The 72,089-nt window shown below is 42.2% G+C and overlaps 1 protein-coding gene across 1 annotated transcript; it reads left to right on the forward strand.

The window, feature by feature from the left end:
- Window positions 1-1,883: 1,883 nt before the first annotated feature.
- On the forward strand, window positions 1,884-46,035 carry LOC126282279 (odorant receptor Or2-like). The gene is made up of 5 exons (XM_049981931.1): window positions 1,884-2,749; window positions 5,031-5,130; window positions 18,010-18,114; window positions 29,787-29,942; window positions 45,937-46,035. Exons 1-5 carry the CDS (start codon window positions 1,884-1,886, stop codon window positions 45,991-45,993), a joined length of 1,284 nt encoding a protein of 427 aa, XP_049837888.1. The 3' UTR covers window positions 45,994-46,035.
- Window positions 46,036-72,089: the final 26,054 nt, after the last annotated feature.

Below are 72,089 nucleotides of genomic sequence, written 5' to 3' on the forward strand. Positions count from 1 at the left end.
GAGGAGCTACAGGCGATGTGGTGCTGTTAGCAGAGGAGCTCGTTGCCATAGCCCACAACGCTAAATTTCGCTGCTCTGCCCTAACGGGTTAGTTTATCGTCTGCCCCACATTGAGTTCTGAGTTTATTTGATGCAGGTTGCTTTTCTGTTAGCACTGAAAACTCTACGCAGACACCGCTGCTCTCCGTCGTTAAGCGCCGGCCCTCGGCTACTGTGTGGTCCGTGGTGGGACGTAATGTCTGAAATTTGGTATTCTCGACATACTAATGACGCTACGGATATTGGAATATCGAATTCCCTAACAATTCCGGAAATGGAACATCCCATGCGCCTAGCTAGAACTATTCCCCGTTTAAAGTATGTTAATTTCCGTCTTGCGGCCATAATCACGTCGGAAACTTCATTAATCACCGGAGTACAAGCAAATGCACTACCCTTTTATACCTACACTACTGGATATTAAAATTGCTACACCAAGAAGAAATGCAGATGATAAACGGGTATTCATTGGACAAATATATTGCACTAGAACTGATATGTGATTACATTTTCACGCATTTTGGGCGCATAGGTCCTGAGAAAACAGTACCCAGAACAACCACCTCTGGCCGTAATAACGGCCTTGATACGCCTGGGCATTGACTCAAACAGAGCTTGGATGGCGTGTACAGATACAGCTGCCCATGCAGCTTCAACACGATACCACACTCCATCGAGAGTAGTGACTGGCGTATTTTGACGAGCCAGTTCCTCGACCACCATTGACCAGACGTTTGCAGTTGGTGAGAGATCTGGAGAATGTGCTGACCAGGGCAGCTGTCGAACATTTTCTGTGTTCAGAAAGGCCAGTAGAGGACCTGCAATATGTGGTCGTGCATTATCCTGCTGAAATGTAGAGTTTCACAGGCATTGAATGAAGAGTAGAGCCACGGGTCGTAACACATCTTAAATATAACGTCCACTGTTCAGAACAAGAGGTGACCGAGACGTGTAACCAATGACACCCGAACCATCACGCCGGGTGATACGCCAGTATGGCGATGACGAATACACGCTTCCAATGTGCCTTCACCGCGATGTCGCCAAACACGGATACGACCATCATGTAAACAGAACCTGGATTCATCCGAAAAAAGTGAGGTTCGTCGTTCAGTACACCATCTCTGGCGCTCCTGTCTGTGATGCAGCGTCACGGTGTTCGAGCTGATAGTCCATGCTGCTGCAAACGTCGTCGAACTGTTCGTGCAGATGGTTGTTGTCTTGCAAACGTTTCCATCTGTTGACTCAGGGATCGTGGCGTGGCTACACGATCCGTTACAGCCATGCAGATAAGACGCCTGTCATCTCGACTGCTAGTGATACGAGGCCGTTGGGATCCAGCACGGCGTTCCGTATTACCCTCATGAACCCACCGATTCCATATGCTGCTAACAGTCATTGGATGTCGACCAACGCGAGCAGCATGGTCGCGATACGGTAAACCGCAATCGCGGTAGGCTACAATCCGACCTCCATCAAAGTCGGACACACGATGGTACGCATTTCTTTTCCTTACATGAGGCATCACAACAACGTTTCGCCAGGCAATGCCGGTCAACAGCTCTTTGTGTATGAGAGATTGAGAGATCTGTTGGAAACTTTCCTCGTGTCAGCATGTTGTAGGTGTCGCCACCGGCGCAAAGCTTGTGTCAATGCTCTGAAAAGCATCTTCTTCCTGTCGGTTAAAGTTCGCGTATGTAGCCCGTCATCTTCGTGGGTTAGCAATTTTAATCGTAAGTAGTGTAGTATACGGGATACTACCGCTATCAGTAAGTGTTCATATCGGTATTCCATGACTTTTTGCCACCGCAGTGTATGTTGTTAATATTTTCAGATTCCTGGGAATGGCGGTGAGAGTTCCGTGGCGTAACTCCATGATGTGGGCCAACGCGCGGCTGCTGTCCGTGGCCGGCGTGTGGTCGCCGCCGGGCTACCAGGGCTCCTACTGGCTCTACACCTGTTGGCTGTTCGCGTCTCAGTGCTTCATGATAGCCGGCCAGCTGGCAGGGCTCTGGTACTTCCGCGCCGACATGGACAAGATAACGCTCGACATCTGCCTCACCGTAACCGTCGTGATGGGCGTCATAAAGGGCGCGGTGATCGTGGCTCACAAGGAGCAGTTCTTCAGCATCGTCAACCACCTGGACGACGTCACGGCGGCTCAGCGGGAGGCGGGCGACCCGGAAGTCGCGTCTGTGCTCGACTCCACTGTGCAGCTGTCGCGGACCATTACGGTATACGTGCCGATGATGGGCAGCCTGTCTCCCGTGATGTGGGGGCTCACGCCGCTCCTCTTGGGGCTGCTGGGTGGAGGGTCGCACCAGCGCGAGCTGCCTGTCGTGTGCTGGTACGGTTCGTGGGACACCGTCACTCCGTACTACGAGGTTCTGTACGTCGTGCAGTTTGTTACCATACAGGGCGGCTACTTGGTCGTTATGGGCTCTGACCTCTTCTTCATATCACTTATGATACACGCTGCGGCCCAGCTACGGATTCTGAACATGAAACTCGAGAAGATTGTCAAGAATGAAGACGAGTGGAATGGCAAAGGCATTGAAGCATTAACATTTATATCTGGATACCGTATCAGTGGTTTGAAAGGCATTGAAAAATGTGAAGGGGAGTCCAAGCTTACTCACTATGTAACGGATCAAACTAGCAGCTACAGTGAACTTCGCGTATGGGTGGAGCAACACAAGGATGTCATCAAGTAAGTTGCTTGAAACTCTGTGTCCAGAAGTAACCACGCCTACACTACATCCTCTTTCTGTCAGTGAAGAAGACGCATCTTAGATTTCATTTACTGATAAGTCATCTTTAATATGGAAACTGTGCGCGTGGGCTTCGCATCCACAGACCCTTTCACTGATAAGTCACCTTTAATATGGAAACTGTGCGCGTGGGCTTCGCGTCCACAGACCCTTTCCAAATCACGTGTAAATGGCGTTACAACGGGCGAAAGTAAAGTCATTTCTCATACACACACCCGGCCTCGCTGGGTTGCCATGCGGTCTCAGCCGCCTTGCCACGGTTTGCGCGGCTACCCCCGTCTGAGGTTGGGGTCCTCCATTGGGCATGAGTGTGTGTGTTATCCGTAGCGTAAGTTAGTTTAAGATAGACTGAGTAGCGTGTAAGCATAGGGACCGATGACCTCAGTAGTTTGGTCAACATAGCAGACAACATAGCAGCAACGTTAACTTAGAATCTATCAAAGCATTAAATTCGTAATTCCCGAGCAACGGATTTATAATAATAATTACAATATTTTCGTTACTGACATTTGTTCCTGTTAGCCACCAATATGCTCCACAAACGCATTTCAAGTAATGAATCTCGGCTGCCGCTGTTCCTGCATCACATCGAGTGAAAGATAGGTTCTACTGTAACCAAAGTATTTATCAGACTTATATGTACATGAGGAGGACTTTCCTTACTGTGCGTAGAGTGGAAGGAAATCAAATAATCCCTCAACAAGTTGTATCTATGAGTTGGTCAGGCTGCACACTACGGTACCCGTATCTGAATTGGAACCCCCGACGGCACAAAGTTTTGTTTTGTCACGTACACGGTGTTTCATTTAGAAACAATATTTCAAATGAAGTTTGCATGTATGAAACATTAAAGAATGGTTCAAATGGCTCTGAGCACTGTGGGACTTAACTTCTGAGGTCATCAGTCCCCTAGAATTTAGAACTACTGAAAGCTAAGTAATCTAAGGACATCACACACATCCATGCCCGAGGCAGGATTCGAACCTGCGACCGTCGCGGTAGCTCGGTTCCAGACTGTAGCGCCTAGAACCGCTCGGCCAACCCGGCCGGCTGAAACATTGAAATATGTCTTTTTGGATAGTGTGGCAGTAAGAACAGTTATATGCCATACTAGTGCTTGATACGCCAATACCTTTATTAGTTTTAGACCTATATTTCTGTTTATGCTGCACACGACACAATATTGCAGTCACAAAAAGCCTCACTGTTGTGGGCACACTGCTAAAGGCTAAGCGTTATTGAAACCTATCAAAATGGTAAATGAGTGAATGTCTACGAATCTGTAGGGTCTGGGCTCGGTCTCAGTCGATCAAAAGAAGTTTTTTAATGTCATTTGTCGTTTCTGAGAGCGATTTCCTGATGTGAAAGGTGCTACGTCGCACCATGGTTCGAAATTCGTTGAACTGTAGTCTTCTCATATCAAGATGAGTAAGTGAAGCCATGGGTAAGAGGAATTCTAGAGGATATCACCGACAGCAGGATGTCACTAGGGCTATGTCATAGAACACTGCGGGATTCAAACCAATCTACGGATTGTGGACAAATGTACTTCTATTCACCCGAATCCACCCATCATCAAGAAATATTTTGAAAATTTGTGGTAACGTCTTATGGGACCAAACTGCTAGGACATCGGTCCCTAAGCTTACACACTACTTAATCTAACTTAAATTAACTTACGCTAAGGACAACATAAACACCCATGCCCAAGGGAGGGCGAACCGTGGCAAGGCGCCCTTAGACCACACGGCTACTCCCCGCTGCTACTATTATAATAATTCGTCGCTAATTTTAACAGAAAAGAACGACTGCCAGTTTCTGAGTGAATTAACGTACAGTTTTATATCTTGTTAGCAATAATTAGTATTTAGGTTAAGTTTACAATCAGCTGGCTTGAAGTGCTACGATGATCAGCAAGATACTTTTAGCGTGAAAATCACTTCGTTCAGTGAAAGGACCTCAGCTCAGAAGCGAAACCCATGGCCGGTCACTTGCTGTTTTATATTGGGGTGTGCAATATAAGATCACAGTTCTTGTCGGTAAAGTCAGTTTTACGAGAAAACGTGAAGGTGAATGCTAGTCAAATTTTTTGAGTAGCACTGTAGCTCTAGCTCTTTTTGTCAGGTGGAAACCTTCAGAAAGAATTCTTAAATAAACTTCCCGACCATTTTATGCACGAATTAATTGCAACTATGACAAATAAATATGTTATCGTTTCAGACTGGTGCAGCGCCTGGAGCAGCTACTCAACATGATCATCTTGTTTCAGTTCCTGGGAGGGACAATCATCATTTGCGTGACGTTGTACCAAAGTTCTGCTGTGAGTATCTGCTTGCGTTTTGCACTCGAAACATATCAAATAGATGTAACCTCCATTGAAAGATTCGCGTGGTTATATTTTCTTCAAGTTGTTGCTTACCTTACTTTGTTTGGTACTGTTGTCTCATGTGAATCAACTCACATCTTTCTGGACTGAATTTATCGTTAACTTTACTTACACGCTGTGATTTATTCCGAAATTGTATCTCCATTCTGAACTATTAGATGATAGTTTGAACTGTACATTTAAGTTTCCGTTGAGTGTGGGGCTACAGCATACTCCGGCACTTGCATGTCAGGCAAATTTCATAAGGCGCCACAAGTTCACGGGAAGTTATGACATCAATACTGCACCGATGTTCCTTCCTCGGCTCCTCTCTATTTATGGAGTTTGTTCACCACACGTACCTTTATTCTCTTATTTGCAGATATACAAGGGTAATCCCACAATTAAGGTCTGATATTTTTTATAAGTACATAGACCTGTCTATTTCTACGATGGTTTACATCAGTTTACAGCGTGAACATTTAGCTGTTTTTCGACATAATCATCATTTCTGTCGATGCATTTTTGTAGACGCTGTGGCAGTTTTTGTATGCCCTTGTCATACCAGCTCGCCGCCATGCTGTTGAGAAAGTTACGAACGTCTTCTTTCACCTCGTAGTCGGAGCTGAATCGCTTTCCGGCCAAATGTTCTTTTAACCAAGAGAACAGGTGATAGTCACTGGGAGCCAAGTCAGGACTAGAGGGTGGGTGGGTGATTATGTTCCACTGAAACTGTTGCAGGAGAGCAACGGTTTGCCGAGAGATGTGTGGGCGAGCGTTGTCATGCAGAATGCGTACGCCCTTGCTCACCATTCCTCTTCTCCGGTTCTGAATTGCCCGTTTGAGTTTTTTCAGAGTCTCACAGTACCTCTCAGCGTCATTGGTGGTCTCAGCGATTCAGCACCGACGACGAGGTGAAAGAAGAGGTTCATAACTTTCTGAAGAGCATGGCGGCGAGCTGGTATGACATGGGCACACAAAAACTGCCACAGCGTCTACAAAAATGCATCGACATAAATGGTGATTATGTCTAAAAATAGCTAAATGTTCAAGCTGTAAACTGATGTAAACCATTGTAGAAATAAACAGGCCTATGTACTTATAAAAAAATATACCTTACTTATATATATATATATATATACACACTACTGGAAATTGAAATAAGAACACCATGAAATCATTGTCCCAGGAAGGGGAAACTTTATTGACACATTCCTGGGGTCAGATACATCACATGATCACACTGACAGAACCACAGGCACATAGACACAGGCAACAGAGCATGCACAATGTCGGCACTAGTACAGTGTATATCCACCTTTCGCAGCAATGCAGGCTGCTATTCTCCCATGGAGACGATCGTAGAGATGCTGGATCTAGTCCTGTGCAACGGCTTGCCATGCCATTTCCACCTGGCGCCTCAGTTGGACCAGCGTTCGTGCTGGACGTGCAGACCGCGTGAGACGACGCTTCATCAAGTCCCAAAAAACATGCTCAATGGGGGACAGATCCGGGGATCTTGCTGGCCAGGGTAGTTGACTTACACCTTCTAGAGCACGTTGGGTGGCACGGGATACATGCGGACGTGCATTGTCCTGTTGGAACAGCAAGTTCCCTTGCCGGTCTAGGAATGGTAGAACGATGGGTTCGATGACGGTTTGGATGTACCGTGCACTATTCAGTGTTCCCTCGACGATCACCAGAGGTGTACGGCCAGTGTAGGAGATCGCTCCCCACACCATGATGCCGGGTGTTTGCCCTGTGTGCCTCGGTCGTATGCAGTCCTGATTGTGGCGCTCACCTGCACGGCGCCAAACACGCATACGACCATCATTGGCACCAACGCACAAGCGACTCTCATCGCTGAAGACGACACGTCTCCATTCGTCCCTCAATTCACGCCTGTCGCGACACCACTGGAGGCGGGCTGCACGATATTGGGGCGTGAGCGGAAGACGGCCTAACGGTGTGCGGGACCGTAGCCCAGCTTCATGGATACGGTTGCGAATGGTCCTCGCCGATACCCCAGGAGCAACAGAGTCCCTAATTTGCTGGGAAGTGGCGGTGCGGTCCCCTACGGCACTGCGTAGGATCCTACGGTCTTGGCGTGCATCCGTGCGTCGCTGCGGTCCGGTCCCAGGTCGACGGGCACGTGCACCTTCCGCCGACCACTGGCGACAACATCGATGTACTGTGGAGACCTTACGCCCCACGTGTTGAGCAATTCGGTGGTACGTCCACCCGGCCTCCCGCATGCCCACTATACGCCCTCGCTCAAAGTCCGTCAACTGCACATACAGTTCACGTCCACGCTGTCGCGGCATGCTACCAGTGTTAAAGACTGCGATAGAGCTCCGGATGCCACGGCTAACTGGCTGACACTGACGGCGGCGGGGCACAAATGCTGCGCAGCTAGCGCCATTCGACGGCCAACACCGCGGTTCCTGGTGTGTCCGCTGTGCCGTGCGGGTGATCATTGCTTGTACAGCCTTCTCGCAGTGTCAGGAGCAAGTATGGTGGGTCTGACACACCGGTGTCAATGTGTTCTTTTTTCCATTTCCAGGAGTATATATATATATATATATATATATATATATATATATATATATATATATATATATATATATATATATGCATGTCATTGTATGCCAGAAAGATAGGAAATGTGATCTCATAACACTGAGGTGCCTGAAAACCTGATGTGCCGTATTTGACGTTTAAATCGACTACTCATTTGCTACTTCGCAGACGCCACTTAATATACATACCCAAATACATCATTGTACGGCGCATATTCAAGAGATATGGCGTCATAAACACTGAGATGCGTGAAAATTGGAGCGTCATTCATGAAGTTTTAACACTTTTAATCTTTACCACTTAAGACACGGAAACAGTCGAGCAAATGAAGGAAATGCCCGACACGCGGCAGCGCTCTTGACGGTTTCAGCTGCGAAGCGCAAAGGGTTGTAGCCGAAGATAGTATCTGTCTATAAAGCTACGAAGAAGTGTTGCCATAGAGGCGTTTACAAAATCGCGTTGTAAACACGTCAAGCAAATGGCCCCAGTGTACAGAAACTGCCCGGAGTCATGTCTCTCAATTTCGATACTGTACTTACCATTTGTACATTGTGCATACTTGTTAGTACGATTTTTTCACAATTTCAAAGATATTTTCACGAATAAGAAGAAATGAAACCTTTTTGATACTTCGCTACAAACGTTGTAATTTTTTTGTTTTAGTTTCTGACAGATAAACGGCAAAATAAATATCTCTGCAATGACGTGTTCTTCATCTAGAAGATCTATAACAAACATCGATAAATCTATCTTACTCACAAACACAGTAGTACTCTGCACTGTGTCTTCTAGCCATCTGCCGACTTCATGACTCGTCTGTTACGCTTGTCTCGTATTTATGCGACAGATGAAGTACTAGTTACCTGTGTCATATGCAGGGTCAACATTAACAAAACCGACGAGCTGCAGGGACGGATTACTGACTGGAAATTGAAGAAAAGATGTCCTGTGACATGCATCGTTGTCGCGATAGACGGCGCTGATGATTGGAAGTTCCTCTGACCATGTGCCATGTGTTCCTTGTGTGTTGCAGACTGTGTGATTGACGCCGCGTTCTAAAACAGCAGAACAGTACTGTATTCATGTCGAGAATAAGCCGAAATGCTGTTTGTGTATGGCAAAGAAGACGGAAATGGTCTAGAGGCATCACGGATGTAGCAAAAAAAAAAAAAAAAAAAAAAAAAAAAAAGGGTGGGGGGCTCTGAGCACTATGGGACTCAACTGCTGTGGTCATTAGTCCCCTAGAACTTAGAACTACCAAAACCTAACGAACCTAAGGACATCACACACATCCATGCCCGAGGCAGGATTCGAACCTGCGACCGTAACAGTCGCACGGTTCCGGACTGCGCGCCTAGAACCGCGAAACCACCGCGGCAGGCGGATTTAGCAAAGCAAGTACACTCGCGGACAGCAACCACACCACACAACGTTAAAGTAGTTTTCGGGCGTCTGTCTGATCATGGTACCCTTCAGACACGGAGGCGGTGTGCTCCGCGTGCATCATACTTGGAGGACCGAATTCTACAGTATATTGAGACGAACACTAGTACAAACTCCAGGCAAGTGGCCCGCCAACATCGTGTAAGCCAACGTACGATTATGTATATCCTGCATGACAACAGCTACTATCCCTGTCATCTGGAACGAGTGCAAGAATTACCTTCAGCGGATTCCCTTCTAGGGGAAGAATTTTGTTGATGGTTTTGCGTCAGACCATCAGAATTATGGGATATCCGTCACTATCCCCTTTTATGGACGAAGCAATCATTACCAGAACTGACATCATCAGTCTGCGTAATCGTCATCTGTGAGCTGCAGAGAATCCTCTTGGAATGGTTCAGCATCAGTATGTGGGCAGGGCTTCTTGTCGACCACGTTCTTGGATCGGTTACTATTCCACGATCCGTGGACGGAGGAACGTACCTGGACTTCCTGCGGAACAGTATGCATGGGATGCCTGAGAATGTGCCTTTGGCGTTATGACAGGTTACGTGGTTTCTGCATGATGCAGCACCACCCACCTTCCACAACACAGTTCACCGGTAATCTCAACATCTTCCCCGGACTCTGGATACGACACGGAGGCCCTATACCATGGCCTACTAGATCACCGGACTTAAACCCCTGGATTTTTACCTCTGGGAGCATCCGAAAAGTGTTAGGTATGCTGAACCAGTTCCTTATGTGCACATCCTTCAACAATGTATACACGACGCTTGCGACGTTATTCGGGGAAATGCCGGAACATGTGAAACAGTGCAGCAGTCCATAATGCAACGTTTAAGCCCGGGCATTGCATCCTATTGAAGCAACTTTCAACGTCTGTCGGTGCGATGCACCTATGTACAGTGTTCCGCGACAATTTGTTGTCCTTTGCCTGACTAGGACTGAAGATATTTTTAAAAAATATCGGGAATATCACATAATCGATATTTAAAAATGTTTCATTACCGATCTCGATACACTGAAGAAATCGATTTAAAAATATCGATACACCGGGCTATAAAAATATAAGCTGCACATCGTAAATATACGGCGGTTTTAGAGCCGTATTTTTAAGTATTGATTTCTTATCAGATATTCTGTACATCAACGAGGTAGCAGCCTGCTTGTCCCTCTTAGAGCAACAACTTAAAGGAAAACGATGCACCTCCACACTTGGCGTCAGCCACTTTGCTAACAATGGTAACTGCATGTAAGTGGCGCAATAAAAGGTGTCCGACGGGTCCCTTCGGTTTCTTCACGTATCGGGCTGCGACAAATGGATGATTGGCAGGCAAACTATGACCCGAGTGCTTGAGTTCATCTTACTAGACGATAATAGGTCTGACTATGGCGGGCGTTGAATGTGGGTAGGGGTGGTTATACAGAACAGAAAATATAGATAGTAAAACTTGCGGAAATCCATGCCTCAAAATTTAGAGCGCATGCGCGAATCCGCCATATTGAAAACGTGTAAATAGCAGTGTTTGATGTCAAATACAAACGGGTACGGAATGCTGCTTTTATTAACTGTGCATTTTAACTGATGGGCGTACCTACAAGTAAACAATTGTTTGATGTACTGTAAAAATTAGAAACAGATAATGAGTAGTATTAAGAGAAAAGACCACACAGGAAACTAATGAGTGATTCCCAGGGAAGCAGCTGACAGCAGTATAGGAAAAAAATAAGTTTTCCGATTTTATTACTGTAAATCGTAAATCGTAAAAAATACTGTATGTAAATGAAGTTCCATCCACTCCTGTGGTTAGTTTTTCGGTAGAGGTTCTCCATTCCCTGTAAAAGATTGAAAATGACTTTTTACCCATTTCCGTGTCTTAGTTTCTTATCACAGCTTGATGATGAAGTGTCTGTTTTCTCCGTTATGGCTCATTGTTTACTGTGATATTTAATTTCGAAGGATTTTGAAGGATTTGCCGCGAAAAATGTTGTCGCAAGCTACTATCGTTTGCTTCATTTGAAGTGCACGTTGCTATAAACTCATTGTAGCTGAAACATCGTCATTGTTTTTAAAGTTGGAAGGAAGACCGTGTCAGTCAATATAGAGAAAAACTAGTTAAAGTATTTTTATCTGAGTGTGCGCGACGACAGGTAGCCTGAAGCTCACAGGGCGACTCGACTGCACTTACGATACCCGTCGTCGCCGATTTCGTCCAGGTTTATGGTGTATGCGGAGGTTGGTCAGGAATTAAAGAGACAGAAGTGGCCAGACGTTTAAAGGAAAATTGCATGTCTTGGCGCGACTCGGGAGAGGGATGAGACATTTAGGTATTATGACTTCCAGGCAGTGAGCGACATAGTGGGAAGAGAGTGGAACAGTGATCTAAAAGTCAACGGTTTGAGTCCGCCTTTGAAAACTATTTTATCTTTTAAATTTTTACGTTACTTACACTGCAAAATAACCAGAAGTAATGTTCAGTGTATTATATTTATTAACACATTCATTAAAAAGGCATGAAAAGGAATGGCAAGCAAAATTTTGGATTGACTATAGTTTTTCAAGAAGGGACTGTAAGCTGTAAACGACAACTTCATGTATTAGAAGCTTTCATTCATCTACATCTACATCTACATCCATACTCCGCAAGCCACCTGACGGTGTGTGGCGGAGGGTACCCTGAGTACCTCTATCGGTTCTCTCTTCTATTCCAGTCTCGTATTGTACGTGGAAAGAAGGATTGTCGGTATGCTTCTGTGTGGGCTCTAATCTCTCTGATTTTATACTCATGGTCTCTTCGCGAGATATACGTAGGAGGGAGCAATATACTGCTTGACTCTTCGGTGAAGGTATGTTCTCGAAACTTTAACAAAAGCCCGTACCGAGCTACTGAGCGTCTCTCCTGCAGAGTCTTCCACTGGAGTTTATCTATCATCTCCGTAACGCTTTCGCAATTACTAAATGATCCTGTAACGAAGCGCGCTGCTCTCCGTTGGATCTTCTCTATCTCCTCTATCAACCCTACCTGGTGCGGATCCCACGCTGCTGAGCAGTATTCAAGCATTGGGCGAACAAGCGTACTGTAACCTACTTCCTTTGTTGTCGGATTGCATTTCCTTAAGATTCTTCCAATGAATCTCAGTCTGGCATCTGCTTTACCGACGATCAACTTTATATGATCATTCCATTTTAAATCACTCCTAATGAGTACTCCCAGATAATTTATGGAATTAATTACTTCCAGTTGCTGACCTGCTATTTTGTAGCTAAATGATAAGGGACCTATCTTTCTATGTATTCGCATCACATTACACTTGTCTACATTGAGATTCAATTGCCATTCCCTGCACCATGCGTCAATTCGCTGTACACTTGATGGTTAACACTTGCTGGCCCTATATTTATCGAAAACAGAGTAGTACGCAGTTGGTATTAGTACATGCACGTCAAACTAGTGATCGAATATTTATTGTAGTACTTATTGTCGGAAGATAGTGATGATGGAGACATTTCACATCAACAGTTACACAGAGGAAAAGCTGAACACATATTCAGGACAAAGATGGACAAAATTTTCTTTACTATATTATTACGTAGTATGTTACGATGAACTAATGTGTCTGGACCTATTATAAAATATTAGTGTGGATTAAATTTTAATCAGGTCACCGGCTTCATTTAAAGTAATGCCTATGCATTACTTTCCGGTAGAAAATATGAATGAAAATTCCACCACTAATACATACGTTGAAACTCTTGCAGAGTGGTCAATAACAGCTGCTTCTGTTGTAAGTGAAGCTGATTTATTACTCCACAGTCCCAGAAAGGGAAAATTGAGGAGTAAAACAAAAGTGCTGCAAGGAAAAGAACGCATATTTACAAAACAAAGTAACCGCATTGTCTTCTGAAGGTAAAAGCAGTGGCAGTTCACAGATTGTAAATATGAACAGTAATTAATTTAAAAGCCCATATTAAAAGTTTTTAACTAAAGATTTATCACACCTTGTGTCGCTAACGCTTTCTCTCGTAAAATTTTTTATTTAGACAATTAGATCTGTTTCGTAAGAAAATCCATTTCTAGCCGTAGTAATAAGCAGCTGTCGTTTCAGTTTCAATATGGCGTCTAGCGCAAAGTTTGGCTTCATGCAAATTAAAGGAGCCACCCTCAGGTTTCTTTTCTGTACACTCTGTGTTCTGTGCCTGAGATGTGTGAGCCTACAGGATAACATAACCTCTCTTCTAGACTGGCTTTGGCCACAGTTATTCTAGCTTGCGGCGGAGCTGTTTATAACTTCTCACCCCAAACTGTTTATTGAACCAACTTCTAGACCCTTTTTGTTGTCTGCGCCTTCTCTCTGCATCGGTAGGCACTCACTCAGCCGATGTAAAGCAGCGTTGAAGAAACACCGACTAAACACCTGCCATGCAATTTCGTAAGTTTGCGATTCCAGTAAAATTTGGTTGAACATGTTTTAAACTTAATATAATTAGGCTTTATTGCCTCCAGAACAAGTTTTAAATGGCTATGAAGTCCGTATTTACTCTCCAACTAATACTGATGCACCAACTTGTTTTGCCACAAGTTCTCCACACGATAGCAGCCAGATGTTCATAAGTCCGACACGAATGGTTTTAACCTTCTGTACAGTCACCGACCCGCAGCTATTCGCAAGTTACTGTATCAAAGTCTTTCAGTGGGCTTCATAGAATGAAATGCTCGCCATACTGCCTCATGATGTTCACGAAACACGCCACACGGCGTTTGTACTACGACAAGAAAGTTCAAATGCAAATAACTGCCCGCATCTTGTGGTCGTGCGGTAGCGTTCTCGCTTCCCACGCCCGGGTTCCCGGGTTCGATTCCCAGCGGGGTCAAGGATTTTCTCTGCCTCGTGATGGCTGGGTGTTGTGTGATGTCCTTAGGTTAGTTAGGTTTAAGTAGTTCTAAGTTCTAGGGGACTGATGACCATAGATGTTAAGTCCCATGGTGCTCAGAGCCATTTGAACCAGTTTGCAAATAACTTCATAACAAGCCTACGTAAAAGTCCAGCCTTTCACGGTAATGTCCAAAGGTAAAGTCGCTAGTCGCTTATAATTCCGAAAACAGAACAGATAGAACATAAGATTTCTTTCATCTTAACAAAAGTTCGACTGCAGCTTTTCCACATTGATGTGTACAATAACGTGATTCACGAGCGACTCCGAAAGATATAGACACTGTAGCACAAAACCCTACACAAAGCGTGGGAAATGCTTAATCCTATTGGCTGGTGATTTAAGCAGCCAACCGGAACAGCTCCAGCCGTTAGTTACTCTCGGTAGTCACCACGTCAAGTACCAGAAAGACAGAAAGCAATTTATAGAAGCACGTCTGAATTTACGGAAGCAAATGTAATTCGATTACAACAAAATATGAATTATCCCGAGGAATGAATTACTAACTGATTTAACTACAGAAGTGTCTTCTGCGTGCTTTTATACAAAAACATTCGCACCAGGACATACATCACATTACTAATGATTGCACAAGAACTCTCCCACCCACACATTTTACGTAGTTCTTAATAAATTAAAACCTCCGCACTATACGTATCTCCTCCATATACTCCCTCAGTCTCTCCACAACACTCGCGCACCAAAACATAGTTAAATAAAAGTCTTTCAACTCAGTTACTTTTGCACATCAGTGATCTGTTGTAACGAAGGTAAAGAGAAGTTCAGAATAACAATTTATGAACTTTTTGTTCATAGTTTCAACTGATATTATTGAGTAATTTACAAAAAAAATGGCTCGGAGCACTATGCGACTTAACATCTGTGGTCATCAGTCGCCTAGAACTTAGAACTAATTAAACCTAACTAACCTAAGGACATCACACACATCCATGCCCGAGGCAGGATTCGAACCTGCGACCGTAGCAGTCGCGCGGTTCCGGACTGAGCGCCTAGAACCGCGAGACCACCGCGGCCGGCGAGTAATTTACAGTCCCTTGCTCAGTTTCTTAGTAACAGAAAAGTTATTATGGTTTTTACGTAAATCTCTGTGTCTTGGAAAGTATTGAAGATAGCCGTCGAAGTAGCCGTGCGGTTCTAGGCGCTACATCTGGAGCCGAGCGACCGCTACTGTCGCAGGTTCGAAACCTGCTTCGGACATGGATGCGTGTGATGTCCTTGGGTTAGTTAGGTTTAATTAGTTCTAAGTTCTAGGCGACTGATGACCTCAGAAGTTAAGTCGCATAGTGCTCAGAGCCATATATATATATATAGTGAATTGCCATTTTTGCAGTACAGATATATTATCAATGCATGTCTACATATGGAATATGGAAAGGATCGAACAAATTTTAATACTATATCTTTCGATTCACTGGGAGTGTACATGTCGAATTCGTAAGCACGGTAGTCAGATCACGGTACCCGCGGCCTTCTTCACCTTAACGTGTAATAGCTTGGAATAGTTTCCTACGTTAGAAGCTGACGGTCATTTCTCTTAAAGACAAACTCTAATGCGACACCGAGCAGTAGTTCAAGTGCCTTATACCAGACGTAGCAATGAATACTCTCCCAAGATTACTCCAATGCAAACATTACCTCTAGCAAAGTCTCCCCATTAATGTCAACGAAATTTTCCAATGGGCGCGTTCATACACTCATCAGCCAGCTCGGTTTATTCACTTTTTGAACATAAATATATAATAAAAACTTTTTGTTTTGTACGATAACGTCTTCTCTTCCCGCACTAAATGACAAACATTCATCAAGAAAAGTCCTCAGTCAAAAACTCCATCATAATGTGATGTTATGTTTAGTTTCTCGTTAGACCTAACTTCCTGTACTTAGGTATGTCACCAATTTGTCAGGCATTATCGCCTAGTAACACCTGTGTGTTGCGCTGCTGCAACTACCGAACACACGGGCTCGGAGCGCCACTGTCCCATGCGGTCACCTACTGGTGCTTCGAGAGCCTTCACATTCTAAATACAGCACACAATTTTTTAATGTGAGAGGCGTAGAACTCCCTGGTTCAGCATCGTTTTGATCAAATATTTGAGCAGACTGTCTCTCTAATTAATTTTTTCCAAAATTCAGAGCATGTAAACCCATTAAAAGTTTACATTTTTCAATTTTACTCAGCTGCAGAGCTAAGACGCAAATTTTTTATCACCAAATTGTTTCAAAATGTGCCTGTGGAGTTGAACATTTTCTGAATTTACATGTAATTTTATAGTACATTATCAACAGAACTAGCAAAAATTACTTTAATTTGCAGTTATCAGCTTCGAAGTTTCCAAGATTTCGTGCAATAAAATTCATTTGTTGTTGACTTGAGACTATTCAGTATTACCTTCGACTGCTACAATATGTGGTATTAAATGTAACCGTCGGAGGGTGAGAGGAATGGAGCAATGACAGACAAAATTAATATACTGTCTGAGCAAGTTGTATTCAGGAAATGTACAATTAAGCGTATGTAGTCAGAGCGACTGATATAAGAATTTAATGGATTTCACTACATATAATGGTTGATGTTCCGAAACAGTTGGTTGTTTTATATATCAGATTCACATCAGTCTCATCCAACAGTAAATACCAGTAAATCGGAAAGACATCAGAGAAGAGAATTATATTCCAAGGAAGAAAAAAAGTTTAAGGTCTGCACACGAATTTTCAGTTTTCTCAGGGGTGCCAAAGGATTTGGAAGATCATTTGAACTCGATGCATAGTCGCTTGAAAGTTGTTTGTAAGATGAATATCTACAAATCTAAATCATGAGTAATGGCTGCAGTGAAATTAAATTGGAAGATGGAGAGGGAATGAGGTTAGGAAATGACTCTGTGCTACAAGTGTTTTGCTAAATGGGCAGCAAAACAACTCACGATGACAGATTCAGAGATGACGTAGAATGCACACTGGCGATAGGAAGAAAAGACCGACTGAAATCATGGGGAAATATTGCAACATCCAAGGTAAATTAAAGTGGTAGTTAGTCCATTCTGAGAGTATTTGTTTGCAGTGTAGTGTCAGTACAGAAGTGACACGTGGATTATAAACCATGCGTTCTATAGAAGAACAGAACCTTTTGAAATGTGGAGCTCCAGAAGAATGTAGTAGTTCGTATTGGTAAAGTGCATATCGAATAAAGAGGCACATGATAGAATCAGCGAGAACGGAAATGTATGGCACAATTCGATTAAAATAAAGGGTCGATTGATGGGAAACATTATGAGGCGTCAAAGAATTGTCAGTTTGGTAATGGACGAAAGGATACGGAATAAAACTGTAGAGGAGACAACGGTTTGACCACAGTAGGCAGGTTGAAAAGAAGTTGGTCAGAAATTGTTAGGATTATGGATGGAAGAACAGGCCTTCACAGGGAAAACTAGAGTGGAATGCTACAAATAAACGAGCCCTATGACTGCAGACGGCGACAACAAAAGTTAGTTTAGCTTCGTCGCTAGAATTACGCAAAAGAGGAAAGATACTCCCTATACTCTGCTCATAATTTACTCCGAAGTTACTAGTTATTCCCACAGCAATTCGTGTACCGTAGTCGAAGGAGGAATCTTGCCTATAATGTTCTGCTGCATTCAGGTAAGTTCATTACATTCATGCGAAACACCCTCAACCAGGTGAAATTGTTTAATAGGGCGTACACACGAATACGAAATTAGTAATCTCAGCATCTATATTGTTTTGTTAAATATATCAAAATAAGGGTATGTTAACAAATTTGTTAGAGCATCAGTATTTCATTAAGTTTCCGATAGTAAATCGCACGATTACAGGCAATGATTTTTTCTTGTTTTCAGAAAACGGGCGAAGTAACAACGATGTGCAAGTTGCAGCTTTATCTGAGTACGATGTTATCCGAAATTTTCATGTACTGCTGGTATGCGGATGGGATAGTACAGCAGGTAAGTGACATCATAAGAAGGCCGGAGCTGTATTATCATACGTTATAAAAACCGTCACTGTCGGGACGTGAAACATAACTGTCTGATGTAATTCTTAGAATGCTACTTCCACTGTCAAACACTGAAAACTCTATCTTTTGAGCTCTAATGCCTATGTTACAGTTTGTAGCTTCCCTTACGTTACACTTATTAAAGAACGGTACGTAAAAGCAGTAGTGGATTCCGTTGAAATCAGTCAAATTGGGTGCCTTTTGAAACTTTTGTAGTCTCCCCCAAAATTCAACCACTTCAACGGCATTACAATTCTGTGCAAGACGCTTTCATGATAGCATAAGCGCGTAATGTGTTCGTATCAAAGACGTAAGGACATATGGCCCAAACAGATACATGCGGTATCTTGGTACATGCAAAGGATGCCAACAGTCTTAGCGTTTCGTGTCGTATTTTTCGCGATTGTACTAAGCATGGGAGGGAAGAGTGGTACAATTCTGGTATCGTATTTATATAACATAATGAGGCCTCAGAAGGAAGTTGTCCAGTAGGGAAGTGGAAGGTGATCAAAGGATGAACAACTTTCGCCCTTACTTTATCGAGTACAATGCGTATGAATGTTGTCTTATACTCACAGGATAGTTTTCTTCTTTCCCTGTAGGTTTTGTCTTTCTGAATCACTGTGTGCAGTCATTGGCAAAATACTTGACGGAAATAGTTTGTTCGTGGTGGTAGATGGGGACCTGCCTCTGTGCCAACATAACCTATAGCAAGTTATATAATTAGTTATGGTTGAACCGACGGTCGTGTAATAGGCAAAGTTCATAATTTTGACCATATGTCACGATAGTGAAATAGGACTGCAAAAGTGAAAGATATTTTGGTCGTACTGAAACTAGTCGCTTGCCATCTCATTTCCACACTTTATTCGTTGTTCAGAATCGTGACGTATTGAGATCGTCTGCCATCTCGGCAAACACAACACTTTAATAACGTAGCATTACAATAACAATCAACGAAAAGACGTAAAAAGACAAGTATACAGTTTCATTCTGGTAGGTGGGTGGCTTTCCGGGAGAGGATGCTCAAATTTTTGAGAACACATGGAAATACACACACACACACACACACACACACAGAGAGAGAGAGAGAGAGAGAGAGAGAGAGAGAGAGAGAGAGAGAGAGAGAGGGAGGTTTGGAAAACCCATAAAAATTACAAAAATATATGTATGTAAGTATACATCTACATCTACATGACTACTCTGCAATTCACATTTAAGTGCTTGGCAGAGTGTTCATCGAACCACAATCATACTATCTCTCTACTATTCCACTCCCGAACAGCGAGCGGGAAAAACGAACACCTAAACCTTTCTGTTCGAGCTCTGATTTCTCTTATTTTATTTTGATGATCATTCCTACCTATGTAGGTTGGGCTCAACAAAATATTTTCGCATTCGGAAGAGAAAGTTGGTGACTGAAATTTCGTAAAAAGGTCTCGCCGCGACGAAAAACGTCTATGCTGTAATGACTTCCATCCCAACTCGTGTATCATATCTGCCACACTCTCTCCCCTATAACGCGATAATACAAAACGAGCTGCCCTTTTTTGCACCCTTTCGATGTCCTCCGTCAATCCCACCTGGTAAAGATCCCACACCGCGCAGCAATATTCTAACAGAGGACGAACGAGTGTAGTGTAAGCTGTCTCTTTAGTGGACTTGTTGCATCTTCTAAGTGTCCTGCCAATGAAACGCAACTTTTGACTCGCCTTCCCCACAATGTTATCTATGTGGTCCTTCCAACTGAAGTTGTTCGTAATTTTAACACCCAGGTACTTAGTTGAATTGACAGCCTTGAGAATTGTACTATTTGTCGAGTAATCGAATTCCAACGGATTTCTTTTGGAACTCATGTGGATCATCTCACACTTTTCGTTATTTAGCGTCAACTGCCACCTGACACAACATACAGCAATCTTTTCTAAATCTCTTTGCAGCTGATACTGGTCTTCGGATGACCTTACTAGACGGTAAATTACAGCATCATCTGCGAACAGTCTAAGAGAACTGCTCAGATTGTCACCCAGGTCATTTATATAGATCAGGAACAGTAGAGGTCCCAGGACGCTTCCCTGGGGAACACCTGATATCACTTCAGTTTTACTCGATGATTTGCCGTCTATTACTACGAACTGCGACCTTCCTGACAGGAAATCACGAATCCAGTCGCACAACTGTGTCGATACCCCATAGCTCCGCAGCTTGATTAGAAGTCGCTTGTGAGGAACGGTGTCAAAAGCTTTCCGGAAATCTAGAAATACGGAATCAACTTGAGCGTTATAAATCTCCTCCTAAACCACTGAAGCGATTTCAACCAAACTTGGTACACGTATCATTTACTGTCTAGAAAGAACCACTGTGGGGGAAAGAATCACCCACCTTCCAAAGGGATGTGAGTGTGGGTGAAAAAGCAAGAAGCCCACAACGCAAGAATGCCCATTATTTAGTCGCACAGTATTTGTGCACGAGAGCACTTTGAGATTTGCAACAAACGTTACGCATACTTTCAAACCTTTATGAAACTTTTCTCTCTAACAGTATCCAACCCTACAAAATGATGGAAGGTCAAACGTTCACGGCTTACTACATTTTCGTTGATGATGCAGTAAAACTGCCGCATAATGCATGACATTTTAACTTTTTACTTCGTTGCTACTAACTCTATTGGCAACATTTTGTGCAGTGAGAATCCGCATCTGCCACTGAACATACTATGGAATCGTTTCATTGCATACACGCAGTTCAGGAGATGCGACGTCCTGAAAATTTAGCTGTGTAAAAAATGAAATTAATGGTGAAATTCGCTAGACATACAGGTGTAAAATGTGTACAAATAAGTGTGAAATATATCAGATGCATGTGTCATGTATCTGACATGTGTGCAGGTGGGAAATGCCAAGGGTAATAAGCTTAAAAGCTTACCCTATGTCCCTGGATCAAGTAGGTAAAAATACGAGGGCTAGTAGAAATCCTTGGGTAACAGAAGAAATATTGAATTTAATTGATGAAAGGAGAAAATATAAAAAGGCAGTAAATGAAGCAGGCAAAAAGGAATACAGACGTCTCAAAAATGAGATCGACAGGAAGTGCAAAATGGCTAATCAGGGATGGCTAGAGGACAAATGTAAGGATGTAGAGGCTTATGTCACTAGGGGTAAGGTAGATACTGCCTACAGGAAAATTAAAGAGACCTTTGCAGATAAGAGAACCACTTGCATGAAGATCAAGGGCTCAGATGGAAACCCAGTTCTAAGCAAAGAATGGAAAGCAGAAAGGTGGAAGGAGTATATAGAGGATCTATACATGGGCGATGTACTTGAGGACAATATTATGGAAATGGAAGAGGATGTAGATGAAGATGAAATGGGAGATACGATACTGCGTGAAGAGTTTGACAGAGCACTGAGAGACCTGAGTCGAAACAAGGCCCCCGGAGTAGACAAATTTCCATTGGAACTACTGACAGCCTTGGGAGAGGCAGTCCTGACAAAACTCTACCATCTGGTGAGCAAGATGTATGAGACAGGCGAAATACCCTCAGACTTCAAGAAGAATATAATAATTCCAATCCCAAAGAAAGCAGGTGTTGACAGATGTGAAAATTACCGAACTAACAGATTAATAAGTCACAGCTGCAAAATAGCAACGCGAATTCCTTACAGACGAATGGAAAAACTAGTAGAACCCGACCTCGGGGAAGATCAGTTTGGATTCCGTAGAAATGTTGGAACACGTGAGGCAATACTGTCCCTACGCCTTACCTTAGAAGTTAGATTAGGGAAGGGCAAACCTACGTTTCTAGCATTTGTAGACTTAGAGAAAGCTTTTGACAATGTTGATTGGAATCCTCTTTTTCAAATTCTTAAGGTAGCAGGCCTAAAATACAGGGAGCGAAAGGCTATTTACAATTTGTACAGAAACCAGATGGCAGTTATAAGAGTCGAGGGACATGAAAGGGAAGCAGTGGCTGGGAAGGGAGTGAGACAGAGTTGTAGTCTCTCCCCGATGTTATTCAATCTGTATATTGAGCAAGCAGTGAAGGAAACAAAAGAAAAATTCGGAGTAGGTATTAAAATCCATGGAGAAGGGAGAAAAATCTTTGAGGTTCGCCGATGACATCGTAATTCTGTCAGAGACAGCAAAAGACCTGGAAGAGCAGCTGAACGGAATGGACAGTGTCTTGAAAGGAGGATATAAGATGAACATCAACAAAAGCAAAACGATGATAATGGAATGTAGTCGAATTAATTCGGGCCATGCTGAGGGAATTAGACTAGAAAATGAGACACTTAAGGTAGTAAAGGAGTTTTGCTATTTGGGGAGCAAAATAACTGATGATGGTCGAAGTAGAGCGGATATAAAATGTAGACTGACAATGGAAAGGAAAGCGTTTCTGAAGAAAATAAATTTTTTAACATCAAGTATAGATGCAAGTGTCAGGAAGTCGTTTCTGAAAGTATTTGTGTGGAGTGTAGCCATGTATGGAAGTGAAACATGGACGATAAATAGTTTAGACAAGAACAGAATAGAAGCTATCGAAATGTGGTGCTACAGAAGAATGCTGAAGATTAGATAGATCACCTGACTAATGAGGAGGTATTGAACAGAATTGGGGAGAAGAGGAGTTTGTGGCACAGCTTGACTAGAAGAAGGGATCGGTTGGTAGGACATGTTCTAAGGCATCAAGGGATCACCAATTTAGTATCAGAGGGCAGCGTGGAGGGTAAAAATCTAAGAGGGAGACCAAGAGATGACTACACTAAGCAGATTCAGAAGGATGTAGGTTGCAGTAGGTACTGGGAGATGAAGAAGTTTGCACAGGATAGAGAAGCATGGAGAGCTGCATCAAACCAGTCTCAGGACTGAAAACCACAACAACAACAACAACATGTCCCTGGAACCATTTCAATAAAATTTGATACACCTATTAGTTACAGTGAGGAAATAAATACTGTAGGGGAAAGAGCCACCAGCCTACTACTGAGGTTAGTGTGGAGAGAGAAGGGAGGGGATGAGATGTGCAGACATTGGAGGGAGGAAAGAGAAGATAGGCACAGACAGAAGGAGGAGAAGCAGGAGAAGATGGACAACGATATGGAAGAAGGCAGACAGAAAGAAGAAGTGGGGAGAAATGGAGGGAGGAGAAGGCAGGGGATGCGATCGATAGAGAGATGGGGGAAGAGGTGAATATTAGACAGGTGGGGAAGGGAAAATAAACAGAGAATGGGAAGAGGAGGAGACATGCAGAGAGAGGGGAGATGATTGACATATAAAGGGGAGAAGATGAAGAGGGAGAGAAGAGGATGTACAGAGAGAGGACAGAGGAGGGAGAGTCGTTGAGATGGAGATAATCACAGATAGGAGGAGGATATAGACAGCGAGATGCGGAGGAGATTGTGGACAAATAGAGGAGAAAATATTGACAGAGAGTGGGGGAGAAGTAGGTGGACCGACAGAGGGCGAGGACAAAATGGACAGAGAATTGGGCGAGGAGAAGAGGGACAGAGAGAGTGGTGAGGAGATGACTGACACAGGACAGGAGAGAACATGCACACGGGAGAGAGGAGGTGATGGACAGAGAGTAGGGGGAGGGGCGATGGACAGAGGGGAAGAGTAAGAGGGGGGAGGACGTAGGTACAGACTGGAGGAGGAGGAGGAGCGGGTGGAGGAGCAGGAGGAGAGGGCCAGCGATAGAAACAGACAAAAAAAATATTAGAAGAGGAATCGGACAGAAAAGGAAAGGAGATGGTCAGACAGGAGGAGAAAAGGGTACACAGAGAGATGGAGGAATTGGACAGAGAATGGGACGGAGATGGACCGAGATAGGGCGAGGAGGCAACGGGCAGATGATATAGTATTAGAGGATGCAGGAGATGGACGGAGAGTGGGTGGTGGACATGGGAGAGAGAACTGTTTTGGGGATGGACGGAGAGAGGGGAAGGAGATGACAGACTAATAGAAGACTGAAATAAACGCAAAGCCGGGAAAAGCCGGGTACACGGCTAGTATAAGGATGAAGTTGAAACGATAGCTGAGGTGTGTGAGGAGGTGGAGCAGATTAGTGTTTGACCACCCATCGATAAAGAGATCGTTAGATGGGGAGCACAAGTTCGGATCGGAAATAATGAAAGAAATCGGTCGTGCCGTTTCAATGAACCGTGCCGACATTTGCCTGAAGCGGGTTAGGGAAATCACGGGAAACCTAAATCAGGATGATCAGGCGCGGGTTTGAACCATCGTCCTCCCGAATGACCCGACTCATTCGTACAAGCCATCGCCGACAACCGTGCTGCACAAAATTCAGAGCACCGTAGAACTTGTTGCAAACAAGGTTAGTGCACTAGAAAAGTTCCCCTGAAGCTGTGATAAAGTACACAAGACTGAAAATCTGATCATTGAGATTTCACACCAGATTGAACAGTAGCAAATACGTAAGAATCACAGTCTTTGGAATACTGGAAGAACCTACTGAAAGTATAGACGGAGAACTTTTCAGAATCGCCCGTGAAAAACTAGGCGTACATATTTCACATTTAAGTATGGTTAGGAGTCAAATCGTGAGAACCAGGATGTTAAATTCCACAAAACCAGAACCTATCATAGTAAAATCCCCGTCTTACTGGAAATGCTCGGATGTTCTTAGGGCAAGGAAGAAACTGAGAAATCAAACGTAAAGACTATACACCGAAGGAAGGATGAAAATATTGAACAGTGCCGTCTCTCTCGTTGGATGTTTGTAACAAGTATGGTAGGTTAACCGTAATGACAGCTGTAGAAAAGAAATCAGTGAGCAAAAACACGGAATTTACACGCACAAGATGTTTGAACACAAAATGATCTTTTATTAATAGACATTTTATTTGGTAGTATTTTTCTTCAAAATCGTACACTTGGCTTGTATAGTGCTCCCTTTAACACTACTTGTAAATTTACAGTTCAATATGAAACAAGTACTAATATTGTCTTAATTTTAATATTACGCCGTTATTATCACGTGGTTTTGATAGTCATTAATAATTTACCACCAGATTATCATTTTACTTGTTATTAACATAATCTTACAGATACTACTTCCCTGCTTTTCGTACTGTTTCCTTTGACATTATTACTATTTACTCATGTTTCAGTATAATGTACTGTAGTTGTTTTAAAGAAATGCATTTTTTGCATGCTGCACATCGAAATTTTTATTTTTATTTATGCACCCAGACCCATTTCACCTTTTTTTACTAGTCATCTTTAGTGGGTGTCCTGAAATATTACATGATTTGTCCATTTTTACACATAGGTCATGGTTTCACATCTAGGTTATAGATTTAAAAATACTTCCTTAACGTTTTTTGTGAAATAGAAAGGTAGTGACAGATAACTTTTAATTCATTGCGTCTAAGCAATCTGCTTTTTCTCATCTGGCAACAAGATCGACATCTTACAGTTCACTTTCACATGTAAAAATGGCGAAACGCGTCTGGGTGCATAAATAAAAATAAAAAATTTCGATGTGCAGCATGCAAAAGAGGCATTTTCTTTGAAGCAACTGCAATTTATATACAGTTGCTGCGAAAATACCCACTACAAGAAACGTTTTATACTGTATTGTTCTTACCCTTTCCTTTTCGTGATTATTTTTAATTCGTGTTTCAATGTAATCACTATATTTTTAGCGTTTTATTGTACTTTTATACACTTATCACCTAGTTACCGTGTTTTAATCATTTATCAACCAAAAAACCTCCAAGTTTCACGCTATGTATTTGGCGAAAGTGCCTGATTTTCAACCCCCCCCCCCCCCCCCCCCCCCTCTTCCTCTCGCATCCCCAGCTCGGTGGTGCGCCTTTACTTTCCCACCGGCTCGTAATCCCATTGGTTTGGTGCTTGCGTCACGACTGTCTCTGGGAGATCCATTCCCTTGCCTTCAGACATAGAGTGTAAATGATGCACCATGGCTCTCCACTACAATTCGCGCTCGCCAACGTGCATTGCAGCCGTTACTAACATGTCCACTGAAATAAGCCTCTCAACATAATATGTCCCATATGAGTAAGATAGAAGCAGTCCAGTGCTAGACGGCTCTCGAGCTTTCAATTTGCGGTCTCAGTTTTTGAGCCTTAGTATTAACAAATAATCGTAGCCAGAGCTATAGCCATTAATTTTCTAAAAAATAATCCTACGGTGCCAAAATTTTGACATGTACTTTCTTCCCAACAGTTACACTGGTTTAACTTGGGCCAACTAACCATAAGCAGTCACTCATAAGTTTACCGATACATGCACAAGCAAATTTCCAACTAGAGTAACTAGCACTGATCATATGTTTGCACCTGCCTTGTCAGCTCACGAAGTTGTTTATTGACAGAATAGAAAAATCCAAGCACTTTAAAATCTCTCTTTGGTAATGGAGTTACTGTTTTCTGAAATCATGAGGTTTTTACAGACAGATGGCATTACGAGGTTTTCGTTGCCTACGATCTATATGTGGATATCGTATGCCAAATTTATTGCGGATTGAGTTAGTAGCACGGAAGTAATAAACGTAAACGTCATGTTGGGTGCAATAGTTTTTCAATTATTAATGATACATATCTACTGATCTATGGTGGGTAAGTCGTTGATGCCTCCACAGCGTATGTTGTCTGCTTACATGACGTACGCGTACGAAGTTTGGTTGAAATCGGTCCAGTGGTTAAGGAGGAGATGGAGAACATACATACCCATACATTCATTTTGCAATATGTATGGATTAAAATGAACCTCCTTACATCGACGAAGACTTTGTAATACCCATTTACTATACAGACACATATAAAAAATTAATTTTTGTGACTTTTCATGCTTTCCCGGCGGATCTGTTCCAAATACGCTTCTCTGGTTTACCGCCGGATGGTATTGTGTAACTCAGTAACACAACAGTCGCGCCTCGCAGCAGCGACAGCAGCAGCTACCACCACCTGATGATGTCGAGCAGTTGAATCGATGAAAAATTGTGCGAGTTACACAATACGATACGATGGAAAACCCGAGACGCGTATTTGCAATTCATTTTTTGTTAGGAATAGTAGGGAATCAGACAAGCATTTTTGAATCATTGTGTGATAAGGGTGCTGAAGGATTGCAATAGCAGTCAATGTGGCAGGGACATTCCCCCATCTCCCACCCCCCCCCACCCCCCTCCCAACCGCCATGCCACTCCATCTCAGCCACAGGAGGAGTAACAGGGGGAAACTGCGAAAGCGACTAATTTCAATAGCAGGGTAGTTGTACTGGATACGACTTGATTTTATGTTTCACATTTCTCAACAATATAGACAAAAACAAAATAACTTTTCAATGTTATCTATTTCTGGCGCACTGAAGACGTAATTTAAATTTTATAAGGTACAACCTGTTGCGACATACGCAACCACTGTCACAGATTTCCGCGCGCAGGAAGCTACGTAATTTTGACTCATTTAGTTTCGTGGTCGAAAAACACGTTTTCACATACAAATATTAATTTATATATTGTAGCACTCTTGCAACCCTATTATACTTGATAAGCAATGTAGGCATACTACATGGTTTTAACATTAAAGGTATTTTTCTTAAAAACGTTAATTAACTTGTATATCGATCAGTCCCAATTTCACACGCAAAGGGGCTCTTTCTGCTCGAATAGTAAATCTCTCATGCTACCTAAAGTGTCGTTCCCTAATTTAATTCCCTTAGCATCGCCTGAGTTAATTCGATTACAATCCATTATTCTTGTTTTGGTTTTCATGATGTTGGTCTTAGGTCGTCCATTCAGGACAATGTCCATTCCGTTCAACTATTCGAACTCATTTTCTGTCTCCGACAAAAGGACAATGTCATCGGCAAACCTGAAAGTTTTCATTTATTTTCACTGAAGCTTAACTCCTACTTCAAATTTTTCTTTGGTTTACTTGTTCAATGCACAGACTGAATACCACTGGTGATAGGCTACAACCCTGTTTGACTCCGTTCTCAACCACTGCTTCCCTTTCGCCGCCCTCCTCCCTCACCCCTCGACTCGTATACCTGCCGTCTGGTTTCTGTATAAGTTCTAAATAGCATTTCCTTAACCTATTGTCTAAGATGAGTCATAGGATCAGTATTGCTTTACTGTTCCTAAATTTTTCCCGAATCCAAACTGATTTTCCCAGAGGTCAGCTTCTACCAGTTTTTCTAGGCTTCTGTACAGCATTCGTGTTAGTATTTTACTACCACTACTCATTAATCTGATATTTTGGTAGATTTCACACGTGCGAGCAAGTGCTTTACTTGAAACTGGACGTTATATTCTTCTTAAGGCGTGAGGGTACTTCACCTGTGTGATACACTAGATGGAAGAGTTTTGTCACGGCGACTCCCCCAAGGATAGCAATAGTTCTGACGGAACACAATATTCTGCTACTCGCAAAAACAGCTTCGTATACAAGGTGGTGAAAGAACGATGTACCAAGGAAAATGATAGGAAATGGAGGCTGTAAAGTAGGGCTTTTGACATTTTTAAAAATATCGGCAATCCTATACATCGATATATAAGGAATATCATTATCGGCTCTCGATATATTGGAAAAGAGTTAAAGATATATCGACGAAAAATTGTCAGCATACTGGCCCATAGAAATGTCGGCTGCACATTGTAAATGAACTGAGGATTTTTACCGGTATATTTAAGTGTTGCTTTATTGTTAGATATTCTATACATCAACAAGCTGCCTGCCTGCCGATTCCCTTAGAGCAAGTATTAAAAGAAAACGATGCACATTCACGCTTGGCGATAACGACCCTGCTAAAAATGGTAACTGCATGTAAGTGGGACAGTAAAAAGTGTGGGATGATTCCATCGTTCGGTTTCGAGGCATATTGTATTTGTCTGGAACACTTCAGTGTTTTTGCATTTTTGTAAACACCAGCGAAGTAGCAGCTGTAGTGTCAAAATTGTGCGGTAAAGTTAAACGTTGCAGTTTCTGTTGGTAGCGCCGATTGGCGATTGCGTCAGAATTTCTCCTCACATGTCTCCAACCACCACAAAAACCAGTCTTGTCGTTACATTATGGTCATCTTTTCCCCAGTTGTTTTTGAAGAATGCTGATGTGAAGAAATAGTACACTAGTTGCATAAAAAAACGGTGTTTTAATGCAATTCCTCCACATCAGAAATATTTTTACTTCATTCACGCCACCAACCACCTACCCCCCCCTTTCCCAGTGCAATCGTACTTCTCCCATGTGTCACCTAAACTAGCTTGACACAGTCAAGGAGAAAGAGTGGACGCAGTGGAAGCTAAAAAAAGTAGTAAGACACCTGCACACAGTGAAAGTAAAATTATTTTCCGCCGAAATTTCCAAAGAACATTTCATATATTTACCGAAATTAGCGAAAAAAAAGATAGTATAAAATAAAAGTATCGGCACTCGATATTGCTGTTTCGATATCGATATATCAGGGAAATTTATTGCTTATACACATCGACATTTTTGGAAAAATATCGATGTATCGATAGCTTATTGACAGCCGTGCTATAAGTGTATTTAATGAGGGGCAGAGGAATGAGAGATTTCTCTCCCGCCGCTGCTGTCGTTGCCAGACCACTGCTGTGACGTCACTGTGCTGCAGAGCGCGCGCCTGGCGCGGTCAGCCTACTCCTGCGGGTGGCCGGGAGCCCCGCAGTCGCTGCGGCGGGCCGTGCTGATCGTCATGTGCCGCACGCAGCGGCCGCTCTCGCTCACGGCCGGCAAGTTCTACACCATCTCCAGGACCACCTTCGTCCGGGTAAGGCAGCGCGCCATCCAGCGGAACCAACGAGTTAACAGCGTCCAAGTGTGAACTCCTCATCTGCCAGGCGGTAATGTGCAGGCTCCAGGTTTTCAGACACCAGTGCCAGTTACAAACTTCCGTTGACCATCTTAGACATATACTAACACTATCAATGCGAAAGTAACTTTGTCCGCTAAGCTTTCACATTAAACCGCTAACCTATTCTGATAAAATTTGGTAAGGCGATAGCTTGAAAGTTGAGGAATAGCAAATGCTATTTTACAAAGTACCATCTTGTTGTGTAAATACACTCCTGGAAATGGAAAAAAGAACACATTGACACCGGTGTGTCAGACCCACCATACTTGCTCCGGACACTGCGAGAGGCCTGTACAAGCAATGACCACACGCACGGCACAGCGGACACACCAGGAACCACGGTGTTGGCCGTCGAATGGCGCTAGCTGCGCAGCATTTGTGCACCGCCGCCGTCAGTGTCAGCCAGTTTGCCGTGGCATACGGAGCTCCATCGCAGTCTTTAACGCTGGTAGCATGCCGCGACAGCGTGGACGTGAACCGTATGTGGAGTTGACGGACTTTGAGCGAGGGCGTATAGTGGGCATGCGGGAGGCCGGGTGGACGTACCGCCGAATTGCTCAACACGTGGGGCGTGAGGTCTCCACAGTACATGGATGTTGTCGCCAGTGGTCGGCGGAAGGTGCACATGCCCGTCGACCTGGGACCGGACCGCAGCGACGCACGGATGCACGCCAAGACCGTAGGATCCTACGCAGTGCCGTAGGGGACCGAACCGCCACTTCCCAGCAAATTAGGGACACTGTTGCTCCTGGGGTATCGGCGAGGACCATTCGCAACCGTCTCCATGAAGCTGGGCTACGGTCCCGCACACCGTTACGCCGTCTTCCGCTCACGCCCCAACATCGTGCAGCCCGCCTCCAGTGGTGTCGCGACAGGCGTGAATGGAGGGAAGAATGGAGACGTGTCGTCTTCAGCGATGAGAGTCGCTTCTGCCTTGGTGCCAATGATGGTCGTATGCGTGTTTGGCGCCGTGCAGGTGATCGCCACAATCAGGACTGCATACGACCGAGGCACACAGGGCCAACATGGCATCATGGCGTGGGAAGCGATCTCCTACACTGGCCGTACACCTCTGGTGATCGTCGAGGGGACACTGAATAGTGCACCGTACATCCGAACTCTCATCGAACCCATCGTTCTACCATTCCTAGACCGGCAAGGGAACTTGCTGTTCCAACAGGACAATGCACGTCCGCATGTATCCCATGCCACCCAACGTGCTCTAGAAGGTGTAAGTCAACTACCCTGGCCAGCAAGATCTCCGGATCTGTCCCCCATCGAGCATGTTTGGGACTGGATGAAGCGTCGTCTCACGCGGTCTGCACGTCCAGCACGAACGCTGGACCAACTGAGGCGCCAGGTGGAAATGGCATGGCAAGCCGTTCCACAGGACTACATCCAGCATCTCTACGATCGTCTCCATGGGAGAATAGCAGCCATCATTGCTGCGAGAGGTGGATATACACTGTACTAGTGCCGATATTGTGCATGCTCTGTTGCCTGTGTCTATGTGCCTGTGGTTCTGTCAGTGTGATCATGTGATGTATCTGACCCCAGGAATGTGTCAATAAAGTTTCCCCTTCCTGGGACAATGCATTCACGGTGTTCTTATTTCAATTTCCAGGAGTGTAGTTCAACGTAGTCAGCGCTTACACAACTTTCCCATTAGAGCGCGCCCCGCTAAGCACAACAGCGCAGGCGCAGCGCTCGTCCGTCTCCGCACTACGAGACAGCGCTGCCTTAGAGACGGACCAAAATCTGCTTCCGCCGACCCGCGTATTAATATGTAACGCAGCCAATGAGATCGCTGCTAACGTAGAACCTTTTCTCCTCGCGGATCACACTCGCGCAGTGATACCTGAACTCTCGAGGTTTTACAACGAGTGTACAGACCTCCGATTAGTCAGTCTGCATTAGTCTGCATCAGTCTGCATTAGTCTGTAGTCCAGTTTCAGTCTGCACCTAATAAGATTATTATATTCCTGTACGTAGCCATAAAGAGAAATGTATGTCAAGTATCAGAGACATGTGAGAATAAGATTAACGTACCAAGACCAAAGGAACTTCAGATTGTCATTTGTAAATAGCACCCAGAACCAAGTTAAGCTATTTTTATGCTTGTTATTATTTTAATAAATGTGTGTGGAAATTAATCAAGTTATGTTTAAAGTTGGTCACCGTCAATCTGCTACTCTAAGCCTGCAAGTGGCATTTCTATCGTCTGACCTAACGGCAGAAGCTGAACACGCCACGATAAGACCACGAGACATATATCTGACACTCGCCTACTTCGTTAGAGTGACAAGTCAAATAATCTGATGGTGTGTGTACCGAAGGTCTTACAGTACGCACACCACACATCTTTTAGAGTATTATTAACTTTTTTTAAATATACTACTCATGAGTGACATGCAGACGACGCTCACGCGATGGTGGGCGATTCCCATACAGATTATTCCGTGCCAGTTCCCAATGTCACTGTGCACGTGGCTTTCAACATTGCGTTCCTATAACACCTCACGTAGCTGGAGAGTTTTGGTGGAGGTACAACAACAAAATAGCCTGGTAAGCCGGAGAACCCCATTTAAAATTATTGCTAAAAGCTCCGCAAAAGTAAGTCTGATTCAGCGCGTGGTTCTAAGAGATCTCAAGCTGAGAAAGTTACTCGAATGCAACAAACCTCAGAGAACCTCATGTCAACTGGAACATGGATGTAGAAAGTCAGGAGTCCTGAAGAGCTACGGAGCATTTTAGACTGCAGGAGTCACGCGTCTCCTATAGCTTCCGAGGCGCTTGAAGACTCACAGGGACGGCGTCATTTAAAGGCTGTACGATAAACAGATGCCGTGACTTTACAGGTGGAACGTGGAGGCTTTTGGTGTGGCAGCATTTGATTATGATCTATTAACTAAATATGTTGATCATAAATTAATAATGATATTGGGAGTGATACCTCCAACACATGAAACCAATGTAATAAAATTTCACACTTCGTATGCCACAGAAAACTAATATAATCAGTGTCTGCTTAATTGATTAACATAATGTCACCAGTGGAAAATTGCTCCTGTCGCAGCACTAAAAAGACTAATATCCCCCTGTTTTAAAAGACTCCTACTCAAATGTGGGTTTCCACCTGCCTCAGTCTACCTTCCTCATAATTTTTAAAACTCCCCCCTCCCCATTCTAAAGAAACGGCACGCGAACACACTGGCGCTCTTTTTAAAGTGCAACTCCGATCTTACTTACACAAACTCCCCTAACTGCAACTCGCTCACACGCAGTAGTCCATCGCTGAAAGTCACTCATGCACATCCACTTCTACTTTTCCATTGTTCCTCATTCATTCAGCCCTAAGCATTTTCATTATCTCTTTGTGTTTCTTTAATTTTCACTGTAGGAAACACCGTCAAAAAATAGTTCAAATGGCTCTGAGCATTATGGAACATAACTGCTGAGGTCATGTCCCCTAGAACTTAGAACTACTTAAACCTAGCTAACCGAAGGACATCACACACATCCATTCCCGAGGCAGGATGTGAACCTGCGACCGTAGCGGTCGCGCGGTTTCAGTATATAGGCATAGAACTGTTCGGCCACTCCGGCCGGCGACGACAGCCTCATTCTGCCAACAGCTTTGCCAACAACGTGCAGGAGGAGACTGAGGTTTTGGGTCCTCACTTGTCCTTGAGGCGGGAAAACTGCCCGTAATGGTGGAAGAATCAGCAATGATCAACGGCATGAGGATGCAGAAGAGAATGGAAACCACTGCATTAAAGACGTACAGAGTGTATCAACGGGATTTGCGGCCTATAACTGAAAAAGATTCATGATGATCTCTCCATAGGCAAAAGATTTTGGACTAGTCCTCCATTCGGATCTCCGGGAGGGGAGGTGACCTTGAGGAAAAGATTGAATTACCAGCGAAAGCATAACGTTATATGAGTCGGGGCCTGGAATGTCAGAGGTTCGATTACGGTAGGGAAGCCAGAAAACCTGAAGAGGGAAATTCCAAGGCCCAGTCCACATAAAGGGGTAGGGGGGCAGTGAAGAAAATGCAAAGGGGACAAGGCACAAGGATTCCTGCTCAGATGAGTATAGGATAATATCAACAGCAGCAGAAAATGTTGTAACGGGAGTAGGATTTGTCATGAACAGGACGGTAGGACAGAGAATCGGTTACTGTGAACAGTTGAGTGTTAAGGTTATTCTCAATTGAATGAACAGCAAACCAATATCAACAACTATAGTTCAAATATACATGTCCTCGGAAGCAGAGGATGAAATGAAAGAGAAAATATATGAGGATACTCAACGGGTAACAGTACGTAAAGGGAAATGAAAATCTACTAGTCATGGGAGATTGGTATGCGGTTGTAGGGGAAGGAGCAGAAGGAACGATTACAGGAGAATATGGGCTTGGTACTAAGAATGAAGGACGAAAAAGACTAAATGAGATCTGCAATAAATAGTAATAGAGGACACTCAAGAATCACAAGAGGAGGAGGTATACTTCGGCAAGCCTGGCAGATCCGGGAACATTTAAGTTAGATTACATCATGATCAGACAGAGATTCCTAAATCAGATACTGGATTGTAAGGCATACTCTGGAGAAGATGTAGACTAAGGTCACAATTTAGTAGTGATGACGAGTGGGCTGAAAGTTAAGAGACTAGTCAGAAGAATCCATGTGCAAAGAAATAGGATACGGAAGTAATAAGGAATGAAGAGATACCCTTGATGTTCTCTGAGACTATAGATACTGCGATGAAGAATAGCTTAGTAGGCAGCTCAGTTGAAGAGGAATGGACCGGTCTAAAAAGAGCAAACACAGAAGTTGGAAAGTAAAACATAAATACAAAGAAGATAACTGCGGAGAAACCATGGGTAACGACACAAATACTTCAGTTGATAGAAGAAAGATGAAAATACAAAAATGTTTAGAGAAATTCAGCAACAGAGAAATACAAATCAACTAGGAATGAAAGAAATAGGTAGGCACGGAAGCTAGGGCGAAATGGCTGGATGAAAAATGTGAAATCAGAAAAGGTATTATTATCGCAGGGACACTCAGTGTACAGAAAGGTCAAAACAACCCTCGGTGACATTTAAAGCCAGGGTAGTAACATTAAGAGTGCAACGGGCATTCCACTGTCGAGTGCAGAGGTGAGAGCTGATAGGTGGAAAGAGTACATTGAAGGCCTCTCTCAGCAGGAAGACTTGTCTGATGTATAGAAGAAGAAACAGGAGTTGATACAGAGGAGATGGGAGAGCCACTATTAGAAACAGAATTTAGAAGAGCTTTGGAAAACTAAAATTCAAGGTGAAAGGATATAAATGATAAAATTCGCTGATGACACTGCTGCCCTTAGCAAAAGTCAATAATAATTACAAGATACAGAATGAAATCAATAGTGCAATGAGTACAGAATATGGATTGAGGTAAATAGAGGAATGAGAAATGAGAAGTAACAGAATTGAGAACAGTGAGATGCTTAACATCAGGATTAGTGATCACGACTTAGGTGAAGTTAAGGAATTCTGCTACATAGACAACCCAACATAGACGCAGCAAGGAGGACATAAAAAGTATATTAGAAATGGCAAAAAGAGCTCTTCTTGCCAAGAGAAATCTCCTAGCATCAATTAAAGGCCTTTATTTGAGGAAAAAACTTCTGAGAATGTACGTGTGTACCATATAGCATTGTATGGTAGTGAAACATAGAGTGTGGGAAAACTGGAAAATAGGAGTATCAAAGCATTTGAGATGTGGTGATAGAGAAGAACATTCAAAATTAGGTAGACTGATAAGGACGGGAATGAGAAGCCTCTCCGGAGAATCTGCGAGTAAAGTAATATACGGAAAACATTGACGAATAGAAAGGACACGATGGGAGGACATCAGTGAAGAGGTGACGGAATAACTTCCATGGTCCACTCTCTTTCTCTCAGACTGTTCATGTACCTTCGCTGTTTCACAATCACTATCTGATATCTTCCGTTATTTATTACTTTTGTACGTTCAGTGTCTCCTTCTCCCTCAGATTAAATAAGTGCAAATATTTTTCATGCCAAAATTTATGGGAAAATTTTTACCGGTGCGGGGGGAATAAATAATGAAGGCAGCTGGTACCCTACATCTCACTATGTGTTCTAAGACCGGAGCATATTCGACTTTTTTGTACTCTAATAGAATAATTTTTATCCTGATCCCCTTGTTTTCACTGTCACAGCGGGGAAAGCCAGCCACATTAAAAGAGTTTTATCGGTCAGTAAAATTTTGATGGTTTCCTTATGTGGAACTGAAATTATGCAGATTAATTTCACACCTCAGACCGTATTCTGCGTACAAACAAATTTTCATTGTGCTTCACTATGACGACATAGGGTTCCCAAAACCCTTCTGATGATAAGGGAGCCATTTAAGACCACATTTCTCCGTGCTACTCGACTTTATAAGCTTCGTTTACACCTCAGCGGGTATTGCGTGCGAATTTTACGTGTAAAAGTAGGATTACATTGAATCACTGTAACTAGAAACGGATACAGATATCAAGAAAAGTTTCAAGATGTTTAGAGATCGAGATCCTGGGAATATACAGGATGTCCCATTTATCTTGTTTACAGAAAATAACTGTATTCTGATGAGTTAAATGAAAAATTGTTTCAAAGAATGTTTTAAGATCAATGGGTAGTTCTTTCTAAGGATGTACGTTTTACGTATCCCCAAAGATGTAGGAGATGCGGGTTAGACGTTAAATTTTTTAAATAAACATCATTTGTTGTTGATTTATCGTACAGTACAGTGCATACCAGTATAGTCGTGCACCAGAGTAACTTAGTAATTGCATGGCGATAGTACACATTGCTTAGCGATCAGATGCAGGTGCTACTGATCTACGGAGGAAGTATGTTGACAGGAACTGATTTTGTAACATGCATTTTCATAATCAGTAATGTTAGAGAACATTAAGATTATCATGTTATTATGTTAGTCTTGTACTATATTGTGCATACTTGTACTGTAATTTGTTGTAGACGGGCACATTCTGTTCTGGTACAACTACTGTACAGTAGACGTTTCCCTGACAAGTCATCACCTTCTCTCTGGATGTTTGGTCGTCAAATTTCTCGTCTATGTGAAACAGGAAGTCTAAATACAAAACTTCGAAATCGTCGTAGAACACAAAAAGACGAAGCTGCAGAGGTCGCTCTGCTTGCTGCCGTAGCCGCGAAATGTCAATTCAGCACATGAGGAATTTAACGTGAAGTTGGTGTCTCGAAAACAAGTACGCATTGCATTCTGAAAAGTCATAAATTCCATCCTTACCATATTAATTTACGCCAAGAATTTTATGGAAAACACTTCAGAAATATGGTTCAATTTTGTCAGTGGACTCAGCAACAACTTTTGACTAACCCTGATTTCTTCTCAGATATTCTTGATACGCCCGCTAAACCTGCTGGGCAGAACAGGTAATAAGACTGTGGAAAAGGCCAAATAGGTTGAGGTCAGTTTCACCTTCTAATTGCAATTTATTGTAATTTAATAAGTTTTACAACCAAAGCGGCACATGCAACTCTTTCATGGCTGAAGGCTTCCAAACCATAAATCTTAATAAATCAACAAGATAAAAATCTAATTAAGATAGCAATTAAATAATTAAGAAAATACATCACTGCAAAGTAGGTAGAACAAGTGGCTGAATGTCACAATTGAGTTTCAAAATTTTCAAATGTATTACCATAATCTTTTCAAGGCCACAATGATTAAGCTTGAAAGATAAATGTAAGAATTAATTTAGCAAAATTTTAAAGAAAAAATAACCATAAGCCTTAAATTTTAAGTAGCTGAAAACAGATAATTAAACACCTGTGGTACTCAGAAGCCTCCAGGGAGGTCAGTCTGCCCTCGTTCAGTTAGGGGATACAGGTGGTGAGCCCAACTACACTTGATCCGTCGGAACCCAACCAGGGGACAGCCACGGACCGACCGACACAACGATTTGCTGCACGTCAGTCGGTAGAAGAGAACTCAAACAGAAAAGGTTACAAACGTGATAATCCACAGTGGAGTATGTATTAGCTGTCAAAATTACACACCATGTTGGAGAGCGACAACAGATGAGGAAAGGACGCTGCCCGAAATTACGTTAGTGGTCAGGGCAGCTAACCGGAACACTAACGGCCACTAGGCAGAAAATTTCGCTGGTACACTCGAATGATAGTCAACCAAAATAGTTAATTGCGCCGCATGGCGGCTAAATTTCAGCAGCAGAAACTCTCGGTGTTGCTCGCAGGAAACCTTCCCAACAGTAAACCACCGAAACGAACCACCACAACGTGAATGGACGTGGCTTGGGTAGTTGAAACCACTTCTTAACTTTGACGTCCTCGGTCGGTGAACCACGAAGGTCGTAGCGATCGGACAGCTCCACCCACGCTCCAACACTGGGCAGGCGCTGCCAGCGGCCCCAGCCTACTGCACCGCGCGGAGATAGCATCCCTCGTCTTCAACAACCGACCCACAGCCTGCAGATCCCCTAGCCGGAAACTACATGCACTGAACCAAAGATGGTACACGGCGCAAATATCGGTATACATCACTGCTGCCACATGTAGAAGGAAGTAGAACCACGATGTAATCGCAACAAGGGCGGGAAACCAAACACAGATAGACAGCGAAGTTCACGAAAACGCATAGTTGGGATTGAGCACAGCTCAGTTCTTATATAGACGAGGCGTCATTATGCAATAAAGGAAACATCAACATGACGAGTATGCGTTCTCAACAATCTACGATGGCTCCGAGAGGCAGAGCAACATCCATCAAACGTTAATTATTGCTGCGGAATTATTGGAGGTACCAATGTCGACTCTTTCTTTGTAAATAGCAGCCAAAATGACAGACAATACGTCCGATTTTTAAGACACACTTCTCCATTTCTTCCTCTTCTCTTGGATGCTGTACCTATAGATCAGAGGATGGTCATGCGGTATCAACGCCTTATGAGCACGACGAATTCTGGGTTGTAAATACCCTGGTAGGTTCACTGGACGCGGTGGGCCAGTTAGTTGGCCTGCGTTATCTCCATATCTTAGGCCGCTTGATTTTTTTTTCTGTGGGGAGTAGTCAGAAATACTGTCTACCAAAATGTTCCAAAACACCAGAGGACTTGCAGCAAAGCATTACTGATGCTTGTACAGCCGTCACAGAGGACGTAGTAGCAAGATGTAGTGCGTCCTTCATCCATAGAGCGAACCTATGTATCAGTGCCAAAGGTCACATTTTGAGCATGTGAAGTAAGCGCTCTGTTTTTCATGTAGTAGTAGACTTACAGTAAAGCATACTAAAAAAAGCCCTGTTACTTCTGCATTGTAGTAAGTACCGTCATACAGTACTGTACGGTAACAAGAGTCAGTTACTGGTCAATTCAGTACAGTTGCTTTTAATGTTTATTGGTAATTTATAAAACGATCAAACTTGCCTTCAGGTGGTTCAGTGATGTAGTTAATGACCTGCAGTGAAGTGTATTTAAATCAGAAATGTTGAGTATTATTTATCATTTCCATAGACACTTGTTTCTTGTAAAATGGTACAGTGCGATACATTTGTGAACATCTTTTAGGGAGGGTGAGTATATTCTTGAATAAAATGTACATGGTTGCATTTAAGAGAATTAATCTCCACATCTATGGGGATGCATAAAGCCTATACCTTTAGCAGGAACTACCCAATGCATCTGAAAAAAAGTTCTTTTGAGTGAGCAAGATAAATGGAACATCCTGTACACTAAAAATGTCGACCACTTGCTTTGCATAGTCATCTCGGAATCTGTAACTCCGTTTTGGTACCGGAAAACCGTGTTCTTCGGTTTTTCTTGGGAACTGTCAAGAAATAAATGCTGCCCCATAAGTCCCTTCAGGTGCACCATAGACCACATATAATGCTAAAAGAACCAATGGATTGGCTCCGTTTATCTAAGCTGGGGGAATCATGTAATATTCGAAGTTTGACCTTTAAGGTAGGTACAGTAAGAATATCGTTCTGTAGGGTATATAAAGGGTTTCCAGCCCGAGGCCTATCCACAACACTTGACTCTACCTCTGTCTTACCATTAGAAACCGTGGCATGAAGTCCGGAAGTATTAAGTTTTTATGAACGGAATTTTGGAGCATACTTTGTACGAATACTCGGTACAGGAGCACGACGAAATGTAATGGACTCCAGAGAACAAGATACGTCTATATACCAAGAGATAAACCTGCCACTAGGATTGAACCGTGGGTTTTATTTTGTAACTGTTATTTTATAATATATTACGATACAATACCCACAAGACATATATAATAAATTTTAGGATGGCACCCGTAGTAATAATGGTACGGAGGGATTCTGATTTAGATTCTGGCTTTGACGACACAGTAAAATGTATGAAAGAAAAAATCTAGATTAGCCATAAATAAGTACGGTACGTACAAGGACCAACGACGAACAAAAGGAATGGATGACGAGCCGAATAGTGTTCAGATTAAAATACAAGGTAGGAATGTATACTTTCTGTTCTGCTGTTCTACCTGTACGTCAAAGTGGCAATGGAAAGAAAATTCAGAATTCGTATTACAGTTCATAGCGAAAAGATGTCAACCATACGATCCGTTCATGACATTGCTATACTATGTGAAAGCTAGAATTACAAGACGTGTTTAATCGAATGAATACTCTACTAAACACGGCGTAAATCAAACCAAGAGGAAAGTATTGACGAGTGGCGAAAAGTGAATTGTGAGAAACTTAAGACCAAAGTTTGGGACCACGTATAAGATGTAGCGAAGGAGTTCTGCTACCCTGGAACTAAAATACCCCATGGCAGATGAAGTCAATCGGTTATAAAAAGCAGACCAGCACAGGTAAAGAGCAAACAGGCACTAGAAGAAGTCTCCTGGTATCTTGTATAGTGGGTGACTTGAGCAAGACATTTCTGGAAATTATCCTCTGGAGCAGAGCGTTATGTAGAGAGGGAACATGGACGCTGGGAAAACAGAAATGACAAGAATTGAAGCGTCTTAACCGTGACGTTACAAAGGATGCTGAAACTACGTGTCCTGATATGAAGTCAGCAGGTTCTCTGCTGAATTAGAGAGAACAAGGCAAATGTGACAAACATTAGAACATGTGACAGGATGATAGGACATAGATTTAGGCGTCAGTAATAATTTCCCACGGTATTAGATGGGGGCCCATAGGGTAAAATTTTAGGGGAAAACAGACATCTGAGTAAATGCAACTAGTAATTCAACGTGTGGGATGTACGTGATAATGTGAGATGAAAATGTTGGCACATATAAAACCATTTGGACACTTCTCCACCATTCGCAGAAAGTAAGTTGTATTCGACCTTTCAGATCCCAATAATGAAGTCATCAGTGAAGTGGAAATATATGTTTTGGGAACACTTCGGAGCATAGCACCACGCAGATTTCATATTATTGCTAATCATTTTTTTCTGAAAACCATCTGGAAGGTGCGTAAAAATAATTTACTATTGAGCTAGTGATCGTAACTAGCCACTAATGGTATTAATCCGAGGCAGTATACATGTTGCCTCCATGGGTGTGACTATTGTCAATGTGACATTCCCTATTATTGGGTAGCCCCGCCGGCAGTGGTCGAGGAATCAAATAATTTGTCCACAGATTGTTCACCACGTGCCGAAAAGTTCATAGACTGATTGTTTTCCTGGCACATTATCAGCATAGTGCAGTAAGTGCGGTGAGCAGGTGGTGTTAAGGTGTGATGCGTGACAGAAATGTGTTAACGTTGCCGTTTCACAAATCGTAGACACGTAACATCTCTTAATCATGTTTTTAAGACATTCTACAGAACCATTTGAAAAAGAGAACACTATGTGTAAAGTCTGTCACGCTCAACTTGACTACTGAACAAAAAAAACGACGCAAGAACGCCTGTCGCGACGAGACTGAAATGCAAAATGCGGGCATTTCATTTCTAGAAAAAGTCGTCATGGGTGATACGACTGTGTTATCAATACGAAGCTGCCAAAAAAAGCGAATTGCAGAAATACAGGTGAGAGATAAACGCATAGACGTCATAAACGACTTTCAAGCCAACGTAACTTCTTTGTTGTATGACATCCCAAAGGACGACTGTTCTCACAATTTCACATGGTCGTACGAATGTTCTGCGCTTGTCAAGTGAGGAGAGGCTATCTAAAACAACCGAAGCATTAAAATCAGCATAACTTTTGCCTGTTTTTGTAAAGAGAGTCCCAAATTTTTTGGACCGACAGGGTCGATGTTGTGGATCAGGAACAAGAGTTACGACGTTGTAGGCAGTGACATTCTCTCTTGTAAACAAGTTGGTTATTGATAAATGGGATGGAGAGAGATGAGGGAGGAGGAACAAAGAGAGAGGTAGGAGAAAATGACCAGAGACAAAGGAGGAAAGGCGATTAAGGTGTATATCCAATTCTAGACCGATTGTGGCAGTTCCCGACATACAGCAAACTGGTCTTAGAGTTCAGCGAATACGCATGTCTGATGGTACCAGCGAGTCATCTGGCCGAATCATGTGCCAGCCTCGTGTCTTAAGGGGTGGAGTTTGTCAGAAACACACACAAAGCCAACCAACTTGCAATTTTCCTCTTGATGTGTGGCTAGACGGAGACGTTTGCCGTTAACACGTTGTTCACCCCGCAGCGGAATGTCCGCTGAATACCATGAGAGGTCAAATCTGGAAGACCTCGCCAATACCATTACAGGTAGATCTGTTCAGAATTATTTAATTTTACACATTCGTCCCCATACCCCCAGGAGCGCCTGTCTGAAGCTTGCAAAGTTGAGAAGGAGAGCAGCAGATCAAAGGCTTTGGTCGCGCCAATAGCACAATCGCTAAAACATATAATCAGTCAATTTTTAGTATTGAATACAGACAGAATTCACACACAAATTTTGATTTTTCTTTCCTATCTAGAGAAGAAGATTTGAAGTTGAATGTTACTTCGACGTAACTGGAGACTGAATAGTCGTTTATCTGAACAATAGTGAAACTGTTCAAGTAACCAAACTGTCATTCTCTAACCAAGCAACATCCTGCAGTGAGGCAGTCTCCGTGTGAAGCAGAAGATAATTTTTCTTATATGGTGTGAACAGTTTTTCGCTAGGTTTCTTTGTTGAGGGTCCACGGAACGAACAGTCACATCGGGGTAGTCCCACATATTCTCGGTTGATTTAAAATCCGAGGAGTTCGGTGACCAGAGGAGCAAGGTAAACCCCTCGGACCACCCACACATACTGCAAGCTGTGCGACACTTTGCATTGTGCTGTAGGTAGATACTATAGTGCTAAGGACAAGCAAACTGCATGTGGGCATGGAAATGCGTAGTTATATTCGTCCACTATGGATCCCAGAATGACGAGATCACCAATGCAGCCACGAAAGCATTCTTTAGACTACAACGCTCCTTCGTTGCGGAGTGTTTTCTTTCAGACATTTCACGTCGAACACGCCAACAGTCCCCTGTCCGATGGAGAATAAAACATGATTTATCTGAAAATTTCAGCTGAAGCCCCTTAGTGGACGTCCACTAGCGGTATGGGTGTGCAGATTGAAACCATCGACGCCACAGAACAGCGGTCAGCATGGGTTCATGAACCATGCACTAGCCACAGATCCCCATACGCTGCAGCGTTTGCTGCACAATCGATGTACTGTTGAGAGCACCCTGGTTCATCTGGGCGGATAGTTGCTCAAGAGGTACACGTCTATTGGCCCGTACACATTTTCGCAACCGTAGTTCCCCGCTGTCATCAATGGTCCATGGTGCACTACAGTTCTTCGGCGCCGATTTTCGATAATGCCATTTTGGGATTCACAGTACATTTTAACCTTGCTGGCTAGTTTACTAACTTAGCTGTTTCTGAAATGCTTCCACTCTTTGCCAGAAAGCTAACGATCCTGCCCTATTGGACGGCATATAAATCACTCGGTTAACGTATTACGACAGCTACTGCCCCCCTCCCCTCACCCCGGCATGCTGTATATACCCTTCACTGCTAGTGCTGCCACATGCCGTCTGTGAATGGTTATGGCACTTTGACGTGGAAAATTGGAGGTGGTCACGTTATGTGACTGGACAGTGTAGTTAAATGGAAATATCTAAATGTCTGGATTTATGGGCACAGAAATTCAATTATACTGTCTACCCGTCGCCAAATTACGACCTTCACGTTTCTGTAGTAAATTGGTTGGCACTTGTAGGGCTTCAGCACTTCTGATTCACATTACTGAAAACTGCACAGAATCAAATGTATTCCGCCATCCAATGGAACTAGTTGTATAGTGTAGGAGTCCTACGTTCAAGCTGAAATGCTAAGATGTCGTTAGCAGATGATAAACCTGTAAGGAATCCTTCTACTTCGATTAGGAACATAACATTTCCACCGCTCATATTTTCTATAGACTTATCTTGACCAATTAGTAATCGTTTTAGAAGCTGATGGTAGATGCTTAAAGTTTCTCCTGCCCTTTAATGACTTTACTTTCCTCTACCGTCAGAAAGCCACAGTTCTTTGAAACTCTCGTTAGTTCGTCGTTCATTTCAGGCATTGTCGAATTTTTGGATCGTGGTTTAAACTTTTAGCATACACAGGCAGGACTCCGCAGTCTCCCTAAATGTAATCTGAGAACAAGTGTTTCATCTTCAAATAAAAAACTAATACTTCGAAATCTGTATATAAGAACGATGTCGTGTTCACCTTCCCCCTGGCCATCACTGCCCCCACCTCCCCAAAATGCACCACTGTTACTGCTCCTTAAATACATAACACTGAGTTGTTTGATGGAACTCGACGGATGTGAATAGTGGCTAAAGTGAAAGAAATAGCGCCGTAGTTTATTTTTGAACTACCATACAGTAAGGCCTTTCGGCAGAGAAATTTACGCGGTAGTATCTAACTATTTGAACTGGCAAGTACCATGATTCTTAAACGGATGGAACATATAGGCCAGAGCCTGAATAGTTACACATTACGAAGTGAGGAATTTGTCTTATGATCTGCTTTGCCTGTCCTATCAAAAAAGTCTCCGATTTGTTTAGAAGACACATCACAGCTAGGCGACTAACTGCAATGAGAAATCTACAGCTGGACATTTCTATTCTTGATTACTGGCCGGGCGGAGTGGCCGCGTGGTTTGAGGCGGCATGTCACGGACTGCGCTGCTCCTCCCGTCGGAGGTTCGAGTCCTCCGTCGAGCATGGGTGTGTGTTTTGTTCATAGCATAAGTTAGTTTAAGTACTGTGTATGTCTAGGGACCGATGACCTAAGCTGTTTGGTGCCTTAGGAATTCACACACATTTGATCATTTGATTACTGGTGATCTGATTGAATCTATTGCATCTAGGAAGGCGATAGGGCTACGCATACGCGGAAATCATACGAAGGTTTAGGAGATGGTAACTGCGGTTACTTTAAAGAAGTTGCTATCCTTTTGTCATATGGATAAGATTTACAGAGCATTTACAATAAAGCACATTATTCCAGTGTAGTATGTATACAAGTGTATCGTCATGTACAACTTATTTTTATTTCAGAGAAAATGTAGTATGTGTTCGCTAAATTATTTCAATGAGCCTGCGTTATGTGGTCTATGGATTGATGCAAAAGTTCTGTTTCTAAATCAACTAACTGCTCAGAGTGGAGAAATGTTAAGTAACCAAGAATGACGGTAGAGAAGTAGATGTTGGTAATACACAGTAGTGGCACAACGACTGCATTCGACAGGTTACAGAGCTCGACAAACTTCCAGTTTAGACATTAATAATTGTTGTATCATGTGTTACACCCATTTCTAACACCTAATCGTAATTTATTTCTTTTTCCTTGCAGCTCGTCAATGCGTCATATTCATACTACGCTCTGCTGCGACAGATGAATGATCACTGAAAGTAACCATCAACCAGATGACTACCATGCTGAGTTGGCCATATGCAAATTTACAAAGAAAGTGTACTGTTCTATGGCATTAGGTTATCAGAACGTCAGTTATTCTTAACATCACATACATACAGTGCCTGTAAAATAAAACTGGCCCACGAAAATGTATCATACACGTTAAAAAAACAACCCAAACACATTATCCTATGTGAGACGATACTTAGGCTGTCTGTCTCAAGGTGTGCGGAAGAGAAAGGCTAAATGTGATTTGCTGTGTATATAACACTATTAGATTCTTATAATACGTGATACCAGTACACCAAATGTTGTAATGATGTTGGTATTCGTTTCATAACTAGTGACATACATTTCATGTTCGATAACGCAAGTGCATGATCCCACGTGATTATTTTTCATGACGCTTCTGACCTGTTTCGGAATATACATAGTTTCCTTCCATAAATCCACACAATCACCCACAGCCACCCATCAACCCATCCACCATCCACCCACCCACCAATTCACCCACTCACTCGCTCACTCACTCACACACTCATGCCCACCTACCAACCACCCACCCACTCAACCACCCAAACATTCACCCACCCTCACACACATGCTCATACATATTTGCACCTCTCAGACACAAACACACGGAAAGAGGGTTCATGTGTTTACAGTTAACTTGCTACAGTAGACAGTGACACTGTATTATTGTAAAACGATGGCAAGGGAAACAATTTGGATTCAGCAAGTCAGCAACACAGAAAGCCATTAGGAGGTTTAGCGGACAAACAAGGAGAATGACAACAGCCACTGGACCAACGAAATAATGGAATAGGATTGCATCACATACGATAAAGCCAAAGCTGACAAAAGCCAATATACACTTTCCTTCTTTCTCTACAAAGTACGCTGTCAGCTCCCTGAAAATGAGGTCATTCTGGCCACAGATTCTAATATTGATTGCTAAACTACTTTCTAAAGAGGAAGAAAGAAACTGTGTAAGAAAGAAGTGGCCTCTTTCTTTAAAAGCAGTGTATTCAAGAAAGGCAAGTACAATGTGTACCCGAAATGTTACGATAAACTTCAAGGGGCTTTAGACGGTGGTTTGAGGAACAAATCGTGGATCAGAGCCCGCGTCTGGGTAATGTAATCCAGCGACGCTACAGAGCGTCAAAGTTGTAGGCGCGACGGCCTGCCACTTCCCAATCCCTTCGGCAGCAAACGTGACTTTGAACGCTGACAGATCTTAAGCGGAATGTCTCGCAGTACTGTTTGTTATTCAGTGATCGCGTCTGATTGCTACGGTCACCATTCGAGAAGATAGAGATAGCTGCTGTCTAAGAAGGCCTTCTCGCCTGTGAATACGATGCTCTGTTACTGTTGTGGATGACTGTTTCAGGCTCATCTTTTTATCTGTAGATTATTTTCCTGCTGTATACGGAAAGACACTGGAGATTTTAGAGGGTTCCACAAGAGAAATTATATGGAGACGGAAACCCGTGTCCGAAACTGTCATCCACCTGGGCGACACGGCATCGCATTCACTGGAGACAAGGCCTGTTCTAGCAGCAGCTAGCTGCAACTTCTCCACTGGCGATCCTGGAAACCAGCCGCTTTCAATAAATAACACACCGAGCGAAGTGGCGCAGTGGTTAGCACACTGCACTCGCATTCGGGAGGACGACGGTTCAATCCCGTCTCCGGCCATCCTGATTCAGGTTTTCCGTGATTTCCCTAAATCGTTTTAGGCCAATGCCGGGATGGTTCCTTTCAAAGGGCACGGCCGATTTCCTTCCCAATCCTTCCCTAACCCGAGCTTCGGCTCCGTCTCTAATGACCTCGTTGTCGACGGGACGTTAAACACTGACCACCACCACCAATAAATAACAAACAACATTGCGAGACGTTCCGCCTACGGTCGGTCAGCGTCCAAAGTCACGTTTGCTGGCCAAGGTATTGTCTAGTGGCATACCGCGGCTCTAACAAAACTTCGACGCTCTGTAGTGTTGTTGTGTTGTTGGATGGCGTTTCCGGGCATGGATGCCTGTCCTCGGTATGTTCCTCGACTTCATCTACAGCCTCTAGACGTTTGAAGCGAATCTTCTGGGACACACTGTATAACAAAGTAACGATTCATCTCTGTACACATAATTAGTTTAAGACTTTCAGTTTGGCTAGATAAAATGCAATTTATTTTTCTGGCAGGGGTAACCGATAAGCGGGGACAGTTGGTACATTCTTTGATTAAAAAAAGACATTTGTTAGCAGAGACAGTGCCAAACGCTCACGTAATTTGGGACGTATGTGGAGAGAAATTTTTAAAATTTTCAATTCATTGTCTCTTCCTACGCGAAGAGTAGAAGTCAGAAGCTTGTTCTCCGACAGTCAAGAAATAAACTTCGGACCACGTAAAGTGAGAGATTGAGGGGGGGGGGGGGGCGGAGGTGCCATAGCTTTCTTGTTGAAGCACCTGAATGATCTGGCACAAAATATATAATTTTTTCTGTTTGAAAATGTCACAACTGAAATTGGGGTAGAAAAGGATAGTAATGTAGTTGATACAGTTATTAGGGTAGCCAATAACACATGCAAATAGCTTTTGGAGTTGGGATTAATCACTGACTGTCACAAGACACAGTGAATACCGTTTCCGACGTAGAATACTTCTAGAAGCGAAAGGTTTCCGTCCCAAGGCGGTCAGAGACTGAGTGAAGTGGACCAATTTGATTTACTAGGACAAAGGATAGATGGGAAATGTAACTTCCAATTGTTTGCACCAATGCTCAGTGCTGTTATATTTACTTAAAGAGTAACCCGCACTTTCTGTGACACTGAAACGCGAAGATTCGTTTAGTTCGCTTACTTTCAGTCTGTTATGTCTTATGATATATTTTTCGTCGACTCGAAGCAATCATTGAGAATTTTCCTATAGAAGAAAATAGCGCTCACGGAGATAGGAAGATCCGTGGTTTCAGCTAACTTCGTGAAGGCCGTTCTCCAGGAGTCACCGGTTCAGTTCTGCTACTACTGTACATGAAAACTGTTTTGACAATATTGACTCATTCAAAAGTAACTGAAATACTCATTTCGTGAAGGGTATATGTAAAAACAATTTTATTTGGATAATAATTCCGTAAACACTAGTTTGCACAAGCTACCACATTTTATTTTCAGTAAGCTTACAATATAAATGCAAAACTTTAATAATAAAAACAGTCTTCTAATCTGAGCTCGTAAGTTTCCCTGTGACATACTCCTTTATTCAACACATAAGTTCGGCGCAAAACTCTGCTCTGTAATGTATTGCCTGTTCTCGCAACGTCCCACAACTTTTTGACACGAAACGTCTATTCGCGCGTTGGTCAAACTTTTGTGTTTGACTGGATGCTGTCAGATATGAATGGTTAGTAACTACGAGTACCGTAACGCTTAAACAGTGGTTTGTACCCCAAAAGGATAGATAATGAATTTAAGTGTTCGTCACGCAATATTCGTTTTACCTATTATGTTATCGTATCAGTGTAGGCGCATGCCCGTGATTATAAGCGCTTAGCTTTTTGTAAAGTTATAAACTGAAGTATCGTGGAAACACTTTCAGTTACGACATTGATTTGTATGTCATTGATAACTACATGGAACACTTCTAGGACCCAAGGTGGTACAAAATATTTGCCGGAATCTAAGAGAAATTATATATTCAATAGAAGAACTTAACTGATAGGAAAGTTGGCGCTGAAACGACTCCTAAAAGCCTAAAAGGTGTACTGCCCAGCGAATGCGAAAGCTAAGCAGCGTCCAAAATAAAAGAAAAAAGAAAACTGTGCAAAGTGATTACGTAGGTGACTTATGGGACATACAGCGTCCAAAAGACAGTACAAACGTTTATTGACCATATGACTCTTGTATTAAAGAGATTGATGATGATGTTGAGTATTGATCCGAAACGCTTGTTACTATTTTACCTCGACATCCTCACGATAAATGACTAGGCAGGAGCACACTACACACACAGATATTTTGTTCCGTTTGATATTAAATCTTTAGTTTCTTCTTCTTACAGATTTTGTAATGAGCGTTCTGTGAACTGTGTACTAACTCGCTCCGTGTTCCACTAGCTTTGGATCTCATGGTACCACAGTCACTGATAAACAAATGAATAACAGCAAGTAGATAACGATAGATTGCAAAAAAAATCTCTGAATTTCGGGGAATGTCTGAGGCTCCGGCCAACTGACAGATGAAAAGAGAAAGGGAGGCACAAATCGCTGAAAATTTAATCAATTTGGATTGTGGTTAATAGCCTCTATGACAGTTGGAAATGTCCGCGGCCATGAGAGAGAGGAGAGAGCATGGTCCAACAGCAAATGCACTCTTTTAAGTGATCGGGTAAAGGGTCGGCAGAAGGCACATAAATGGGGCGCGCGGCGAGACTGCTGACCACGCACTACCGGCTGCAGTCGCCTTTAGGCGCTTGGTGGGAGCCAGGCAGAGCTTACTGGTACTTCTCAACAGCAGCCGGTTTCTCTCTTCTCCACGTACCAAAGACTGCGATTCATTGAAACAATTAGAGGTTGCAGCGGGTCTACTAAAGACACTGCTTACACCATGCTTCTCCGTCCTGTTCTCGAGTATTGCCATGCAGTATTGGATCCGCGTCAGGTGGGACTGACGGTTGACATCGAAAAAGTTCAAAGAAGGGCAGCTCGTTTTGTTTTATCGCTAAATAGGGGATATAGTGCTACAGACATGATACAAGAAATGGGGTGGCAATCATTAAAACAAAGGCGTTTTTCGTTGCGCCGGGATCTTCTGATGACGTTTCAGTCACCTTTTCTCTCCTCCAATTGCGAAAACATTCTGCTGACACCCACCTACATAAGGAGAAACTATCATCACGAAAAAATTAGAGAAACTAGGGCTCGCGCAGACAAATTTAAGTGCTTGTTTTTCCCGCGCGCCGTTCGAGAGTGGAACGGTTAGAGAGACCAGTTGAATGTGGTTCACTGAACCCTTTACCAGGCACTTTGTTGTGTACAGCACAGTAATTACTCAGATGTAGATGTAGACGTAGCAGAGACGGTGCGAGTCGACCATGCTATTTTAAAATTATCTCTGTTTTAATCTTCGTTTTTCTTTGTTCATTATTCAGTATTACAATACGTCAGTGTTGAAAAGTGATAATTGCACACAGCTATATCACTCCAAAATATATTGCTTGTCAACGTTCAAAGGAATAACTTAGTTTAAATGTTTGTTTTGTGCAAGTTGTACAAGGAATTTACATGTATTAAGTGATTTGGAAGTAGAGTTTGGTAGAGAAACCAGCTACATATATCTTTTATAAGCTATTGTGTCAATACGTCTGTAAATTAGGGAACTTTGTAAATCTGTGCTGTTATTCAACTTCTTATTTGAGCTACCATTTACTTTCTATTATTAATGTGATTGAACCCTGATAAACTATTTGATAAGAGTATGTTACACACCAAACATAACTCAGAGTGTTGCTGAAAATGTCTGAAGAAAGGCAACATGGATGGTAGTAAATGCGTTTGATTCATTTGATAACGTGGAAATACTAAAGAACCTGAACTACCAACACTTGACGATGAACGTAAATTATTCGACAAAAGACAACTTAAAAGATTAAACGAATATGAAGGGAATAATTTAGGTACATACTACACAAATATTCTTATAGCTCCCACCGGAATTACAGTGAACAAAGAGCAATTTAAGCACTCATGCATGCCGTGCTCAATATGCATTAGGAACGGTTTGTAAGTACGCCTTATCATGCCTTTTTTTGCACAGTATGGATGTAGATGTAGTAGCAGTTACATACAAAATTTATTATATAAGAAAGGTTGTAGGAGATACGTCAGAAACTACCAACTACTGATATAATTTTCCAAAAGTCTTTAGAAGGTCGTGTGTTCTAGAATTGTATCCAAAGGAGAAAGAATACTATTCTTAGTAAACAATAGTTTCGATTTCAGAATATTGCTTAAGTGGGAGTGGCATTTCCACATTCACTCACCAGATTTTACAACCAGTAAACAACAAAATAGCCTCACTTGGTATTTTATGGAACCTATTCAAGGCACTTGACTGTCCATCCATAATATTGTTTTGGATAATCTGAGGCTTTATGGAACTGCTGGTGCACAAAACCCTTGGTTAATGACTTATGCAGCTGAAAGAATGTGGATGTGGATGACATCGGACGTTCACTGAGGCTTTTTGCGGATGATGGTGTGGTATATCGAGAGGTTCTAACAATGGAAAATTGTACTGAAATGCAGGAGGATTTGCAGCGAATTGACGCATGATGCAGGGAATGGCAGTTGAATCTCATTGTAGACAAGTGTAATGTGCTGCGAATACATAGAAAGAAATATCCCTTATCATTTAGATAAAATTTAGCAGGTCAGCAACTGGAAGCAGTTAATTCCATAAATTATCTGGGAGTACGCATTAGGAGTGATTTAAAATGAAATGATGATAAAAACTTGGTCGTCGGTAAAGCAGATGCCAGACTGAGATTCATTGGAAGAATTCTAAGGAAATGCAATCCGAAAACAAAGGAAGCACGTTACAGTACGCTTGTTCGCCCACTACTTGAATACTGCTCAGCAGTGTGGGATCCGTACCGGAAAGGGTTGATAGAAGAGATAGAGAAGAATAAACGAAGAGCAGCGTGCTTCGTTACAGGATCATTTATTAATCGTGAAAGCGTTACGGAGATGACAGATAAACTCCAGTGGAAGACTCTGCAGGAGAGACGCTCAGTAGCTCGGTACGGGCTTTCGTTGAAGTTTCGAGAACATACCTTCACCGCGGAGTCAAGCAGTATATTGCTGCCTTCCACGTATATCTCGCGAAGAGACCATGAGGATAAAATCTGAGAGATTAGAGCCCAAACAGAGGCATACCGACAATTCTCCTTTCCACGAACAGTACGAGACTGTAATTGAAGGAAGAATCGATAGAGGTACTCAAGGTACCCTCCGCCACATACCGTCAGGTGGCTTGCGGAGTATGGATGTAGATGTAGATGTAGAATGCAGAAAGTTATGCGTATAAATTCCAACTAGGTAGGAAGGGGATTTCTTCTGACTGTGGAGAAAACACTTACGGGGTTCCACGAGACTGAATTATACGTGTCAACCATTGTGACTTACGTTTGTAAACGACATTCCCTCTAACAAAAAACCAATAGTTAGTTCCCTTTGTGGATGACACTAAAATTGTAATGGGTTCCAGTATAGATACAGCAGCAGAAGGAATGGTAAACAACTATCTTAAAAATAATATTGAGTTGGTTTTCTGCCAAGAGACACTCTATTTCGAAAACACAAACCATATTCACTTCTGTACATTTAGAGGAACTACGCTGATGACAGTTGTATCACATGGAGAGGAGATAATAACTAGAGAAAAAACATTAAACATTTTAGGTGTAGATACTGATGGGAATTTAGACCGGAAGAAACACATTCTCGGTTTTCTAAAACAACTTATTGTTAGATCAGCCTCATGTGCACTTCGAATAACAGCACATCATGGCGAGAGTCAGACCACGAAGTTGACATATTTTGGGTACTTTGATTTAGTAATGTCATATGGAATAATATTCTGAAGTAACTTAAATTTAAGAAGTGACGGATTCATTGGTAAAAATGAGCTGTAATTATAATATGGGGTGCTTACTTATTATCATCTTGTAGACATCCGTTTAAGACGTCAACTATTTTGACTGCCGCTTAACAGTACCTTTATACCTCATGAAGAATTTTGCAAATTATCCAATGAAGTTCGAAAGGAACAACGATGTTCACAGCTGCAATGCCAGAAGAAAAAATGACGTTCATTACACTACATTAAGATTGTGTTTAGCACAAAAAAGCACACAATATTTGATCACTTACCCAGTGATATAAAACGTCTGACTGACAGCAAAGTTAAATTTGGAAACAAACTGAAAGAGGTTCTCCTCGACAGCTCCTACGGTTACACAGAAGAATTCATAATATTTTAATGTGTATAAGGCGGTGGGTAGCAATTATTTACTCACAACAGTACTTAAAAATTGTAGAAGATCAACATGTAGCGATATATATAAATAAATATGTAATGCAAGTTAAAAGTTACTCGTTGCACATCATTACGTCTACTCTTACAAATGTTCCACAGAGCATGAAACTAACTAACTAATTGAAGCAGCGAAAACGCACAATGCGAAATTGTAGTGGATGTCATCTCTTGCCTCTGCTAGATGATAGTTTATTTCTAAACAGCCAGAAATAAGGACGTAAATAAGTATTATGTAAGGGTTTATCAGATGAGTTAAAGTTGCTCTATGACTAACTCTTCCTGTTTTTAGTATACAGTGCTCATTATCATCATTTTTCCATTACCATTAATTGATTTTCAAGTTTTGTCTGGTTACATTTATAATTTTGTTTGACTAGAGACCTGTGCTCTCGTTGCATACAACTTTTCTCTTAGATCTATAACAATCCATAGAGTGTAGTGTTACACATTGTGTTCGTGTTTCTCAAGTAACAATTCGTTTTCTTTGCTACCTTTACAGGTGCTAAAACATATGTGTAGTTACTCTTTAACGATGTATCATTTTCCGTATTATGAAGCAGTTTGTACTGATTCTCACATTGATTAGAAAAAAATCGCTGAAAATATCCTTCTTCGATATTCATGAAAACATCGTGCCGTCGCTTTGCATTAAAACGTTGTTAAATTCCTTTATTATCAGATGAATATTTCCATGTGTCAGACATGATGCTCAAAAGTACACTGTTTTAACGCAAAGACAATGCAGCGATCCTTCTTTTCGTGTGCAGTACAGTGTGTCAGAAAAATCAGGAACACTTTTAATTCACACCCGTCATTGTATTCTTTTTGGATCTCCGCAGGAATTATTTTCGGTTGATGGTTAGTGCGATCGCAGTATTTTATTTGTTAATAGCGTTTAGTGTCGATAAATGTTCTTGAAACTGGATGTGGACAAGGCAGAGGTCTATAGGATGGAACTAAAAAGACTTTTAAAGCTCTAGTCCATAATAAGTTCCCTGGCAAAAGGTAAGAAATATACATGACGTTACGTCTGAGTGAGAGGAGTTTAGAAGATAGCAAAAATATGGATATATGCAGTCTAAGACCAGGAAAAATGTATCATGAAGCAGTTATCCCGATGAGACAAATAAGTGGATTGAAGACTAAGATCGCTAGCCACGAAGGACAATAAAACGGGCCCCAGAACGTCATCGAAGAACCGCTTTGCTGTAAGTGTGTGGCGGATGACAACCAAAGGGCTCCTGCTGTGAAATGACGTGCCACCCAGATCACCACTCCTGGATATTGGGCCATGTGGTGGGCGACACTCAGGTTCGTATCCCGCTGCTGTCTAATGGCTTCTCCAGACACGTTTTCTATCGTCATCGGGGCTCCGTTCGGAACGGGAGTCAGCACTGAAGACAATTTTACGTTAATCTATGAGATTCCACACCGGATACGTGTACTTCATTTCTTCGGTTTCATTCATTTCTGGCATTCCCTTATCTGTCGCCAGAGGGGGTGCCCGATCGGTGACCAGCAACCCAACTTGGGATCTGACTTGCTTAGTACTTAAAAGATATTCCAAACCCTTCTCTTCCAGACCAGCCGTTGTCCTCATGATTTTCAGCTGTTTTTGGTCTCTCCTGTTCACAGAAGTACTTTCTCATCTATCCTTACGTCAGTCCATCTCAATTGCTGCGTTTTTCCTCGACAACCATATTTCAAAACTATCCAAGTATCTTTACTTCTTCTTTTTCTCTGTCCATGATTCACTGCCGTTGCTAGATACATATAAAGTAATTAGCGAAACTATTCCTCAATTCTATCGAAATTCTTTTTTCTTTTTGCTGTTACCAATTCTTGCATTTTTACAAAGCTTTTTATTGTCCACAGACATTTTCCTTCTCATTTCCAACGCAGAAATTCCATTTTCTTCCATCAAACTTCCGCCTTCTTTTCCCTCTTTGGCGCTTCCCCCTAGGACTTTGCCGTTTTCGACTTCGACAAACCTCTTTTGTTCGTGTCATCCAACCCAAGATTTCTGTCTTCCGTTGCTTCCTGTTTGTATTTTTCCTGTCTAAGCGCTTTCCTCGGGGCGGACCCCAATTGAAAATCTTCCTTAGCCATGTATGGCTACGCATTCTCGGCACATTCTGTATCACAGAGCGTTCTATTCTGCATTATTTTTGCTATGATGCACTTTGGCCCAAGTCGACTTCATACTCCTCATGCCGTATCCTAGCGTGCCTCTTTAACTGCAGACATCTTGTCATATAGTTCACTTCCATTCTTCTAACATTCTCCTCAACTTCCCTAGTTTGAGGCTACATCTCAGCTCCATATGAAACTATGTTCTCCACCATGTTGCGAAATAATCATTTCTGCTGAACTCGGAAGGTCTTTTTCCAGAGAAACGGGTGCGACTCATAACTGGAACCGAGAAGGAACAGTTATTTTCTTCAGAGGCTTCTTTGCTTTGAGTGCCAGTCTTCTTAGACTTTCGAGTTCGCTCCACCCTTATATTGCTAGTTTCTCTCCGCACATAGTATTTGATTTAAAAGACATTCAAAACCATTCATTTCAGTGCTCTTTCGATAGAACCTTCATTTTAGTGATTCTCATTCCTTTAGTCTATCCTATATTATTCCAGAGTCGACCCGCCAGGTCATCCGAGGGCGCTAATGCGCTGAACTCGAGTAAGTGCACCGGCACCGGATCGAATCCGTCTGGCGGATTACCGACGAGGGCTGGTGTGCGAGCCAGCCTGGATGTGGGTTTTAGGTGGTTTTCCACATCCTACTAGGTGAATACCAGGCTGGTCCTCATGTCCCGTCTCAGTTGCACGACTCGCAGACATTTGAAAACGTTCACACTATTTCATGGCTTACACTAGATGCAGACAACTGGAATAAACTAATCCTATGCCAGTGGGTATGGCCGGTGGCAGGAAGGGCATCCGGCCACCCTCTAACACAGCAATTAGGCCGGCCCCGCGTAGAAGTGTGACAGAGGCCTAAAGCAAATGATGATCCTCATCCCAGACTCATTTCCACTTCCATGACCCTCTCCACTGAAAATAACAGTTCACGTTCTAATTCAGCTAACATTGCTTTCTCACCTGCATACATAACTGTCTTTCTCCTTTTTCCTCCTACGATTATGCCGCCTACTTATGCTAATTCTTTATCTTAGTTATTCAACGTGAGTATTAATTTTCATTGGCGAAAGCAACAGCTATTTGTAAGACGTCACCCAATATTGCCTCATTGTTTCCCTCAGGCCAGTACTTACTACTGCTTTATGTCTTGTGTAGAGCTACTTCCAGTCTACACCATTATCTTCTGGAGGCAACTTTAGCCCATTCTGTCTGACGCCTTCTCCTAATCGAGATACGTAAGTACATATCCCCGTTAAATTCTAGGATTCATTATCCCGCTACTCTCAAGCATCCGATAGCTTCTCCTGCTCCATGCCGTGTCTTGCACCTTTGCTGATGAGGATGAAGCTACAAGTGGCTTTTTAATACAGGTGAAATTAACTGTCCTGTAATCTTTGCATATCATAGAGCTTTATTTATTTTCTAGTCGGACACAATAGTTTTCACTGTCAGTCAAATGGCCCTCATCATTGCACTTTTACTGAAGTCTTGAGAGCTTCAACTGATCTTTTATCACAGTCCACTGTTTTCCTCATTCAGAGATGCCCAATCACCTTATCGCTGTGTTCATAATAATCGTTCAATACACTCTTCTACGCATGCTGTCATCTTTCCTTTTTTATCTAGAACATCCCGATTGCAGTCTTCTCTTGGGACTTTGTTAGTGGGATTCTTAACAGATGTGTGTGTGTTGCTTCAAATTTGCATTGCTGCCCAATGGAGAATATGATCTGACAGTGCACCTGTGGATTTTCGATCGACTGTATACGTTGTACAAACTAAAGAATCACAATTAATCTCCTCAGCTCATTATTCAGCTTTTACACAGATTTAGTCCTATTGACCGGCCGATTTCCTACGTTCATCCATCTATGTAACATACTTGATGTAATCTGTGATTTCCTGTCCTTTCCATTCTATACTTACACAGACTCACCATCAAAGGTTTCCAGAATTCCATCTATTCAAGTGAAATCCTGACGGAACTCACCTACATCCAATTGAATTATCAATTATTTTCTCAGTGTTGCTAATCCTCGCAATACCAAGGGTGAGGAGGGAGTAGTCTATTGTTTTATGTATTGTATGTAACATACTTGATGTATTCTGTGATTTCCTGTCCTTTCCATTCTATACTTAAACAGACTCACCATCAAAGGTTTCCAGAATTCCATTTTTATTCAAGTGAAATCCTGACGGAACTCACCTACATCCAACTGAATTATCAATTAATTATTTTCTCAGTGTTGCTAATCCTCGCAATACCAAGGGTGAGGAGGGAGTAGTCTATTGTTCCCGAGTTTTGAAAAAATTAAATTCATTTCAGTTAAATCATATTTTTAAATTCTGAAAGAAATATTGTTTTTAATGGATTCTTTGCCAGATTCTATAGATACGTTAAATTGTTCAGTTAAACGTAGCCAAGTAATATTTTTGCAAGTCGTTTACCTTAGTTATTCAGCGTAAGTATTAATAAACATTAATGACAACAGCTGTTTCTACCGCCTCTATGTCCGAGGTCGCTAACGCTAGGTTACGCGATGGCGCTTGACCAGGAGTGCTATCCACGAGGAGTAGGCTTTGTGCCGGCACTGGGTTTCACTGTGCCCCTTTTGTCATTATCATCGTAATACAACACAAACATTACCGTACATTCCACACACACACATACACACACAATATATACATATATAATTACAAATATTGTAATGGATCATGTTGTAAATAAATAAACAAATAAAAAGTCCGTTTCTAACAAATCGTCCAGTACCTGCCTCATTTGTTTCCTCATGCCAATGCTTACTGCTGCTTTCTTTCTCGTGTAGTGTTCCTTTGCATATCTTCTGTCATTCCAGTCTACACCAGTGTCCTTTAAGTTCCTCTGGAGATTAGTTCAGCCTATTATGTTTTAGTAGTAGTCACTTTCCCCACAGAATCTTACATTCAATATTTTCAGACTCAGGACCTTACGTATACAGAAGTATCTCTTTACAAGGTATTTTTATGTGTAATAGTCAACAACAATTAACAGCTTTTTGTTTTTTAATTTTTTTTAATGGTTGGGGTGAAGTACCCACCTGCCCCCCCCCCCCCCCTCCCCTCTTCCCCATTGGTGGTACATTTTGTGGTAAGTATATTGGTGTGGTGATAAAAGATATTTTCGGGCTGTGGACCTACTTTCACAAGAGTAGCTCTTTTAAAAGAACGAGTCAACAACAATTAAAGGGACTTTTCTCCAATTTTCTTATGGTGGACATAAAGTAACCCCCTGTTGTAACCGCGACCGGATCGGTCCTGGGGTTGTAGTGACAGAAACGCGGTGGGACCCGCGGAGCGGCCCACGAACAACAAAACAACGGGAGGGGAAGGACACGACCACGAAGGACCTCACGACACAACAAGAACAGACGACAGAGTCACGCACCAAACAAGACAACCACGTCCACTCGTAAAGAAAACACGAAATTCAATACGCTGTCTAATGCGAGGAGATATGTCCCGAGACGTACGCGAGGTTAGACTGGCAGCCTGAGCGACAGGCAGGCGCTTTACTCTATCGGGGACGCCGCTATAGGCCGCTGCAACCACGTGTTCCACTGTGCAGCTTACGGCGCGATGGTGCAGAGACCTCTAGAGGTCTTCGACGTCCATGACGTCTGGCGGGGATTCAAATTCCGCTGCGCGCGGTACCAGACCCCTCCCCTTGATAATGCGCGTTATGGAAAGTGCGTTGGCAGTGCTAGGAGTAATGTGCCGTTAGATACCTCTTGCTTCACCTCACTCATATTTCATTTTCTTACAACTTGTCTTTCTGCAATATGTACCTATCAATAGCAAAGATACGAGGTCATACCGAGAAGTAATTCCTCCAATTTTTTCCCCTTAATGCTTTCTAAATAAAACAAACTTCATTAACTTTCTATATCTTTAGTTTTCATTTCTACTGATTTATTTCTCAACATATTCACCATGGCAATGAGCACATTTCTCCCAACGAGAGATTACTTTATTGATACCAGCAATGTTGAAAGCTTGACTTAGTTGACAGAGCTAAAAGCTCCCCTGTGGATGCACTGCTTCATCATTATCAAAGGTGGTCTTTAATTGCTGAACCTGATGAAAATCGTATCAGGCCAATTCGAGACTGTATGGAATATGATGGATGATGTGAACCCAAGGCCAGGATTGCTAAAGATGTGGCAGCGCCATCGCATGGTCTGGCATTTTCATTCTGACGAGGAGGACGCTCCATGTGCGGACGACTGGAAACAATTACGACACTTTGCTGTCACGCCCCGCTACAGTTACATTACGTACCTCCGTGTTACACTCGAAGCCCTCTAGCGGCAAAGGCTTGCAACTTGCGTCAGCCAAATATGGAAGTCGACCGAGTAATAAGCATGACGTGTAATATATCAACAGATATTGTGAACAGAATAAAATATTCTGAGGCATTACTTTTCAGAACGCCCTCGCATATCAACAACTACTCCAAAGCAGTTTTTCAAGATTTTGAAGCTGTTTCTGAATCTCTGGTTGATTACAGTAAAAACCTGTCTGGTAACTTGCGCTATAACCATAAGCTTTTCATGGGAACAAATTTCGGACGTGATTTTTAAAACAATTTTTTCCATCCGAGAGGTTGAAGCGATAGCAGGAAACAGTTTTTCATGTATATACATTTTCCACTTATTTTGTTCCAGTCTGCAATTATTACAGGTTTTAATTGATCCTTTGCACGTTTTTCGTACATTTCTACCGTTTCCTCACTTATTTCATATGTTTCTTCTACCACCGTTACAGAATTGAACATGTAAAACTGAATGATCGAAGTATCTACAGTCACTTGACAACTATCATTTTTTCATTCAGTGATATAGCTTCGTTAATGATGTAGTCGAGATTTTTCTTCTATATTAATCCATATTTGGTATTAATTTCCAAAAACAAATTAAGCTGTGAATTATTAAATCGCGGAATTTTAGTGTAATTTGTTGAAATAACTGTGGTACTTGTTAAACATTTTAGGTCATGTCCTTATGTGTGTCTTTGGATGACAATCTCAAAAAGTTGACATTCTGGAATACTGGGAAAAAATTAGCAAAATTCTAACAAATAGACTCAAGACTGATATGAAACTTCCTGGCAGATTAAAACTGTGTGCCGGACCGAGACACGAACTCGGGACCTTTGCCTTTCGTGGGCAAGTGCACACTCCGCTGGACAGCGAAAATCTTATTCCAGATTCAAGACTGTTGATAGCGACGGAAGAAGATGGTCATACATTGCACTGCTTTCAGGTATGCCACTGGGCGCAATACTGTGTTGAAGAAAAGAGTTTAGGCACATATCAGTTGTATGTATATAGGACAGAAGTGCTGATTGAATTAGAGACAGATCAGGAGTGAGGAGTCCGTCTGATGGTTGGTAAGAACAAGGGAGGTGTGGGTTTTTTTGACTAAGGATTGGGGAAAATTCCATTTCTTGGGTTATAAAGGATTACAGTTGTGTAATAAATATTGGAGAGAGTATTAAACTAAGCAGTAAGATTACAAGCCATTAACAAATTGTGACACGTCACCGTTTTTAAGCCACATAATCGCCAAAGTGGCGTCTCAGCCAATGGGGAGCATTTTTTTTTTTTTTTTTATAAGTGTGACTGCATTTTATTTTAATTTCCCGCAATTTTTAAGTTACAGGCCGGAGAGCGAGGGACAGGGCATTGATGGGCATTGACTCTTGAACTTGAAGGTAAGAAAGACATTGACCCTTCATCTTGGAGATAAGGAGGACAATGGGTCCATGGAGATCGTGCTCCGCTTCTAACAGTATCATTCATAATAGCTAAACAAAGACGTGAATACGTTGCATGGATGTGTCATGCCAAGCAGCTCGTAGCAGCACATATTACCTTAATAGTCGTTGGTTGTGACCAGATAAAGCGAATTCCAATTATAATTAGAAGATACCACATACGAACCCATGTTGCACCCACCAATCAATTTCGTTCTCTCTCGATATACTTCAGGGTAGCCATATTGAGACCTTATATCGAATATACCAAAGAAATGAGCTGAACAAAATCTTCGTTCCCCTTTCAGACAGCAGCATCTATATCTACGTTTTTATACATATTCAGAATTCACCGTGTGATATATGGCGGATGGTACTATGTACGACTACGGTCATTTCCATACCTATTCTGCTCGCAAATGGAGGCAGGGAAAAACTGTCTATATGCCCATACGAGTCCTAGTATCTCTTCTCTTGTCTTGGTGGTCCTCACACGAAATGAGTACAATGGCGGCAATAGGATATCGCAGATATGGTGCTCCATCCCGTTGTCTTTCTGTTGGCGGAACCTTAATGCTCACGAAGAGCATCGTGAAAGCCAAATTATAACAACTGCACCACACATATAGACTAGTGGCCACAAATTATCACAGCAGACGCAAAACATGAGAAACTTTGTGCTGAGAAAAGTAATAGGCAACTATCAGGTAGTTACAGGTAAGTAAGCACAGAGATTGTGTAGGTCTCTATCGGAATAACAGAAATGAAATTATACATGTAAATACCATAATGAGTAACAATAGTTTTCAGTGCACAGCTGTATGTGTAACAGTATCGGACCCGAGTGGAGCGAATGAAGATATCTAGTAGAACGTAATAAGACCTAATATCACTCACCTCTAACCAAAGAAGAATTTTAGGACATATTCTGCATTCCCTAAATAATGTCCCAGCATTAGCGGAATGGCGTTTTCCATGACAGCAAGCACATACTCCGAAAATAATGTTCATATATACTTTTGTGGTTACGTATTACTCTGTCCATGCCATTTATAAATCTCTGTCTGAATTGAATTCGCTGCTTTATAACACACAGGATCCTGTATCTTCAACACACAACATTTCAAATTTCATTACAGTAAAAAACCTTAAACACAGGAACGAAAAATCGGTTAACACGAAATAATACTGCATTCCTAATAAAATACTACTCAGTTGTATACTTTTTTGTTTCAATAGATATAAAAATCGTTTAACACTATAAGATTTCACTACTAGGATGGACAAGAAAACCAAATTTCTACAGTTGCATCGTTACCAAGAGTTATTTCGATACACCGGCGTAACTAAACTAGATTTATTACGGTTCTTGAGTTGCAGGTTGGCTTCGGATACTGTCACTGCAGAAGACTTCAGCTGGTTTTTTTATTCGTTACTGGGTGCGTGTAAATCAGTAAATTAGTTGTCAAAACGTTGAATTTTGTGTCTAAATAATTTCATGTTTTCCTCTTTTAAATCTAGATGCTAAATTATTTGACGAGGAGTCAGAAACCAAAAAAAGCATTATTTCTTTCCAAACAAATATGGTGCTGCATGAGGTAGTTCGTTTAAAAGTGGACGTCATAAAGCAAAATAGGTAAAAGGTTGCCACTGCAAGCATTTCTAATACGCACTGTCGACGATGGTTGAAATCAGAGATGAAATTACAGTGAAGTTTGAGCGCATTATGTTTGAGACCGGGAAATAATAAGTGAAAGAGGCTTATCACGAAGATGTAGATTATGTTCTCCAGTGCCGAAGTTTCTCCATCACACATGCATCGTTAGCGAGGTGTCAAGGTGGACAATGTTACTTATTTCATTCACATGGCATCCCTCCAGCCACACGTGCTACTAATACAACAAGGGTACTTCAGAAACATTTCATTATGATTGAGCACACTCACGAGAGAAGGTAAGTTTCCAGCATGAGGATGATAACGTTGTTGGTTATAGCTACGATGATAAGACATGCTTCTTCTGCCCTTCTTCTGCGAAAGACCTGGATTTGTAAAGTCTGAATGCTAATACAATATGAAATAGATTTTAATATCTTATCATATAACACCAATGTTGGTAGCTGTGCAAGGTGTCAGACAAATCCAACACCTTCCACGAAAACCCTGACATGATAAGCAAATCCAATAGTATGTCACATAGCTCCGAATAAATCGTGACATTAAATTAACCAAAGTAACACGAGTAACGAGTGAGCAAATGGAATACCACAGACTAATACAAGAATGTCTAAATGCATGTCGTACCTTCCCACCGTGAGGCAGACGCAGTTCCGAGAGGAGAAACGAGGACAGAAGCCGAGAGCAGAAGCGTGTTAAGCTAGAAGGCCCTACGATAAGGGACGGGCTGGACAACCACGTCGCCAGCCTTCCTCTAAGACTACCACCCTCACTTTTTAGCGTGAGACTTTTTCGCGTCCCTGTTACATCAAGGACCACCCTCCAGCCCATGTTAAAAGCTAGAGGCTAGAGCCCTTCAGAAAAACAGTACAGATCTTACGATAACACAAAAAGGGCCACTACCAACCGCAAGTTTTAGCGTGAGACTTTTTCGCACCTCAGGTACGTCAAGGACCACCCCCAGCCCATGTTAAAAGATAGAGCCCTCCAGAGGAACAGTATAAATCTTACGATATCGCTAAAAGGACGACACCAGCTGCAGGTTTTAGCGTGAGACTTTTTAGCGTCTCTGTTACGTTGCAAACTTCAAAAACATTGCCCCACCACGAAAAGTATAACGTTTCTCATTGGATAGACAGAATCTTTGTAGGCGGACCTTAAGGTTAACATTGAGACCCTAATTGGTCAGATGGAAACACAGCCAGATAGTTTTTTTTTAAACCAACTTCGGTACATTGTAGTAAGGAGAAGTTAGGGGACAGTTGCTTCCGAGATGGCGAGGTGAGCGGAGCTGTGCTGCCCGCCGCCGCCCTGACGCTGCCTAAACACCGACAAAGTAATGAACGCACACGATGTCGCATTTATGAGCGCATAAGGCTTCACTCAGAACTGCAGAAGTCTCATCCGTTACAACACCTTTCCTGCGTAATACTAGTGTCGATCGTAAATTAAATCTCATGGTGTTCACATTTGCCACTTGTAGTAAAAATCTGAAACGCGATGATTTCTCTGTTATATAATAATTGAGAAGCCACATCAGCCACTGTAATTTGCGACAAGTTAGATAAGTAATTAATGATTATTGAGGGTCACTGTAGACCATTTTGATAGTTTTCTCTTTTGTGAAACTTAATTTAAACCTAGATTATAGATGTGATATGGCATAGGTCATCCTTCGATCCATTGTAGAACTTGGAAACCCATTCAGGGAATATTCGTTCACATTTTTGTTGAACGCAGTTGGTTTTTACCATCTTATATTAAAACACTTCCTTTTATCAATAGTGCAATTTATAAACAATGTTTTGTGAGTAGAAAAAAATTTACAGTGGTAAACTTAACTGCTTTTTCGACGTTATTTTACCTGCTAACTAAAAATAGGAAAGCCTTGAACCCCTTCCACTACATTTAGTTAGTATTAAGATTCTTTTACAGGGAGTGCAGTAGAGCTGACGTTGAGATCATTTAGTATTTGGTTATATCATCGCTAGTTTCACTGAACTCTTCTGAATTCTACATGTCATGTGTGGTCTGGCGTCTCCTTACCAGCAACAGGTCCCAGGTTCAAACAAGTCAATTCCCTAAAAAACACGCTCAGAGCGTCGTTGCGCAAAAGTGGTAGGGAGACACGATATAGTACAAACAGACACCACCATGAATGTTTAGAACTGGTCGTACATCAAATGCTATTTGCAGTGTCTGTGTTTTACCGTGTACTACGCAACTGCATAATACGCTGTAAAACACAGACACTGCAAATAGTGCTACAAGCCCTGACAGGTTCCGACACCTATAATAAAGTTTCTCCCTGTGCGCCAATCACGGCAATTCTCGAGTAAAGAACGTGGAAGCACAGTGACATATGGAGGTTTGGGCCCAGATAGCCAAAATTGACAAGCTATATCGCATGGTCAATTACTTCTACAGATTTTCCTTTTTAGTCACTTCTTTCAAAAATTACTTTTAATTCTGAACTGTGCATTTAATGAAACATTTGGAAATGATGCTATGTTATTAGACTTTCCTACATGTACACTGTCCGAATTTGCTATAGTCGATGATGCTACGTAAGCAACACCTACCGATTGTGACATACGAAGGGATTTGGGAGGTCGTACAGAATTCGAAACAGTCGCATCGATGTAATTGGCGATGACGATTTTGACTATGAATTCAGAACTGTTATTTCTGACCCTAGAACAGAAGATGTGTGAAATATCGTGACAAATTTTCGCAACCGTTTATATAAGCACTCAGATACCGATATTAATTATGGAGCATATGAAACAAATAGTAGAAAACCTAGTGTTGGAAAAGATTTTGCAAGAAACAGTAACAGATTCCTTAGAAAAAATTATAGCCTACGTACATAGGCTTTTAATATACGCTATGAACCAACTGTTCATGGATCACGAGGAGTCGATACTGAGGGTTCGTTTTGGTGTAACTCGCTCCGACAGGCGTCACAGGATGCGGATATGGAGAGGCAGTGGTGAGCGCAACGCTCTCCCGGCCGTTGTCAGTTGCTGCTTCTCCATCAAGCAGCTACTCAGTCTGCCTCACGAGGGCTCAGTGCTTGCCAACAGTGCTCAGCAGATGGATAGTCAGCCATCCAAATGCTGTCCCAGCCCGACAGCACTTAACTCCGTGATATTACCGGAAGCGGTGTTACTACTGCTGCATGGCCGTTGGCCATTATGGTGTACCTGCACGAGCAAATTTTAGCAGAAAATCGTATTACTGTACAGTAATATGACCCGACGCGATCGAAAATACGATAATTTCCATTCTTGCAAGCATGGTTTAGCGCAAATTCCTTTTAACACTAGAAAATATTTCGATCCCAACAGTATCACTCTGAAATATTCTAGCTTGATAAAGATCCATCACCCAGCACATGATATACGAATTGTGTACTGGGTAACTGCGTTGATAACGACGCATTATTGTTGTGATTGATGAAGAGCTAAATATGTGTGACTATGAGATAAAGGAAAATTATAGGAATGTGTTTCATAATGAAAATGCACAACAACAATGAAACTCATAAGACGAAAAAGGATATAGGATATGTAACACTTATATATTTATTTATGCATTTATTTTACCCCGCAAGATTAGGGCCTTCAGGCCCTCTCTTACACCTAACCAGGCATACTCAGATTGAACGAGTTACAGTTTCTACATAACATTAAGGACATATAGCCTGTTATGCAGTATTGATGTTAAAGAAAAAAATAGATATTATAACAGTAGTACAATGATAATTATAACAATAAAAATAATTATAAAAATCAAAAATAATAACTATAATGATAATAATAATAATAATAATAATAATAATAATAATAATAATAATAATGATAATAATAACGTACATAACAGAGTGATGGGGCGAAAGAGGAAGCTGTTAGAGCAAAAAATGGTTCAAAATGCTCTGAGCACTATAGGACGTAACTTCGGAGGTCATCAGTCCCCTATAACGTAGAACTACTTAAACCTAACTAACCTAAGGACATCACACATATCCATGCCTGAGGCAGGATTCGAGCCTGCGACCGTAGCGGTCGCGCTGAGCTGTTCCAGACTGTAGTGCCTAGAACCACTCGGCCACCCAGGCCGGCCTGTTGGAGCCAAATCGGAGACGAAAGATTCTAAAATTTCTAGAACAAAATATGATAGGAACAATGACGATGATATCCTAAGAATTTCAGAACAGTAATTTGGCCGAAAGGAACGATTGTATTAGAAACATTATATCAAGTATCAGTTGAACAAAATGAAATGTTGTAGGGAATAAACTGGCAGCAAAACATTTAATTTAAGAAGTTACATAGTCTTATACAGGGGGTGGAGAACAACGTGGAAACACCAAAAACACAAGACATTACCATGCCTAATAAGGTCTGGGAAAACTGTTGGCATTCGAAACAGATTCATTCGTCTCAGAATGGCGTACGTTCTGAATAGCTTTGAACGGAATCATTCTTACTGCAAAATAATTGCAGGATTAGGTAACGATGATGGAGTTGGATGCCATAATGTACACTTTTATCCAAAATAGGCTTCAAAGGCTCTATAACATTGTGATCTGATGAATGTAATGGGCAGGGGAAACGCGAAAATTAATCTACCTGCTCAAGAAAACAGTCCTGAACGATGCGAGCTTCATGAGCAGAGTCCTTGTCGTCTTGCAACGCAGCGTCATCACTGGGGAACAAATAGTATGCCACGGAATGGACCTATCAGCCAAAATGGTCACATAATGCTTGGAAGTAATGCGACCTAGCACAATACCCACGAGCCCAATCAAATACATTTAAATGGGTGCCAAAATCATTACCAAACCCCCGCCATGTTTCATTACTGGGACCGAAACTCGGCTAGGGTATGGAAACATTGTGATATAAGGCTCATCCCACAAAAAGGACCATTGCCATAGGTCCATAAACCAAGTTCTATAGCTTCGGCATCAAGTTTTCCTGTAAAAGGGCATTAGCTTTACTGATGAGTGCTTCTGGAATTCCATCTCGCCCGGCACTTCGCAGCTACTGAGCTTCCTTCGCTTGGTGCTAACATGGATAGTGAGAGGGAAATACAGTTTTTCAGTGACTTCTGCAGCTATCGTCCTTATATTTTTGTTCAAGCATCATAACTCACGATCGCTCAACGTACACTTCCGTCCGCGTTGGGACTTAGCGGATGATGTTTTGCCGCTTCAATGGGGCGCGTCTTGAAGCACCAAAAACTTTCACTCCATTGGTTATCGAAGCTCGCATCATACTAGCACCAACTATCTGTTCACGTTTGAATTCTTTTAGCTCCGACCAACTGCACTCACAACTAAACAGAACAATGTTCTGAACACAACTTATACTTGCGGCCGGAGTGGCCGTGCAGTTCTAGGCGCTACAGTCTGGAGCCGAGCGACCGCTAAGGTCGTAGGTTCGAATCTTGCCTCGGGCATGGAGGTGTGTGATGTCCTTAGGTTAGGTTAGGTTTAATTAGTTCTACGTTCTAGGCGACTGATGACCTCAGAAGTTAAGTCGCCTAGTGCTCAGAGCCATTTGAACCATTTGAACTTGCGGTACGTGAGGACACTGTTTATGTTCTTCTCGCGGTCAAGTACAACAGCGCAACCTGCAAACTTGACAAGCTTCTGTAGTTATGTTCGAGCATGCATTTCTCTTTTTTTCCATATTTTCAACCCACCTCCCCAAAATTTCGCGTATAAACTACTATTAGAGTTGTAAAGAAAATACGAAACTTTCAGTGGCGCGTCTGAAGAACAGAGCTTATCGACCGATGAGGGAAATTGTGCATTACTTAGAAGAATTAAATGGTGAAACTAAATGACTTCGGCAAGCACAGGTTTATCAGGATGAAGCTGGGATTAATAGCAAGTGAAGCACAGAAGAAATAAACAGTCGCCACGGTTCCACACATATAACATATCCAAAAACTATGAACAGAATGAACAATCAAAGTGTGGGAAAAAAGTGCGTACAGATGAAGGAGTACTTGGCACAGATTTAACTGGTTAGTCGTTGTACTTAGCCAGCACCTAACAGAAATGACAGAAGTGATACTGATTGCCCCACTTTTATGGTACCGCCACTGTGAGCGTTTATAGAGCCCTTATATTACAAATCTATTCAGGACTAAGTAGCCTAACATGGTAACGCTCTGTCTGTAAAAACTACAGTCTTGTCACCAGTCTCAAACTTCTTTACTTCGGTGCTTCCTTGGACATTTCTCATTACTGCCATTGGTTATTTATGCAAGTGTTGCCTGCATTCGAAACACTGCTCTCATTCCGTTGTTGTTAATCAAGACATACTCATAGGTTTTCCGGGGAAATTTACTCAGGGTAGGCAGTCGCTTCCAGTTCGATTTGCGCCGAAATGCAAAGTCATATTGGGAGATAATCGAACTGAACTTCCGCGTATGGCAGTGCAATCATGCTGTGTAGTGTTTATGACAGCCATTTTGGCTGTAATCGACAGTCCCTTTGAATAATTGAGTGTGCATTACGACAGCGGGTAGCTCGCCGGACATTTGTACCATTCAGGTAGCGAAGGACCCATTGTTCCGAACTTGCACTGTTCCTTTGTGAGATACCGGTTCAGAATTCCGACCCACGATGAATTATAGCTGCATGCAAATGGGTACAGCCGCTCTCCGAATCTAGCGGGACCTCTGTGCCACCGGAATGGCCGCTGTGATACCATCAATGTATCTAAGTGCACGTAATGGCTAATTCATAGACTTAATGGCCAATAACGATACTTAAGTGGTTTGCCGCTGAAAATTGATTCCAGGATCTGCGAATGGGAGGGACACATATACTCAGACCGCCAGCTGAAATGCTATTTCACTAACGGCAAAAATTGATGGCAATTACTGCCTTTGAAGCATTGATTTGTTAGTATATTGCTCCATTACTTTAAGGTTTGCGGATACATAGCGCTTCCCGCAGAAAGTAAAGAACACATATTGCATGGGGGCTTACATAAATACAATGCAAATAATTTTAATTTTTAGTCGCTGCGTGTCCTGTTACGCATTCTCGTAACCGGTTGGACCTGAATAATATTAGTACGCAATCTGACTGCATAGAATAACAACACAGAGTGAAAGAAAATTTCCGTTAACACAATTAATTAATTAAGTCCCCAGCAACTATAAAAGCTACGAAACAACAAAGTACAAACGTAACTGTTCTGTGTGTGGAAGTGTGATTCAACGTACACATCTGGCACGGTTCTACCTCAATAAGACAAGATATTTTAAACATGATTTACCCTTAAGTAATTAAAAAACTAGAAATACTATAATTGCATATAGAAACCAGAATTACAGTCTAACACAAGAACACCAGCCAGATGCTTTGTTGACTGAACCTGTGACCAAGAGGCAATGTTATTTCGGACGTCTAAAATAAAAAAAATTCTTTACCTTCATATATATTGACGAAAACTACACTTTGATCATTACAACATCCCCAATCGAATGACATATGGTGTCTTACCCAACAGAACAACTAGTACTCTATCGACGTCTCAACAAGCACAGTTCACGCCTACCTCAGAGCACAGATCACAGCTACCTCAGAACTACTACTGTCCACCCCAACTTCTGAACAAGCACTGCCAGTGGAGGCGGCTGAATAATACTCTTTGGCGCAACCTCTGGCTCTGTGACTCAGTGTAGCCACCTTTCATATGCCCCTCCTCCATGGGCTAGAATTTGATGGTATTTTTGCCAGCATTGGTGGTGAAAATACCACCAAATTCGTGTCAAAAAGATACAGACAAAAATAAAAGACAATATTAAATAACTAAATACCACATAACTAAGTAAATTTTGGCTTTGCACTTACCCTTCAATAACCTAATAAATTAAATACAGTAAAGAATACAAATGCTTGCATACATGTGATTTTACATAATAGTTTACACAAGTATCATGTGGTTAAACAATTCAATCATTAGCGTCAGCAATGACCAATAGTTGCAGGTAAGAGTCTCATAACATTTCATAAACAGTAAACACACAAAAAATCAGTTTATACAAATTTTCACCTTCAATCCTTTCAATAGTTCAATAAACAAGTAGGATTCCTCAGAGTAGTTGACAGTTCCAACAGTAGAACCCAGCAATGATCAACAGGTGCAAATAGCAGTCTCATAACATTTCATCAGCAGTATTTAAACAGCTCCAACAGTGGCACCCAAAAATGGCGAGCAGGTGCAGACACCAACAAGTGACATTATTTCAGTAGAAGCACTTCCATCAGTGGCACCCAGCAATGCTGAACAGGTGCAGAAACCAACAAGTCGCATTATCTCAGTAGAAGCAGTTCCAACAGTGGCACCCACCAATGTTGAGCAG

Source organism: Schistocerca gregaria, chromosome 7 (assembly GCF_023897955.1).
Source record: "Schistocerca gregaria isolate iqSchGreg1 chromosome 7, iqSchGreg1.2, whole genome shotgun sequence".
In the NCBI taxonomy this organism is placed as follows: domain Eukaryota; kingdom Metazoa; phylum Arthropoda; class Insecta; order Orthoptera; family Acrididae; genus Schistocerca; species Schistocerca gregaria.

What these genes read in the sequence shown, in the direction of transcription:
- LOC126282279 (XM_049981931.1), top strand. Translation starts at nt 1,884, where the DNA reads ATGGCGGTGAGAGTTCCGTGGCGTAACTCCATGATGTGGGCCAACGCG. An exon ending in CGTTGTACCAAAGTTCTGCT is followed by an intron (nt 5,131 to 18,009) that starts GTGAGTATCTGC and finishes TCTTGTTTTCAG; the next exon opens with AAAACGGGCGAAGTAACAAC. An exon ending in CGGATGGGATAGTACAGCAG is followed by an intron (nt 18,115 to 29,786) that starts GTAAGTGACATC and finishes ACTGTGCTGCAG; the next exon opens with AGCGCGCGCCTGGCGCGGTC.